Source organism: Fistularia commersonii, chromosome 11 (genome assembly GCF_037954325.1).
Source record: "Fistularia commersonii isolate RoL2024-O1a breed Wild chromosome 11, RoL_Fcom_v1.0, whole genome shotgun sequence".
In the NCBI taxonomy this organism is placed as follows: Eukaryota; Metazoa; Chordata; class Actinopteri; order Syngnathiformes; family Fistulariidae; genus Fistularia; species Fistularia commersonii.
The window spans coordinates 3582114-3652520 of record NC_141294.1 but is presented as its reverse complement, the minus strand read 5'-3'; the positions used below and the strand labels follow the sequence as shown (position 1 = coordinate 3652520).

At 39.0% G+C, this 70407-nt stretch overlaps 6 protein-coding genes across 9 annotated transcripts; 3 read left to right on the top strand and 3 right to left on the bottom strand.

Annotated features, from left to right (window-relative positions):
• The first annotated feature begins 21471 nt into the window (after positions 1 to 21471).
• cmtm8b (CKLF-like MARVEL transmembrane domain containing 8b) lies at positions 21472 to 26542 on the top strand. Of its 2 annotated transcripts, XR_015106767.1 has the most exons (5): positions 21472 to 21609; positions 22959 to 23132; positions 23527 to 23646; positions 24012 to 24251; positions 25562 to 26542. XR_015106767.1 is itself a non-coding variant. In XM_086154535.1 (4 exons), exons 1-4 carry the CDS (start codon positions 21472 to 21474, stop codon positions 24096 to 24098), a joined length of 519 nt encoding a protein of 172 aa, XP_086010661.1. In that variant the 3' UTR covers positions 24099 to 26542. The 2 variants fall into 2 exon arrangements, 1 of the variants encoding a protein (XP_086010661.1); XM_086154535.1 differs by having other exon boundaries at positions 24012 to 26542.
• Positions 26081 to 28003, bottom strand: LOC147229231 (zymogen granule membrane protein 16-like). The gene is made up of 6 exons (XM_086154533.1): positions 27935 to 28003; positions 27689 to 27762; positions 27487 to 27613; positions 27202 to 27301; positions 26894 to 26983; positions 26081 to 26803 (listed from the first exon to the last, which is right to left on the bottom strand). The coding sequence occupies exons 1-6, from the start codon at positions 27979 to 27981 to the stop codon at positions 26651 to 26653; spliced, it is 591 nt and encodes a 196-aa protein (XP_086010659.1). The 5' UTR covers positions 27982 to 28003; the 3' UTR covers positions 26081 to 26650.
• A 10314-nt stretch (positions 28004 to 38317) lies between these two features.
• ncoa7a (nuclear receptor coactivator 7a) lies at positions 38318 to 42046 on the bottom strand. Of its 2 annotated transcripts, XM_086155830.1 has the most exons (7): positions 41942 to 42046; positions 40988 to 41183; positions 40185 to 40331; positions 39914 to 40066; positions 39731 to 39826; positions 39485 to 39558; positions 39019 to 39276 (listed from the first exon to the last, which is right to left on the bottom strand). In XM_086155830.1, the coding sequence occupies exons 1-7, from the start codon at positions 41965 to 41967 to the stop codon at positions 39138 to 39140; spliced, it is 831 nt and encodes a 276-aa protein (XP_086011956.1). In that variant the 5' UTR covers positions 41968 to 42046; the 3' UTR covers positions 39019 to 39137. The 2 variants fall into 2 exon arrangements, with proteins under 2 accessions (XP_086011954.1, XP_086011956.1); XM_086155828.1 differs by lacking the exons at positions 40988 to 41183; positions 41942 to 42046 and adding an exon at positions 40518 to 40642 and having other exon boundaries at positions 38318 to 39276; positions 40185 to 40337.
• A 6341-nt stretch (positions 42047 to 48387) lies between these two features.
• On the top strand, positions 48388 to 53064 carry hint3 (histidine triad nucleotide binding protein 3). Its single transcript, XM_086154532.1, has 5 exons — positions 48388 to 48546; positions 48989 to 49106; positions 49346 to 49415; positions 50445 to 50571; positions 51092 to 53064. The coding sequence occupies exons 1-5, from the start codon at positions 48418 to 48420 to the stop codon at positions 51137 to 51139; spliced, it is 492 nt and encodes a 163-aa protein (XP_086010658.1). The 5' UTR covers positions 48388 to 48417; the 3' UTR covers positions 51140 to 53064.
• Positions 53065 to 53124: 60 nt separating this feature from the next.
• On the bottom strand, positions 53125 to 54018 carry LOC147229228 (actin-binding Rho-activating protein). The gene is made up of 2 exons (XM_086154531.1): positions 53920 to 54018; positions 53125 to 53671 (listed from the first exon to the last, which is right to left on the bottom strand). The coding sequence occupies exons 1-2, from the start codon at positions 53960 to 53962 to the stop codon at positions 53133 to 53135; spliced, it is 582 nt and encodes a 193-aa protein (XP_086010657.1). The 5' UTR covers positions 53963 to 54018; the 3' UTR covers positions 53125 to 53132.
• A 457-nt stretch (positions 54019 to 54475) lies between these two features.
• On the top strand, positions 54476 to 66829 carry trmt11 (tRNA methyltransferase 11). 2 transcript variants are annotated; one of them, XM_086155826.1, is made up of 13 exons: positions 54476 to 54576; positions 55230 to 55295; positions 55611 to 55684; positions 56010 to 56091; positions 56174 to 56266; positions 56337 to 56471; positions 57179 to 57335; positions 57868 to 57948; positions 58328 to 58492; positions 59017 to 59089; positions 59235 to 59369; positions 62398 to 62518; positions 65295 to 66829. In XM_086155826.1, the coding sequence occupies exons 1-13, from the start codon at positions 54499 to 54501 to the stop codon at positions 65433 to 65435; spliced, it is 1401 nt and encodes a 466-aa protein (XP_086011952.1). In that variant the 5' UTR covers positions 54476 to 54498; the 3' UTR covers positions 65436 to 66829. The 2 variants fall into 2 exon arrangements, with proteins under 2 accessions (XP_086011952.1, XP_086011953.1); XM_086155827.1 differs by lacking the exons at positions 54476 to 54576; positions 55230 to 55295 and having other exon boundaries at positions 55622 to 55684; positions 56015 to 56091.
• Positions 66830 to 70407: the final 3578 nt, after the last annotated feature.

The following is a 70407-nucleotide window of genomic DNA, read 5'->3' as shown; positions in this document are numbered from 1 at the left end:
TGTACGACGGGAAGCATTCAGGATTGTGAGCTATTACCTGTGAAACATTTCAAATGCTATCCAACTGAAACAGCTGTTTTTCCAAATTGGATTTGACAGTTGCTTGCGTTCAGCTTTATGCCCCGGTAGCACAAATTTTGCAAGGTAATAGCTTTTTCTTTTCTGAAACATCAACCTGGAAGTGCTGCCAGATTAACTTGAGCGTCTGCAAATTTCCAACATATAAGAATAAACAATATAACCAGCTTATTACTGGACTCCAGGTAAGTCAGTTTGTAGAGTTTTTTGGGGCACGGGCGAGTCTCAGACTCAGATTTTACAAAGACCTACAGCCTTTTTTTCCCCACCATGCAATGTTTTCACCGGGTTTCTGCAGAAACTCTGCTATTTGCGTCCATCGCTTTTTCCTATTCGCTCCAACGTGATACATCGTAGAGTTGACGTTGCACAAGCTGGCATGTTCTGCCCGCAGCTCCGCCATCCCTTCCTCTTTCTGGACGGTCCGTATTGATCGGGACGCCCTTCACCCGCTCCCGTTCAACCCATCCGCCAACAAATACCATCTCTGCCGCCAGTTGGGAATCATTGATCTAACTGGTTTCCTGTTTCTGGTTTTGTTTGAGGTCATCTATTGGTTGTTGACGATATCGAACACGTGTGACGGTGTCGTAAGCTTAAGACTGATCTAAAAATGCTCAGATTTCCACCTAATTCTTAACATTTGCGATGATGGGAATGTGCTGCGACTCCAGTAAAACTTCTAAAATTTCCCCAAGACTTTCAGTTTTTAGTTTGCGATTGTTCAAACGAGTTCATCGTCTCCTTCAGCGACGTCATGCGTCTCCCAGATATGCATTTTTTTGCATGACTAACAGATCTGGAGATGCTACTTCACTCGGAGGGCCTGACCCTTGAGGGTACGATGGATCCCGACGTTGACGGACACCGAGGTGTCGAGTTTAGGGTAGTCATCGAAAAGAATGAGGCTGCGGACGCGAGCGGCTCAAATGAGTTCCCCTGCAGGGTGCAGCTCGGCGTCGCCTTAGAGATGTTGCGAGGATCTCGGTCATTTGAAAAGAAAACAAGCAGCTCAGACAATATGAGAGAGACTCGTGATTTTCCCTGCCCTAATGAGTTTGTTTGTCATGGCCAAACAAATCAGAAGTATCATAATTCCTGTTGAATTTAAGTGCGCTTTATCTGTTTGATTACATACTTGACATGTATCTAAATCCCGATGTGGAGATGTTTGTTTGTCATTGGTCAACGCTTCCTTGATCTACACAAATGTGCTAATAGATGGGGATTCTGTGAAAGTTACAGGGTGGCTTCAAGCGCTGATTATGGGAGGCTTCATTAAATCTAGAATATAACAAATAGATACAGTAGGACTTCTCTGCTGGATGGCATCGCCAGAGTCGCACAGCATCCTCCATCTCTCCTGCAGACTGTGACCCCTCTTTTTCCCGGCAAAAAAATCCATGGATAGATTACATGGGGAATAATATTCCATGATACCCATTGCAGGAGATGTGACAGCTGAAGTATTGCACCATCATAGCTAGAGTGCAGGATTTATTTGACCTTTCTATAGATTTTCTTTCAATCAGAATGAATTTATGCAAACTTATTATTTTCAAGTGTGGATGTATGCTTTTTTATTTTTGAGACACATGACAGCAAGCTTTCGTGGAACTGAATGTGATGCAATTGTGAGAAGAACAAAAACGGCAGAACATTCTTGGCTATTAATTCAAAAGCAGGAGTTCAACTTTTGTTATTAGTATCAATGACATATATTATAAAAGTGTGTAACATCTTTGCAATGGCTCTTCAGGCAATTTGATATATAGTCATCCGTATATACCTATGTGTATATGTGCACGTATGTATGTATGTATGCATGTGCGTGTGTATAAATGAATTTATATACGTGTGTATACATATATCATTTTATAAATTGCCTCAATTTATAATGATATACTTGTATATGAATACACACATCAATATACATATGCATATATACATATATATGTATATAAATACATACATATGCATATATACACATATATATGTATGCTTGTATATATGTATGTATGTATATATAGATATGGATATAGATATAGATATAAGTGTATATTTTTTGCTAGATTTTTTTATATGTGTATAAACAGTCAAATGTATTCAATCTATTCAAGTGTTACAAGTCTTAAGAGCATGTTAAGATTTTTGCCCCGAAAAACAAACTAATATATCTCTATACGTGTCACTACATAGCAAGAGGACAACATGATGCCTGTGTCTCTCTTGTGTGAACTCCACTTCCACAGACACAGGTGCAAACTGAGAGCTAGTGTTTGTGTGTGTTTATGTATGTATGTATGTGTGTGTGTGTGTGTGTGTGTGTGTGTGCAGGGAGCTCGGGGCTGCTGTGGGAGAGAGTGGCACAGGTGGCACGGCGCCCCAGCAGTGCCGAGGGCATCGGATCGGCATGTGGCATATAGCCAACCAAACACAGCATATGCCAAGGGGGGCGTGGGGGGGGGCGGTGAGGAAAAGGGTGCAAAAGAAAGAAAGAGAGAGCGAGAGAAGGGTGAATAAGTGTTTTTCCAACAACCACATGGGTCCACAGGTCTCCTGTCTTTCACCATATGCTGTCAGCGTGTCTGTCTACCTGTCTGTCTGTCTCGCTGCCTGTCTGCCAGGAGAACAAAGTGCTGTCAGTGGTCACAGTGTCAGTGCTGGAATCATGGCCATATGATGCGATGGGGCATGTTCTGCTTTCACACACACACACACACACACATTTTTACACACAAAACCAACATACAAATGCGCGTATGAACATAATGGCAGCTTGTGTCATTATCATATTCATCAATTATGGAAACAGTTATGTGAACAGTGCTTACTATATACACAAACACACACTCACATGCATTTTAATGAGGTGCCAAGGGGCTCGATATGACCTTCCCAGTGCCCATTCTCACACAGACACACACACGCATACTTGCGCGTGCACACACACACACACACACACACACACACACACACACACAGGTGTTAAACAGTGCATAGCTAAAGGGAGACCATTTGTCTGTTTTTCTTAGGATACAGATGGGAATGTTTATCTTACATCAACTTCTGCTATGTGATAACATTTCATTTTTATAAAAGAAATCACAAAATAGAATATTTTGATATCAATGTAATGCTTTAATCCTGTAAAGTACCTACAAGAATTTTGGTTTCTTAATCATTATTTCCATCTGCTAAATTGGAAATCTTTAACCCCGACGCCTTGCAGACTATGTGATTGTAGTCCTTCCGTCCTTCTCTTACTTATTCTTGTACAGCACTTTAATAAAAATACACTTAATTACAAATTGCCTTGCGTTATTATGACTGAAATTGTATTTGAAACCTATATGACCATTTTGTTCCTGACACACACCAAACCAGCAGCGTTGAAACTGTAAAAAGTATCAATCCCTATTGAAAAATGTGAAATTGCTATTATGTATATAATCAATCAATCAATCAATCACACAATTTGAGGGGCGATGGAGGCTCAGTGTGTCCTTGGGAAACAACAAAACCAGAGTTCGTTGTTCTTTTAGGGCAGAGCACCAGGAAAAACATACAAGTTATTGCTTAAACCAGAAAATATTGATTAAGTTTAAGTTTCCATCATAAAGAGAGAGATTTGATATGGACTCAGTAAAACAAAATTTGTCAAAACTTTTCTTCCGATGCTATGGTAACCCTGAGGTTAAACCCTATAAAAGTCATCCATCAAATTTTATATTTTCATATGAAAGCAAATAGCAACGCACTCCGACATGTTTGTGCATCTTAAAGTGGAAAAGTCTCTGCAGGACTCCAATGCCAAGAGAATATGAAACAAATTGCGGCGCATGCAAATTTCATTTGTTTGTCAGGTCTAGTTTGGAGTGGGTGGAGTACCAAGGGTGGATTTGTCAGTTTCATTCACACACACACACACACACACACACACACACACATATATATATATGCGTGCACATTGCTGACAGCGCCATTCTGAAGAGTATGCAGGTGGACACAGAGGGGGGAGTAAGAGACTGAATGAGTGGAAGATTGAAAGAACACTGGATGAAGAGACAAGAAAAAGAATGAGCAATGACAGTGATACTGAATATGGAAGACAGCGAGCAATAACATGCATTTATAATGTCATGAGCATTGTCATGGACCATAGATTGGCACTGAAAAAGCGAAGTAGTCTGGAGGTATATTGCTGCTATTTCAAAAAAATTACATTAAAATCAAGACGCTACATATCCAGTAGATGAGAAAGCAAGTCTACATACATACGTCGCTAATCATAGTCAGTGACGTCTGTTTGTAGGATTCATCGTCCTGTCAAGATAAGTACCTTACAAAATTGAAAAATGGAGCGATATGTTCTTCGTAAGGCTCTGTTTACAGGACTTTATTTGCTACGTGACAAACAGGGCATCGAAAAGCCTCGTTCTTTAAATGTCGCCCGGCAAATAAAAATCCTAACGTAGGGGCTGTATATCTCAGTTTGTCAAGTAAAACCACTAAACGGGTCTTCTAGTGATAAATCACCAAAAAACAAAACAAAAGGGGTGGCGTCTCGACTAGGATTTTTATTTCAAACACATACAGTTTGTTCACTGGAGACCCAAAATTGCCCAAATACTTGAATGAGTGAGTGAAGTGTTGTATGTCTCTACATTTTGATCGACGTGTGTGAGATGAACCCCCATCTCCATGGCGCCAGCCTCCCCACGACCCAGAGTGCAGGATATGGATAATGAATGAATGAATGATTAAACTGGATGTCAATCTAAAAAAAACTCCCCGCCCTGTCCTTATAGGACAAAGGTGATCGAGAATGAATATTGAATGAATGAACATTTGAAATCTGTAGCCACTTACAGTATATTTAAAACAGCTAAAAAGAACCTGGCAGATCAGTGGCTCCCCTCTGGTCACAGACGCCGCTTCCTCGCCTGCAAAAAAAAAAAAAAAAAAAAAGAATATGTTTATATATACATATATGGAAAAAAAAGAATATACAAAAAAAAAAGATATATATATATATATATATATATATGAGTGTGTTATATATACATATATATGAAAAAAAGAATATACGAAAAAATGAAAAAAGATATATATATATGAGTGTGTGATCACAATAAAAAATGAAAATAACATACATATGAATATATGTATTTACATTTTTTTAAATATATATTATTTTCATTTTTATTTTTATTTTTTTTAATTTTATTCCTAATGGTGCTACCCCGTGTGGCCCCCAATTTCCCCTCGAGGACAAATAAAGTTTTTCTGATTCTGACTCTTTACTTTCACATGTTTTTTTTGTATGTTTTAAGCTAAGCTCGGCCGCTCTCGGCGCCTGGTCCAAAGGGCTGTCCTTCAGGATGTTCTTCGTTTTTCCTGTTCAGCCCATATGTGAGTCAGGGAAATGAACGCCACAGTGCCGGCGTGATAGCCGATGTGTCAGCGTCCTGTAGGTGGACATTACGGCCACCACACAACATTTGAAGCAAACAAACAAGCAATTTAGGCTATGATTATGACCCTTGGTATTTTTAATGGCACTTTGCTCCCTTACAACTGCAGACATTGATTTTGCCCGAGTTGGCAATCTCATCCTTGCTAGGGGCATAATAGTTTCGTGATATTCTCTTGAATAGCTGCGATACGTCAAGCAAAGGAGCACAAAAGTTAAAAAGGGGAAAAAGGGAAAATCAGAGTTGCTTCTCCTCATCCTTGGAAAAATCTAAACCGAAACGTAGCAACATTTTGTTTTAGATGAAGGACCTAAAGCGGGAGAAGCGTTGGAAACCCCTTACATTTTACCTTCTGAACAGTATCCCGTGAAAGTGTGGAGCAAAAGCACAGCATCCCGTAGTTTGGAGATACAAATAAGAAAAAGTAACATGTTCACTGCATATCTTAAAAGTGACAGACTGCAGAGGAGACAAAGAGATATAAGCACAAGGAAGCCCAGTGTTCAGGGGCCTCTCCTGTTTGCTGACTAATGAGTGGATAATTGAGTGCAGTCAGTCCTGCGTCTGCCTGATTAGCGCCAGACCGGGCCCCTAAAAAGACAGAAAGGCAGGAGTCAGGTCTTTCTTTCTCTCTGTTTTATCTTTCTATCACCACTATCTTCTCCAACCTCCACTGCAAAGATAGTCATCGCATCAGATAATAAATTAGACACATACACTCTTAGACACAATCCCTTACACACACATACACACACACACAAAGTCGCACAGTTGGTACAGATTTGCTGAAACAATATGTAATCATCACACAATACGTGCTGCATAATTGGCCCAGAGGACAGTGACAATGACATTAGCAGCAGTGAGCGCGGTGAAGAAGAACAGAGCGGCACAAATCACAACAGAAGAGCAGGGCTCATGGTTTTTGTTTTAGAAATTGAATTTGAGCAGCAAAAAAAAAAAAAAAAAAAAAAAAAAAAAAAAATGTCTTATTGGATAAGCAAACTCCATCCTCAGCAGCTGAGGTGCCCCTGAAGAAGCAAATAATGAAGTGGATTTGATATGAACCAGTAGTTGTTACGCAGAGAATACCTGCCAGCTGTGTTTCACCTCCAGAGCTCTCCAGAGTAGCTGCTAAATCTCCACACAACTGCTAGATGCCTTTTACACACAAAAATGTGCAAAAGCAATTAGAGATAATCAACCATGTGTCTTTCGAACACATCGAACGTGTCAAAAACATGAGGAATGCATAGAAAACACACGCATGGTTTAAATTGCTGTATTATATGCTACATGACAGTTAGCAAACGGAAAAGTTACATATCAGATGCGTGACTGAATGAAAATCTGACATGAATATTTGAAATAAATAGTCCTCCGTCCACCATGTGTGAGAAGGGCTGTAGAGAATTTCATTTTCTATTTTTTTTTTTTATTTTACGACCCAATTCTTCAGTATTTGCCTCTTGTGGTCTATACAAATGGAGGAAAGTGGACTAAAACACACACACATACACATACACTCTTGTACTGTGGCTGCAGGCACTGCGATATTAGGATGCATGTGTGTGTGTGTGCGTGTGTGTATTTGTGTGTGTGTATTTGTGTGTGTGTAGGGGAAATGTGCCAGTCTTGGCATGGAAAGATGCCTGTTTGTGAGCCTCCTGAGAGGGGACCAAGGGCACAACAAATTGGCACACTACATTCCTTAGTCCCACCTGTGTATTTGTGTGTATTCATGTGTTTGTGTGTGTTTCTATGCATATGTGCATAGTGGAGACTACTTTGTGTGTGTTTGTGTGTGTGCGTGTTTTTTTTCTGGGGGCCTCTGGTTGAGAGGAGCATCAGCTGTAGAGATGCCCTCTCTCCTGCCTCCTTCTACTTTCTCTTTTGCTTATCTCTCTGTTCATCCCTCCATCCTTTATTTTGCCTGATTTTAGGCCATTGACAACACATAACAACAATGGGATGTAGTGCACACAGTTATGCAAGCGATAGCATATCTGATTGTCAACAATAACCATCAGGAAATGTAAAACAAACTTAACAAACCTTGCTTTATTTCTCCAATTAAGCGTATTTTGAAACGGTTGGCCTGTGTGCGACAAACATATCACACACCCAGGGGGGAAGAAGCACATTAGCAAGACTTGTTTTTTTTTTGTTTTTTTTTTTATCCATTTCTGGCCTCTTGGTGCAGCAGTGCAAAACATCATCTGATTTTAATAGTTAAGGCTTCCAGAAATCTGAGGAACATTTAAAGTACTTGTTTACACAAAATACCAGCCACTGCGGCACCTTGAACCAAACACATCTCAAAGAGCCCTTTCAGAGAAAAGCGGCATTCCTCAAAACAAAAAAATGGGTGAATCAAGGAAAAAATGATTCATTCCCCTGACTTAAGTTGTCTGTCCAGTTCCTTTCACGTGTATTTTGTTACTTCCTCCGCTTGAGGCGAGTCATTGAAAATGAAGGACAAAATCTGTAAATACTTTATTTTTTTGATACAAAGGTTTCCCGAATCACACCTTGTAACCATAATCCATTTCGCCCACTACCACCTGTGTACATTAATTAATTTAATCAAATTATAATATCAACAAAAAAAAAACAATCTTTGTTCTCTGGATAATTTTGAGCATCGAAAATATCTTCCATGACCTTGTTGTTACGAAGTATTTGAATAAAACAAGGTTAGGTCATTATTATGCGCATCGTGTTTACTTTGCATACTTTGCTCATGCTGTAGGAGAGGGGAGGCGGCGGAATGAGATTGCATGTTTGAAGATGCAGCAGTCGTAACCTTTGAGCTATCTTTTAGCACCGGTGTCAGTTACTTTAACAGTTACTTAGTGAACATGTGCCAGCACACAGGAAGATAGATTTTTTTTTTGTTTTGCACCCCACATGTTTTTGCCCTAGATAGACAGTTTACCTGTGAGCTTCTTGGATCATGTTTGAATGTTCTATGGAGGAACAGACATTTTTGTGGAGTCTAGCCAAAGTCAAATCCAAAAATATTCTAATCAACCAGTGCACTTGCCGGAGGGCCATTGTGCGCAAACTAAGATAATTTTTTTTTTCTAGACCTTCATAATCATTGTCTATATTACCGCAATCATAATTTTAACCTCAACCAATATTTAAGACATCATTTACGATGAAAAGTTGGCCAAACAATAAAAACTGTACTCCTCCCGGGGCTCTGAATTCCTGCTCCCTCTGGATCCTGTGATTTGGAAAAGATCACATGCAGTTTGCAGCAAATGGCCATTGACTATTGATCGGGTGCAGAAAAAAAGATGTAAACTATTTGCATTAAAGGAAGGGGAGACTTACCTGCAGCTTAAAGGAGGCAAATGAGTTTTGGTTGTAAAACAGCAGTTGCTCCGAATTTCTTGCTAAAATGACACTTGCTGTCTTTCCAGTAACTTGGCTTTATGACATTATCCTTCATCATTTGGCCAGACCATCAACAGAGGGCTGGTTTGAACTGTTAAATTATGCTTGATGTAATTTTTTATGCAAAACATATTAAATATATTAGCAATACACTGAAATACACCGCTCAAAAAAATAAAGGGAACATTAAAATAGCACATCCTCGATCTGAATGAATGAAATATTCTTCCGAAATGATTTGTTTTTGACATCGTTGAATGTGCAGACAACAAAATCACACAAAAATGATCAATGGAAATCATATTGTATGAACCCATGGAGGTCTGGATTTGGAGTCGCATTTAAAATGAAAGTGTAAAAACACACTACAGGTTGATCCAACATTGATCAAATGTCCTTAAAACAAGTCAAAATGAATTTGTGCTGCTTCCTAAGTGGACAGTTTGATTTCACCCAAGTGTGATTGGCTTGGAGTTACATTGTGCTGTTTAAGTGTTCCCTTTATTTTTTGGAGCACGAGATTTCAAAGATGAAATGTCGTTTCCAAGCTCAGCAGATAAACAATAAACATATGAAAATGTAACACGGAGAAGCATCATCGCGTCAATTTGGACCCAAAAATTTGTTTCATACCAATGAACAATGGCGACTGAAGGACTCAGAATGATGAAAGACGCTTTGGTTGAATTTCTTTGGTTTATAAACTGCATCATGTTTCATTCTGCGGTGGACGAGGATTCAGAGTGCAACAGTATTTCCGTCTTCAGGGACAAGATATGACGGTATTTGGAGAAATTTATATCATGCAGAAGGTTACGGCTGTTTTAACATCTTGAGTCAAATTGTTTGGCTGAGACAGTAGATGAGTTGTTCCTGATTATGTTTCATATGACATTTCGGGAAAACCAAGGAGTATTACAAAACCCACATGGAAGCTGGAATTTTTGTTTTTTTTCTTAGCATATTCCAAATAGATCCATTGCAAATGTTTATGATGGAAAAAGGTGTCCACCCACTGTATATATAGTGCTTTCACAGGTGCAAAACGCTTTACGTTAAATAGCGTTCAAATATTCAAGCACTCACTCACACACACACACACAGATGCTGGCAGAGCTGCCGCGCAAGCCGCTTTCCCCGTCATCAGGGGAATTGGGGCTTCAGTGCCTTGCCCAAGGACACTTTGGCGTGCAGAGAGGATCATTTTAATTCACATCATCAGGCCTATATCTTCAAACTAAGTATTTGTTCCCCCCGAAAGATCCCATGGATTGCAACAAGACCGCTTTCTACATGGTCTTGGTCCTACTTTATTGGTTGCAGTTGTAGAATTTAACTGCGCCAGGCAGAAATAGAAGCAGAATTTCTTTTATTTATTCTATTTTAGTTTTTCTAAGTGGTGGAAAAAGACCACAAAACAGCTTGCATTAAATTGTTACCAAATCGCTGAGAAGTCTGACAATGTTGTCAATCAAGCTCATAAACAGCTAAACCATTCTTCATGAACGTAACTAAAACCAAATGTAGGCGAGAAAACCAGCCCATTGAAGAGAAAATTAGCGGGGAGAAAGACAAAAAGACAGATTTTCAGTCAGCTGTTCAGAGAGATAATCTGCAGAATTAATGCAGGAAAATGCCATTGATCTTGCAGAGGACAATACAAAATTGGGGCCTATGTGTTATAGTCACCAGTGCCATACACACACACACACACACACACACACAAACACGCACGCACACACACAAGCTTTTAGTCATAACAGGGCCCGATTTGCTGCAATCCCGAACAGATTTCTCAATTCCATTTTCAATCAAAGAGACTGCACACTTAGTTGGTGTGTGTTTTGCAAGATGTACTTAGTACTCACTGATGCGCAACTGATAGCAGAGGCAACCATGATGGGAAATTTAAATGAGGGTTTTTTTTTTTTGTCTTTTAATGGTCGGGCCATCGAGATTTGAATTAAAATCCAAAAGACCGCACGGCTGAAATGAAAATGGAGCCGATAGAACCAGGCGTGTTGATGTAAGAGACAATTTAATGTACTGTTTAGCTGCGGACGATCGCTCTCAGTGTCAGTGGAAAAAGTCCATGCTGTTGGCAAAACAAGTCAACAACAAGTGACATAAAGATAAGAAGGTGAAGAACAAAAACAATTTGTCCATATCTTCGCTCCTCATCAGCTACATTTCCTCCTCTCCGGTATCCTTAGCCGCTTTAGTGCAAAACAGACCACAGACTAAAAGCATGGACTGATAAAACAGACTAATAATCACTGTGCTAATTAAGCTATAGATGTATTACCAATACTGCATTCTGTCCAAAGACAGTCACCTTTTTTTTTTTCTCGTCTCATACAAAGAAATCAATACACATTGTTTGTAGATCCGCCGGCACGTTTTTGTCAGTTATATCGAGTTTAAACATGCTAACCTTTCATAAATCAGGCCTTTACAATGACCATTCATTGATTTAATGCCAAAGAACCCGCCAAAATGGAAAAATTACTACACCCTTGTGCAATTTAATATCCATATGAAACTCCACGGTAGAATTCTGTTTATAATATCCGATATAATGCTATACCCTTTATAGCATGGCATTGTATATTCCTAAATATCCTATTTAACAATGTCCTTTCTTTGATATTCATTTTCATTTTTTACTGTGCAGACCTCTTACTATTCTTATTTTTGATTTTCATCATGTATTGTATTGCCTGTACTAAAGGACTAGATCTAATCTAATCTAATCTAATCTAATCTAATCTAATCTAATCTAATCTAATCTAATCTAATCTAATCTAATCTAATCTAATCTGTGTAAATACATACAATAATGCACATGGACACATCCTCAGTGATGTTCCTGGAATGATTGGGTGTTTCGGGTCTTTCACCATCATAGACCCTCATCCAGGTGACCCTCATCTAATCTAATCTAATCTAATCTAATCTAATCTAATCTAATCTAATCTAATCTAATCTAATCTAATCTAATCTAATCTAATCTAATCTAATCCAATCTAATCAATCTCTTTTTAGCAAGTACCAAATCAACATTACTGCCATGTAACTATATAGATTTAGATATATGACAAACTTTTGCCTTTTGAAAGTCAAACATGTTATATGACTTGTTTGCAAGATCAGTTCATTTTTTCACTCAGAATGAAAAATGACCCTTTAAAAATCGTATTTATATGAACATACACAAGAGATAAGTCAGGGAGGAACATTTTTAAGATTTGATTTGAAGATTATGATAAGATGGAGCAATATATTGCATATTTATAGTCTACTTTGGTAAAAATATTTGAATTCTGTATTGAACATAATGAAATCACTGACAATAATTTTACATTACATAGACCCTGAATTGCATGCTAATTGCATGTAGGAATGGTATTGCAAACCAATTTAATGCCATTTACAATATACAAGAAAAGCTGTTCCATCCTTTTTGATTCAGTTTGTAGATTGTATTTTAACACTTACAGGGAATATAAATTGTAAAGTGGTACTTTTGTGGAAAAACACAAAGATTTATCTTTTGGGACACCACAGAAGTTACACAGCAGAGAGAGAAACAGATAGCTTTAAATGTTTCATTTCTTTAATTTGAAGATTCATGAAACATGGCAATGATAAATGACCAACGACAGTTGAATATTTTTATCGTGTAGTTACAGGATGGAAAAAAAACTGGATCAAATGTGCAGGGGTGTAAAAATATATCGAAAAAAGCAGTTTGACATGCATTTTCTACAAAGTCTTCAGGTTTATGAAAATATCCTAAAACAACAATAACTTCCAGTAAGAGAAAAACTTCCATGAAATCGCATTCCCATTTATTATCAATGTTGGAGTTAAGCGTCATCGGGAAAAAAATCTTTTCTCAACATATAACACGACGTTGGCTGTCGGCTACTACGAAGATGTGTTACTTTTCAAAACCCTTTTCAGATGTGAAAACATGAATGAGCGTACACTTTTCAAAGTCCTTCGAAGTGGCTGATGTGATAAAATAAAAAAAATTTAAGGATGTAAAGACAGCGAAAAAAACCAGGGCGTGGAACTGATGCCCGGGAAAGAAATGCTGTGTGTAAATATTCTTTCCCGGGCATCAGTACCAAGAGGAGGCGCTGAAAACTGAGGAAAAAAAGGAAGATGGCCAGAGACATGGAATCAAGTGTGGAACACAACACCTTGCATAAGGACACACACACACACACACGCACACACACACACATATACGCTGTCAAAGTAGTGACATTTGCAGTGTGCTGCTGGTGGTGTTCCACTGGCTAATGGCCGACAGTAGTGGCCTTTAGAAAAGTGACAGGCAAAAATGACCATTAAAGAAGCGGCAATATTAACCTCCCATCATAAATTTTGTGCGCGCAGTCTCGACAACCCGTAAAAAAACACGCACGCTGGACTCCCCGTCTATTTCTGCATAGTGTTAGCTCAGACACTGTTTAGGAAAGGTTTAACTGCTCTCTTTTTCCTCTATAATTACTTTCCTTTTACTTTCGGTCTTTGTCAATTAGTCAAGCTATGCAAATATGCTGTAGTCCGTTTTTTTTTTTTTTTTTTTTTGTTAATTTAACAGGATCGAGTGAAAGTTTTAATGGATAAAGAAGAACTGTTCTCATCATTTGCAGTATCTGTGCACAAGCTGAACATCACTGCAGCAAAGGGTGTCACTTGTTATGGGGTGGAGTTTTCAATCACAGTCCTGACCTTTGCAGCCGGACAGACAGACAAACAGACTGGCTGATATTACAGACCATTGGTCCGGTTGGGAGAGGGAGGCTGTGTGTCGCTCCGGTTCTTGCGTGTGTGTGTGTGTTCGTGTGTGTGTTATTGTCCAAGAGAGGGTAAACGAACACGTGTGTTTGTGAGTGTGTTATCAGCATAGTGCAGACTCTGCTGTCCAGCAGTGTGTGAGATGACACAATATGAACGATTTAGCACCATGAAACACTGAGCAGGCCATTAAACACACACACACATACACACACTTTCCAGTACCTGCACAGTGTTATCCATCACATGACACACATGGGCACACACTCACCGACAGGCACGCGTACTTGAATTTAAAAGTAGTGATATCGCGGTTGACTCCCGAGCCCTATCTGGGCTTGCGATAAGGTCTTTAACGTGTTTTGTGACAGGCATATCTGGAGATGTAAAAGTGCTCATACAGTGGCCCGAAATTCACTCTTACCTTTCACCGCACTCGATTCAACATCTTTTTTTTAAATGAAACCCGCTGACGGGTACCGATGGTGATGATGCTCATCGACAGGAAAGTCAGGAGGAGGGTTCTGCTGGGAAAAAAAAAAAAAAAAAAAAGAAGGTTCTTGTCCAATTTTAACCCACACACACTCACATGCTATCGCGCACAAACCACTCTTTACTGTAATTCATTTTTAATTTTGGAGCAGTTTCCATCAAAACCTAATTAGCGCCTTTGCAGTAATTATTTGAATAGAGCCGGAGTTCTGTAGCACATCTGCACATTCCCCGAGTGTTTTTTTTTTTTTTTTTTGTTCAGTATTAATGTGAGAGGCAATGTGTGCCTTTTCATTTTGCATGACGCAAACTCAACATGTTATTAACTATGAATCACAGGGCTGCACTGGGAACACAAACACCAGCGATATTCATTAAAACTGACATGTGATTCAAACAAATACACGGGTCTTGCTGCACACCCCGAAACAGACGAGTATGCTGCAGGAATCTGAAGTCTTTCTGCTGATACATGCACAAAATAGGCGGGCTAAAAAGAAATTTCGGTGTTATGTTGTAAGTACCTGTTCCTGAGGAAATAAAAAACATACTGTTTGATTTTTATGTTTTGATCCCTTTCCAGTTGGTAAACAACAAACTGTCATACTTTTGAAACCCGGAATGGATCTGGGTGTTCGCAAAGTGAAACTGCTCTCACATCAACCAACTCCGGATTCTGATGTCTGAACTGAATGTGTTTTAATTTCAGCTTTTTTTGTTTAGTATTTAAAACATGATAAATGATACATGCCCGGGTATAAAATCCCATTTCTGATGAAAATCCCCATCAGCCGGGGGAAGACTTGTTTTTTCAGCATGAGACAAATATTCAGTACATATAATGCATACATGTTAATACATTGAACGCATTCAAATCATCAATCACAAAAATAACCAGCAGTTATCGTGGCTGCAAAACACCGAGTACCCCTTCAAACTCTATCACCCGCAAACACACGCGAATAAAAAAACATAAAAATAAGAATCAAAACAGCGAGAGAAGTCGTTCGATTATCTGAAACGAGACGGTAAAAAAATGTATTTTGGTCTCCTGAGAAACTCCCCGCCCGCTAATATTTGTTTTGTTCCATTCCCTCAGTTTTTATTGTCTAACTACCGCAGGCCAAACCATCACGAGTGTCTAGCGGGGGTGTGTGTGTGTGAGGGTTTGGGGCGAGGGATGGGGGGATGGAGGAGGGGGACGGAGGTGGGGTTGGGGAAGCAGCCAAGTTGAGGCAACACTGCCTCAACGCTGCTCCCTTCCCGGATTTACATTCAGAAGCCATTTTCTGATATGACTTCCCAGAATTCCACCCTTCTCTCTCTCTCTCTTTCTCCACCAGTGTCTGTCACACCCTCCGTTATCAACAGCCACTCCAAGGGAGTGAAGCCAGAGAAGGTTTTGGTGAGTTGGTTGGTTGGTTGGTTGGTTGGTTGGTTGGTTGGTTGGTTAAGAGGGCGGGACTGGGAAAGATGGAAAAGATGACAGATCATGATGATAGACAGATCACTATGGATGGAGAAATGGATAGATGGAGTGAAAGAGTATGGAAGAGATGGAAGGAGAGAGAGAGAGAAGGGTACAGAGAGCTCTAGCTATCTGCTGAAATATTCATGTTGGTGCCAGCAGCTTTTTCATTCCCCGCTCAGCAGGGGGCTTCTGTTTGATACATCCATCGCACTCTCTCCCTCTCTCTTTCTCTCCCTCTCTCCTTCTCTCTCTCCCTTTTCTCTTCACGCTGCTTCCCCCCCTTCCCTCCCCTCGCCTGTCTTAACTAGTGAGGTTAGCAGATAGAAAAGCCTCATCTGCAGATGGACGGCCTGTCTTTCGCTCAAGATGGACAGAGAACTGCGGCTTCACTGACTTTAAATGGTCTGGGATGAAATAAATAACATCTTATCAAGACCGGGAGAAAATGAAAATCTCTGAGTAAGAAAATGTAAGCTTGGGCGCTCTTATCTGCGTTGCGTGATTATTTGTCTTATCGGCAACCTATTCCCGACATTTTGCCCGTTACGTAGAGGCTTCTTCGCAGGCTCCAGCAAAAAAAAAATGTGATACATAATCACGTCAACGTGTCTACAACAAAACACTTTACCAGCATGTAAACAGGTATCACTTGGCTTTTTCTGGGTGTGTTTCGGTGTTGTGGGATATCTATGCGGTCAGTTAGGAATATGATTTGTTTGTAATGCATGGAGACAATATGAATAAGTTATTGGAACTTTTCCCGTTACTTTTTTGAGAAACATAAGCTCAATATAGTTTTCTGTGAATTCACATCTCCAAGAATGATGCTATACCTATACACATGCTATACCTATTCTGTGCTTGAACACCAGATATACATGAAATTTTAGGTAATTATAATGCTTTTTCCATGGCCACTTTTAATATTAATAATAATAACAATAATATTCAATATTGATAATAATAATAATAGCATCAAGAATATTAATCGTAATAATAATAAAGAATAACAATAATCATGATCACAATAATAAAGAATAACAATAATCACAGTCATAATAATAAAGAATAACAATGAAATAAAATAAAATAAAATAAAATAAAATAAAATAAAATAAAATAAAATAAAATAAAATAAAAAATAAATAAAATAATAATAATAAGGTTAGATCAGTAATTAACTGAACATTAACAACAACATCCTGTTCTCCTTAATGGTTGCCTAATGAGGAGCCTGCATTACACACAGCCCCAATCTCAAATAGCCAACGGCTAGTTATATGTCAGATCACAGATATTTGTCGAAGAATTTCTGTGGCAGCGCGTTTGACTTTAGCCACGCATCCAAGGGCGGAATACATAAATAATAAACAGGATACAAGTCAGAATTTGTTCCCCGTGTTGTCATGTCCTTCAAATGTTGGGTATATGTTTAAATCATTGCAAAAGGCACAAAAAATAGTTTTCACGTGAAATGAATTTCGTGCGGATGATACGTGGAACCAAAGGCCGTTCCACACACCCAATAGAGCGGTCCAAGGGAAACACTGCAGAGGATGGAGAAAACAACAGTTGTAGCCCCAGAGGTCAAAGTTGTGTGCTTCAGTCGACCACAGGACTTTATTTAGATCTGATGTCAGGCCTGTTGGTTGAACAGGGAGAGGCTGCTTTCATGGTTATTGCGTGTGTGTGTGTGTGTGTGGTGCTGTGGCTGCAGCACATGTGTTAAGGATGTGGCAGATGTTGCAGAAGCAAGGATTAGTGTGTGTGTGTGTCTTTAAGTGTGCATTAAAAATATCTTCAACACAGCAGGAAGCCGCAGTGGCCAATTACAGAGCTGCATCTGGGTTTGCACACATTTATTAGTGTGAGTGTGTGTGTGTGTGTGTGTGTGTGTGTGTGGGTGCGTGCATGTGTGTGCAATGGGGATGGAGGTTCATTGAGAGTTCAGGTTATTTACATCTTTGCATGTAGAGTATTGCATGCTGGTGACAATGATGAGTCTTTGTGTCACGGCTGTAGAATCAAAACACAAAAAACAGGCAAGACAACAAAAGCAAATGAGATGGTTAGCATGAAAAAGATACTGAAATCCGTCTCGCAACTTACTCCGAAAAGCGCCGACAAAAAAAAATGACGAGTGGTAGCAGACCCCGGTGACAAAAGCAACAACTCTGCACATTTTCCGTCGATCATAAAAGTCCCGCTGTAGTCTGTGGGAAAACTAATTCTATTCATTTTATTTTCAATTAAATCCCTGGGAGATGGTGATTGCTTGTCTGACTGTTTAGGGTAATTGTCAGACGCTCGCAGGGTTGGCATCACTTTAATTCAATGAAATGAATCAGCATCTGGCCGCACCTCCCTTTCAAAGTCAAAGAAATAGTTATTGTTGTACACTGTCCTGAGCGAAATATAGCGAGCATATGATTCTTCGGCATGATGGTCCGTGCACTAAATTAATCTAACTCTTGAGTCCCGGCGGTGTATCATCACATTTGTGTCAAAGTGAAAGTAGGCCTAGCAGCACACAATCTACATTTGAGAATAATAAGGATTGGCCGGCTCCAATGTTTTTCCATCCTCATTATCTTTTGAGTTATCACCAAGGGGATCCGCAAGAATTTGTATAATCTTAAATTGAAACCCATTAAACAAGCAAGAAAATAGAAACGTGTGCCCCCAGATAAACCATTAATCACCTGTGTGCTTCTAAACCTTTGTGGTATTTCAGGAAATTAAAGGAGAAGCCCAGTTTTAATTGAACCACTGAGACAACGGAGCCAAGCCCCATTATAATTACTGCGGAGAAAATGGCTACTGGGTTATTGATGAGGAGAAAAGCAGACTCTATTGATATTACTCATGATGAGAACCGGGCAAGATCGTGCCGGATACATCTATCAGATGTTTAATGATCCGTGTCGCGAAAACATGTATGATCATCGGTGATGAGAGGGAAGCCTTTTAACCTTCGGTGGATCATCCTGTGTCGGTGACGACGCTCGGATTTTGTACGTTTTCCCTGAAAACAACGGTACGTTTTTAGCCTGCCGCCCCGGCATTGTCAACAAATGATCAATCACCAATAAAGATCTGTGATTAGTTATTAGCCATCTCATCCCAATTCACTTTATTGTTGTTAAGTTCATGTACTAAACAAAGTTGTTGTGGGGTTCAGCTTGGAAAACTAAATTCGGTTTGATCTTGGATGCTCAAAGTGTGTTTTTGAGTTTTCAAACAAATGAAATTTAACACTGAAATGTGAAAACAACTGGATGTTTTGTAAGTGAGGCGCTGGACTTTGACACCGGAAATCAAGTCCGGCGTGTTTTTCTGACGACGTATTGACGTCACGAACCGTGTTTTCGTGAAGTCGCTTTGGAAGCTACTGAGAAGCCCGGCGTTGGCAACAGGCATCCACGGGGGGAACAAACGTGGACAGCCGAGTGCATTACTGCTGAGTTTTAACCTGAAACATCAATCTTGGCAAAGGTGGTGATATTAATTCTTGTTGGAGCTAATTATAACTATACTCTGACATCAGTAAATGGCATTAAGATTATGTTTCCTTTTTCCAATTTGATTAAATAACAGTGGAAATGACCCCGTCCTCGTCGGGATAATTAACCGCGAGATGACTAGAATAGAAAAGAAATTGGTCCAAAGCAAGACTAATGTCTCGGAGCGCAGGCCAATCCTGTCGGCGGAAATGTCTTGATTGGCCATTTATTTTTTACTCTACTGGATACATGACTTGAGGAGGGTGTAAGAAAAGCTGATCTATTGCTTCAATAAAAGGAGTGAAGGTATAATGCAGAGTATGGATCGCTGCAGAGGATATATATTGCTGAAGGGAGCAGAATGTGCTCGGCAGGGCAGAATTAGTCTATCGGGCAGCATAAGATAAAGCACGTAAATATCCCTTCTTTTAATGCGTCGCCCGGGATATTGGCTGAAGAAGAGCTCTACAAAGCATCCTAATGGGAGAGGTTCGGTCTTTTCGTTTACATGTGCTGACAGAAGTGAATGGATTTGTTATTTATTTCTTTTTTTTTTCCTTTCTTGATTTGATTTTAGTCATTTTTCATGAGTGAAACCGGCCCCTGTGGTCACAGTATCAAATTCCCCCTAATAATACAACAAATATAAAGTCAATTTAATTTGACCGCTTTTTTTAAAGGCTGCAGGCTTAAATCAATTTGTAAATTTATATCCTTCTGTTCTGACAACAATTGCGTCATCTGTCCTTCTTCTGCTCGGGATGAGCAAAAATACACTTGGAGTTTTCCATTTTTGGTTCAATCAAATTATCCAGATATCTGAGTTTGTAGCACTGAAACGTTGAATGACGTGACGCAAACCTGCATCTAAAGTATTTGCAGCGTATCTGCAAATATTCTCACCGAGATCAGAATAAACAAGAGAGGAACATTGTGCGTGTAGCCTCACCGCTGAGAGCTCACCGGGCCAGAGTGAGAGAGTTCCTGGCCCCGACCTTTTGTCCCTGCGGCGCACAGTCTGAGGGGAGGTTTAACATAATCCGCGTGTTCCTACTGCCCCCAGATGGACACGGCCTCTCACTGCTGCTCGAAACTGCATTGCAGCAGGGGGACACTTTCTGTCTTTCTTTCTCCAGCCACCCGTCGATCATCGGGCCGTGGGGGCTGCAGCGGGGAGACCAGGACTTCCTTTTCCCCGGCCTCTCGGTACAGCTCTTCCGAGGGGGGGAAGGGGGATCCTGGGGTGTTCCAGGCCGGCCGAGAGACGTAGTCCCCTCCAGCGGGTCCTGGTTTCTAGTCCCTTCCAGTGGGTGCTGGTTCAGAGTCCCCTCTAGTGTGTCCTGGTTTCTAGTCCCCTCCAGATCATCCTGGTTCCTAGTCCCCTCCAGATCATCCTGGTTCCTAGTCCCCTCCAACATGTCCTGGTTCCTTGTCCCCTCCAGTGCATCCTGGTTCAGAGTCCCCTCCAGATCATCCTGGTTCCTAGTCCCCTCCATTGCCTCCTGGTTCCTAGTCCCCTCCATTGCCTCCTGGTTCCTAGTCCCCTCCATTGCATCCTGGTTCCTAGTCCCCTCCATTGCCTCCTTGTTCCTAGTCCCCTCCATTGCATCCTGGTTCCTAGTCCCCTCCATTGCCTCCTGGTTCCTAATCCCCTCCATTGCATCCTGGTTCCTAGTCCCCTCCATTGCATCCTGGTTCCTAGTCCACTCCACCGTGTCCTGGTTCCTCCTGGTAGAACGTGCGGCAAACATCTGGTGGAGGTGTCCACAAGGCTGATGTCTGAGATGCCTTTATTAATTCATTTATAATGTTGAAGGACTGGATTTCAATTTTGATGTAGCAAAGATTTCATTTTAGTAGAAACAAAGTTTCTTTGAATGATGCTTTATTTTTTTCACATTGGTGATTTGCTAGAAAGAGAAAATATAGTACCTACCTGACTTTGGAATGGTTGAATGTTATTTTTCATACATAATTGATTATTACAGTATATTCTGGACCAAAACTTTCAAATCCTGCGTCGGGTTATTGTCATCAATAACTTCCTACCGCACCGTATAATTCCAAACTCTGGTTAACTTATTGAACCTTCACTAACACTTCTTTTTTTAAAATAACTGTGTCTCAGAGGTTCCACAAAGGGGTGTCCTTGTTGGATATCTGGACAGGAAGACGACTTCCTCTGTAACAGCAACAACTTAACCGAAAGCCCTCAGTCTTGCATCAGCGCGCCATGGAGCGAGCCGCCGTCGCCGTGGCGTCGGCCCGCAGGAGTCCTTCGCGACCGGAGTGCAGCATCTCAACCTCCACTTTGGCCTTTGACCAGTATTTCGCGAGGACCGCCAGCGGGATACTGACCTTGGCCGAAATAGTAAGTTTCATCGTGGTTTTTCTGTACGTTTCAAAAGCCTGGAATTACAAACCGAACGTCAGATCTCCGTAAATGAGTTTATCAGTCGTCACGGTCTGGAATCTTATGAATCACAATCAAGCTGTTCATGAGTCTGTGCCATCGCAAATTGCGGGAAAACGGCGTTTGATTATCTTCAGAATCATTAGTTAACAGAATTATTCTACCATTATGCTAAAAGGGTACATTTCAAACCCCAAGTAAAAAAAACCTGTGTCTGTTTACAGGCTGAATGTGAGTTCTTATAATATTATAAGTTTACAGAAACATGATGGGTTTATTTTTAGATTTCAAAAAAGGATTTTAAAATTCAATATGTGATTCAGTGTTTTGTTTCGGCGCAGAAATAGCAGGAAACGCGGTGTAACTTTTTATTGTACATTACTGTACGAAACAAGGAAGTTAATCAAATAAAGCAGACCAAATCAACTCTTCCTCCTCTCTCTCACTCATTGTCCCGCTTCCTTTCCAATTCTGCAGAGGAAAAAAGTCGGGGCGGCCTTTTTGTAAATACAGTCTGGCCGGCTGCCATCGTGAGTTTGGGCAGTTGGAAAGAGCTCATTGCAGATTACGAATCAAAAAGAGGACAAATGTAAAACAGACGCTGTCTGAGGCTTTTTACCTCGAGAATTAAACCCCGCAGAGTCTTCGGATCATACGGTGACCAGCGTTTGAAATCAAACACGTTCATTGGATAACAAAATTCAGAAAGTGACTGTTACTTTGATAGGTGCAAGCGCTCAGAAGCACCTCGGCGAGTCACACATTGTCGAGACATGATGTGATATGAGATCACATACAAAAAAAAAAAAAAAGGAGAGTTATTACTTTTTTTTTTGTTTTTTTGCTGTTTCTTTGTGAGACATTCAGCAGGAGCCTTTTTTGTGAGACAGGAAGGGTGTCTTTGCTTTTGGGGGATTTAGCTACCTAATTGTGAGCCTTTGATTCGGTGAAGGTCTTTTGAACAATTCTTGGCAAAGTTCCTCATTAAGTGTCTCGACGATATGTCTCTCTTCTGTCGTCCGCGTTTTCATGTAATGTCTAGATCCTTTTTGTGACTTCAAAAGATATAATAAGTGTAATCAATAAGGGACCGCTGCTTTGGCCTGTATTTGTTCACTCGGTATGTCACGGAAGGCGCCAGCGGGGCCAAATATTTTCTCACGTCGGTTTAGATACGCTTTTATTTTGTGATTCGGCAACTTGAGGAATACAACAAACGCTTGTGTAAAACCTCTGTAATTCATCTGTTGTTTTTTTTTTCCCGGTGAGTCCACCAATCTTTTGTTCCTTTGCTCTCTCTCCTCCAGATATGTGGCATGTTAGTGTGGATCCTGCTGGCTGGCACCGAGTATTTTCTTCAGCCCGCGCTTTGCTGGGTGATGTTTGTGTCCATTCTTTGCTGGCTTTTGACTGTTTGCCTATTTATAATCTACCTCACGGGAGCCCACAATAGGATATCACAAGTCCCCTGGAGTACAGTGGTAATAACACACACAAACATACACAGACACACACTTTTTACATTTCTCTATATCTATTTATACATATACTGCTCAAAAATGCAGGTCAGTCACACTTCTGTGAAATCAAACTGTCCACTTAGGAGGCAACACCGGTTCATTTTGACTTTTTTTAAGGACATCACATCAAATTGGATCAGCCTGTTGTGTGTTTTTCCACTTTAATTTTGAGTGTGACTCCAAATCCAGACCTCATACATTTGATTTCCATTGATCATTTTTTTGGTTTGTTGTCAGCAAATTGTTTAATAAGAATATTTCATTCATTCAGATGGAGGATGTGTTATTTAAGTGTTCCCTTTAATTTTTTTTTGACCAGCATATATATGTGTGTGTGTGTTTTCACTTCCCCCAGTCACTGTGTGTGAACGGTGGAGCTGCAGCTCTGTACCTGGTGGCGTCGGTGCTACAGGCACTCTCTGTTACCCAGGCCGTCAGGGGGCGCCATAACTACAACTGCTGGGCAGCATCTGCGGTAAGCACAGTTCTATTATTTGCATGTTAATTGCAATGCAAAAAAAAAAAAACAACAGTCAAATCTGTTTGATCGCATAGGCTTGAAATTCAATAATACCGGGATTACTCTGGTTTTTTAGCGACTGCGCCGTGTTTAATGTGCAAACTTTAGCCGATGAGGATCAGAAGGCAGTTGTGTTCCTATCTGTGTCCCATCCTCAGATGGGATGCAAAGCGATATTTCAATCTTGTAACACGGCAATAGATTCAGTGAGACAGCGGGCACACGAACACACAGTGTATTTGTGGATTTTTGCTTTTAGAACGTGAACATTTTATCTTGCTGTTTGTTCAACTTTGTCATGAGTTTTCTTTTCTTTCTAGTGTTTTGCATTTGTGACCACACTCTGCTACACAGGCAGTAGCTACCTGAGCTATTTGGCCTGGAGAACCATGGAGGAGGAGCAGTAGTCTCCATGCTTCTTGTTGGAACTGAGTTAAAGATCCCTCGGTGAAGACACACACTAACCGAACCGGCGACGTGCAGTCAGGGGGAGGCAAGAGAGGCCGTGCCTCACTTGCCTCTCTTGGGCAGACATGTAAAATGAAAAAAAGAATCCAACGGTAATATTTATCAGGAATTTGCACTATAAAGGTATTTTTCATTTAACTTCACCAGTTTTATATATCTTTTTTAATTCAAAATTCCCGGATTTTCACATTTACTGTTAAATACTGGTAAAAGACGTGCGGTGAGGCCGCGGACTGTTAAGCCTCAACGTAGATTGCTGAATGATGGCTGACTGCCGGCATGATCTGCACCAAGACCATATTGCTGTATCTCTGTATGTCACTATGAGTGACATACCTTCTTATTTATGGTGGTGATGGACAGGTTGACAGATGGGGTTAGATAGGAACCTCCATAGAACTTGATGTTTGCAGATGACATCGTGATCTGTAGTGAGAGCAGGGAACAGGTTGAGGAAAACCTAGAGAGGTGGAGGTATGCTCTGGAAAGGTGAAAGTTAGTAGCAGCAAGACAGCATATATGAGTGTGAATGAGAGGATCTCAGGTAGAACAGTGAGGCCACAGGGAGTGGAGATCAAGAAGGTGGAGGTTTTTAAGTACTTTGGGTCAACAGTTGAGAGTAATGGAGAGTGTGGAAAAGAGGTGAAGAGATGGATTCAATCAGGTTGGAATGGGTGGAGAAAAGTGTCAGGGCTACCATGAGATAGAAGACTATCGGCCAGAACGAAAGGAAAGGTGTACAAGACAAGGTGACACCAGAGATGCTGTATGGACTACAAACAGTTACAATAGCAAAAAGACAAGAGGCAGAGCTCGAGGCGGCAGAGATGAAGATGTTGAGATGATTGGAGGAGGTCTGGAGGAAGACCAAAGGGAAGATTTATGGACGTAATGAGAAAGGATATGAAGGTATTTGATGTGAGAGAGGAGGATACAGAGAGTAGGGTTAGATGGAGAAAGTTGATTTGCTGTGGTGACCCCTGAAGGGAAAAGCCGAAAGGAGAAGAAGAAGAAACACTTTTGTTTCATGAACTACATTTCCAATGTATAGTATGTTTTTGTCAACAACTGTATGTGTGTTACTAGTTTCTTGTGCTGGATGATTATAAAACTGCTCCAAAGAGCCACCAAGTGAGGCACGCAGTTCTCCTGCCTCATGGTAGGGGGCGCTCAGGATTCAAGGGATTCTGCCCGCGACTCCTCTGCTTATTCGCGCGAATATGCTTCTCTGTAGGGTTCATATGTTTGAAAATATAATTGTGATGCAGTCAGTGCCTCACCAGCCGCGAGCCGCAACGCACGTCACCGAACTCGACTAACTGAATCGGTTTGTTGGCACCATGGCAACGGATCAACTATTGCCTCGTCAGCCCTGATTTATATTTATCGTCATTTTATTTAGACTGGAGTATTATTATCTTCTCAACATTGTTCCAGTTCCTGTGTTCCAGACTTGTTCCTGAGGCAAAGAAGTGTCTACAATAACACAGTTTGCAAACTGAAGACAAAAAAAAAAAAGAAGACTTGGAAGTCGATGATCTAAACTGTGTTACTGGATATTAATATGATAACAAATTTATGTTTATACGGCCACCAAAGATAACCAGGCGCCTTTATTTAATGACTGTAAGCTGTTGGTTTTTAATATGTTTCATCAAGCTGCGGCTTATCTGCGCCTTATTACGAGGCGAGAATACTGCACTTTCAGCTGCCTCATTCGAGGTTCCCTCAAAAATGAAAACACTTATTAAACATTTGACAATAAAATGAAAGCATACCTCCTTGCCTCATTTCCATATTTTACCTCTTGACCAGTGACATCCCTCCAGGATGCCATAATATCTCCAAATCAACACAAATTCAACTTATCCAGCCATTTTGCACACGTACAATGTCTTGTAACAGAGAAGAAATACACAGCTTTATTTTGAAAGGTGACATTTTATTATGGAAGTACAGCAACAAATCCAAAAGGCAAATTGCCATCAAAAATCCAGCTTCAGATTGCTTTGTGGCAACGGCAGTCAGTAGAAATGTACATAACTGCAGTAAAGGGTTTTAGAGATAGTGTGTGTAGTTTTTGGAAAAGTCTAATGTCACTGCTCACAAGAATCTGTAAAGGAGTGTTACAATTTAGTACGTAGAAATGAGGTTTCAGTCTCACCTTTTCTTCATTAAACCGTCTACCTTGTTACAGAAGCCATAAAACATATCGTGTTGCAGATTTTCTTTTATTCAAGCAATAATTCCAAGATATTGTTGTTGCCAAAGGTGCAAGATTTACTTCAAAATTGTACAAAATAAATTTCACCTTTCAAAGTAAACGGTTACTCTGAGAGATTGATATAAAACATAAAGAGATATTAACAAAAAAAAAAACAAAGTGACATACTCACAAAAATGAATTGAGCCCGGTAGAACAATTCATATGTAATTACATGACACGTACGGTCGTACGGTCAGAGCCGCGCCGTCAATCAGCGCCTCATTTTTAACTGGACGCCTCCAAAGCGGTGCTGTTGTCTGAATCCATGACCATCACTCCCCAGTGAGCTCCCAGTGATGTAATCCCATGGCCGTTTTGACGACCGCTCAGAAGAATGAGCTCCCCGTCCGGGTGAACGGGGTAGAAGTTGTAGGAGTACTGTAAAAAAAATAACATGAGAAGTTAATATCGGACAAAAGATGTTATATATCGCTCCATTATTACGGATGGATACAGAAAAATTCGAACCTGCGTTGGCTGGCCGACAATCAGAGAGCGTCCGGATGAAGTCCCAAATATCACCTGATAGATGTAGTTGCTGTGGTATTTCCCAGAGACCTGAAACACGCAGACACACATTACAGATCCTCATATATATTTAAAAGCAAAATTATATGACAAGATCATAATTTTCCAATAATTAGCAATTTTTAGTTAATAGCTAGTTTTGATGAAATTCTGCAAAGACTGAGAACAAACCATCAGTTCAAATTGTGATTTTTTTTTTTTTTTTTCTGATGTCTTTCTGAAGTTTTAACAATAAATGAATCTGATACCTGGACGATTTTCTCATTCTCATTCAGGAAGATTTCTTGAGTCGGGCCGTACTCCCGACCGACAACTTCTGACCAGATCAAGTTGTACCTCAGCTGGATTCTGCAAGAAAATTAACAAAAAGAGCATCAGCATATGACAATTGAAAAAAATTTGGTATCACTGAATATAAGACCCATGAGTTACGCAAAGTCATTATATTGATAGATACCATAAATAATGTATGTTGAGAAAGAGGGAATGAAACTAAGCAAGGTGGAAATGGACAAACGGAGGGAGAGACTGACCCGGTGATGTACTGGCCATTAATCTCCCAGACTCTGACAGCTGTGATTCTGCCCTCTCCCTCTGTGGCAAAAGATGTGCCGCTGCCACCTCCGACATCTGGAGAGTAGGAGTAGTTTTCCGAGAGAGCTGCAAAATGAAAACAATCATGTTACACTTCTGCAAAATCAAACAAATTCAATAATAAATCGAATAAACACTCACGTGCCGCCAGGGAGCCGGCAACCAGCAAAGCGAGTGACAGGATGAGAAACATTGTGGTGTCAGAGGTGTCGGACCTGGAAAAAAAAAAAGCATCATTTAGTTTCGTAATGATCACGTTGTTGTTGAGAAAATATCCTCTGTGAAATATTAACACTGGTATTCTATCTAAACTGAAGAGGAATCAAGTCGAAATTAAAAGATGCAAATACACACAAATGTACAAATTGCAGGATCCAGACACCTCACCTGTAGATGTGTTTTCCTGAGAGCAGATTCCCTTCTGAGCACTTCATCGATGCGCTGATGCTTTATATAGCAACACCTTCCAAGCTCATCACACGCAAATTTGGACGAACCACATACCTACATTCCGACGGGGCAGCTTGCATACGGTAAACAATAGCAAAAGTTACTGGTAAGGAAAGAAGAGCCTTGTTTGGGGAAAGTAAACCAGGAAGAGAAGGCTGATTTTGCTCTTGTTCAGAAGATTGCAAGTTCATTTAAGAACATGATTTTATCAGTTTTTTAATTTTTACTTTTGCTGTAAATAATTCACTTTTTCTGTTTGATATCATACACGGCAGTTCGGACCGGGATTTACTGTATATTGTTATTTAGATTCATTTTAAGAGCAGATGCTATGAATGTCTACGCTGCAGAATCTGCAAATGGTTTGACTGGCAATTAGTTTTTTTTTCCTGGTTTAATGTACATGGAATTTAAACCTCACATCACAAAGGAGACCACAATGTCACTCTATGCAATGAAATGAAGCAAGACATGATTTTATCAACAACATTCCGTCTGTCTGCGTTTAAATCACTGCATGTAACGTCACATACTTCTCAACATTCATTTATGAAGTCAGTGGGAACTTCCGAGCTTTGTGAACTTGCCTGAGGTAGTGAGGCATTTGTACGTTTTTTTTTTTTTTTTTAGTTTGAAAAAATATAAATGCCCCTTATAGAAACTGTTGCGTGATCTTTCTGACATTGAATTGTTGTTGTAAATGATCATCTGAAAAGACTATGATGTAATCAATAAAAGAGTGATAAAATCAAGAGAGAAAAACTAAAAATAAAAATTGTGCTAAACTCTTTTAACACTTGTTGCAGTGCTTATTCAATTATATTTAAAGAAATCCCCAAAACAAATGAAATGAGGGAGATTCACGATTTAATTGAACATGAGCCTTGTTAAGTATAAATGACTGTACGGTTGAAGTGCTCTGTTAAAAGACAATTTTAACTCTGGTTTAATTATTTTTGGCTTAATGAATGAATCAGTCAAACTATTTGAGCAATAATTTTGACAAGGCCAGGACAATGCGATTACTGTTGCAAATAGTTTGCATTCATTTCTGGAAACTGGTTAGAGTTGTCACCACACCTAGTTCCCATTTGTCTGCTGAATGTTAAAAAAATCTAGTCCCAAAACAAGTGGACGCCTACACATGAGTGAAACATGCTGTTATTCCCCGGAAGAAAAAACCTTATGTATGGTTCATTTGGAGGAAAACAAACAAAAAAAAAACCCCTTTCATTTCTGATTTATTTGTTGGGTCTTATTTCATCTGTTCGCAAACTGAAAGAAGCACTGGTGTAATTCGGTCAGTGCAATGACATGACGAGAAGCTGTTTGAATTTGATTTTTACTGCATGTCAGTTAATTTTTATTTTTAATGTTATGTAAGTTAAGCCAGTAATCAGCAATTTAAAATGTTCATTTTTTGTTTTTTCTGCATCATACAACCATAAACTCTTATTGACTAATCAGGGCAAATTAGGGGTTGTAACAGATCGTCTATTGGACATTACAGTTTGCTAATTATTTCAATGAATTCAATTCTCAGACAGTATAAATAATTCAGTGAGAATAATTTAATAACAATGATGCAAATAATGCAACAAAGTCACTTCCTGTAAAATAAGATTAAAATCAACCACTGCAACATACAAACTTGTGCGTGATTGGACAGAGGGAGGATTCTAATCGGAGGTAAAGAGGAAGAAGAGCTGAAATTTCTTGGCAGAGGTCACTTCTCGGAACATTATCTTTGATTTTGGAGTGCTGGATTTTCCGGTTTGTAATTCTAGATGAATTTACACGCACACACATAGCATTGCATTGTAATTTAAATTAGGATATTTTTCATGTAAACATGAAAAATTCATGCAGTGACCTGCTGATGCAAGGTGTTTTAAAAGAATCCTTGCCCAGGAGGCTGAACTCTGGAAAAAGGACGTCTGGCTAAAAGGCAAAAGAGGAGCGGATCATTCTTAGGACGCTGACAAACATGCAAAAACAAGCATTGAAAGGCAACATGAAAAAGATAATTTCAGGAAAATGAAAACGCTAGGTTTCATTCGACACGATCAGCCAGCATTTGCTCACCTCCGTCTTTGAATAATATCATAAAATACAGCAAAACTGGAACATATCAGAGTTTAGCTTGCTAATCCACATTATATTTGAACCAAAGTTTCAGGGCGATAACTCACTAGAAATAAAGCACACGTTTAGGATGGATTTGAAATAATTCTGTTTATGGGAAGGGGAACCTTTGTTTCCACGTTATACCGCTCAATCATTCCCCAATGTAGGGCAATCTCCATGTCGAACTGGGTCAGGAGGAAATTTCTTGCCACACTTGGAATGCCTTTGTCTTTATGCCAGTCTGCCGTCAGTCATTTGCAGGGCACTCCCTGCATCATGCATGCGTATTTTATTCTGTCGTGCTCATACTGTCATTGTTATTGACCTTCATCTTGAATTATAAAAATGACCCATTAAATACGACTAAACACAACGCTTCTAATAGAGATGTGGAAAAAGTGAAGGAATAGCCTTGCTAAAGTCAGAGGACGTCTCAGCATCCCTTCTATGACTGACTCTGCTTTATTCAATATCAACTTTTTAACTTTTACGATGTATTTTGTTTCATTGTTTGACAAACCTGGCGTGTTAAAATATCACAGTCGAATCCTTCATGATAAGCAGGAAAAGGAAGGTTCGTACGCGAAATAATGACTGAAGATTAGAATATTATGAGGTGCATTCTGGCTAAAATGAACATGACAGCCTGGTGTGAAATTTATTACATGAGGAATTTTCTTGTGTGGTTTCCCGGTGTGATTCAGACACTTTGTCTTTGTCAAAAACATAAAAAAAACAAAACAAAAGCAATTTGTCAAGAGTAATACTGGGACAGCAACATTTTTATCAGTCACAAGACCGTCTGATTCAAAAATCGTGCATGTATTATGTGTTCCAACTTGGACAGGAACTGGCAGAAAGCTGGCTGTTGAGAGACAGAGAGATGAGATACATATATTTACACACACACACACACACACACACACACACACACACACACACATATACATGTATAAATATATATAAGATGAACAAACAAATTTACGCAAATCACCAGACAAACAAAGTATTCAATGCCTTTCTAAATTCTGTAAATCTTCCATCTTTAGATTCGCACAGAAAAGAAAAAGAAAATTGAAGAAATACTCTGCATTATTCACTTTTAAAAAGGTTGCAGAGTTCGTCTGCGACACTTGGACTTTATCAAGAGCAAGAATCAACAAATACAAGGACAGCAACATTTTTCCTGCCAATCACATGACTTCCAGGAGCCTTTTCATCACAAAGCAACCAAATAAAACACATACGTGAAGCAGTTCATACGTGTATTTAAATCCGCAGAAGCCTCTCGGGCAAAAGGTGAAATGGTCTCAAGTTACGGGAACACAGAGATCTCAGAGAACAATGACATGAAGAACTAAAAATCTGCTCAGACTGCTCTTACTTGTATGGTAAGCACTGCTACTGACAAAAAAAAACATATAAAAGAAAGAAAGATTCAAGAGTCATAATTCAGATAAATCCACAGGTAAATGCAATGAACAGAAAATGTACACTCAGCTGTGCTGAATGTAAAGACATGAAGAATCTAAATGTCATGAGTTAGTACATAGTTACTGACTACTGTCGGTTTTCCAGGAGTCTAAAACATTTGGGTTTCTTCAAGTCGTGATTTCCTATATTTCCCATCCCTATGTGGGCGTGTTCATGGGTGTCCTGGATGCAGCTGCTCAAGATGCTCTCAAACATACAGCTGGAGAAGTTGCTGATGGTAAACAAAAGCTCACTTTGATAGCAAGTGTTGTCGTACTTTTATTAATAGAGTGACAGATATAATAGCGAATTAACGGAGAAGTTCAAGGTGGAAGTGGGACGGGAATCTCCGCGGACCGTGATGTTTGCAGCGACATTGTGAAACAGGTTGAGGAAAATCTAGAGAGGTGGAGGTTTGCGCTGGAAATGAGAGAAAAGAAGGTTAGTCGCAGCGAGACAGAATATATGTGAGTGAATGAAAGGAACCCGACTGGAGCGGTGAGGCTGCAGGGAGTGGAGATCAAGAAGTTGGTGGATTTAGACCTTAAAACACTTGATAGCCTTAACTTTGACACTTTATATTTTATCGTATTTCTTATTCTCCCTCCTTCCTACTATTATCTATTATTGTTATGTTTTGCTTAAAACTCTGGCACAACAATTTCCTTCAGGATAAATAAAGTTGTTGTTATCTTATCTTATCTTATTTCAGGTACTTTGGATCAACACTTCGGATCAGACCTGGGCATTTTACGGCACGTTTAGCTTTTTTATCCGGCCCGCCAAACCATTTTCTTTGAATATTTTAATGGGCATTTTCAATCAATTCAATCAAAGCTTAATTTTGTATGGATGATTACATGAAAAATAATGATATATAATGATCATTAATGATTTTAAAATTGAAATAAGATGCCACAAAATAAAATATTTAAATTGTAATTTTCATTTTGTTCAATTCACATGATACCTAGTTGGCCCGCGCATAAAAATAAATAAGAAATGTGGCCCAGACGGCCAAAATAATTGCCCAAAGAGGTGAAGAAGCAGCTTCAAGCAGGTTGGAATGGGTGATGCAGAGCTTGAGGATGAAGATGTTGAGGTGCTCTTTGGGGGTGACCAGGATGGAGAGGATCAGGAATGGACGGCACATGGTAGATGCTTTGGAGAGAAGGTCTGAGATGGTCGGGTCTTGTGCAGAGGAGGGATGGGGAATATTTTGGTAGACGGATGCTAGAATTGGAGGTTTAGAGGAAGACCAAAGAGAAGATTTATGGAGAGGAAAAGAAGTTAATTGGTATGAGAGAGGAGGATACAGAGAACAGGGTTCGACAGAGGAGGTTGATTCGCTGTGGTGACCCCTGAAGGGAAAAGCCAAAAGGAAAAAAAAGATGTCGGAGTTGAAAAACTTAATTCAAAAAAGCCACTTATAAACAGGAGACAGATGACGCTTAGAGTTGCAACAAACAATCAAGAGAAGAGCCAATGAAGCAGATTCGTGTTCAGCTGAATGATCGGACAACTGTATGCCTGCGGCTTTTCCAAAAGTCAAATATACTAACTTCTGCTACCTCCATGAGGCCAAAATATAAAAACTATATAAAATCAGGTGGTATCATTAATGTAGTTCTTTTGAATGTATCTGAAGAAATTCCGACGGCTCATATTAGATCAAGGGAGGTTTTTAGGGGCTGATCTGAATCGTACACATATGATAAAATACGTCACACAAGTCATATTTCTGACTATCCTCCAGATGTCACTATTTTATCAGTTTAAAAAGAAGGGACGGCCTGCGTTTTCAGGATATTACTTTTATTTTTACAAAAATAAGAGGCAAGAAAGAAAATGAGAAAATTTTAATTTTCAATTTACATTCATTTTGCAAACCTGATTTGTCCTCTCTAGTCACTTTACAACAAAATAAAGAGAAATACAAATGAATGAACCATAAAACAGCTCATATCTGCCTAATGTCCTAAAACATCCATTGACTCTAAATCTGTAGGGTTGTTCGGCAAGCAGATATTGAACCACGAGTACCTCTGATAAGACAGTGATATCTTGATGGTAGCATTTATCAGTAGTGAAGAATGTGTTGAATCGTCTGTTAATTGTTAAATCTAGAATATTCAGTAGCATTCAATATTAAATAATCATTTAAATTTGACGTTCAAAGTTTTCCCAAAAGCTGTTCTGTGTTGCTCAGTCTTTTCATGTCACTCCTGTTTTGCCGAAATATTGCCCACGTAGTCAAAACATTCATCGTATCTAAACAACTGAGTTCTTGTTCTGCGCAACTCAATGTTTATCTGTATTGAATACCTGAAGTGAAAGTCCAGTGTGTGTTAATGACGGCGAAAAACGTCCAGGGATCCTCGTCAGTTTAATGCAGTGCAGCAGGATCACACATCTAAAATTACCTTCATGTGTCAGAAAACACATACAGGATTGTCTCAGAAAATTAGAATATTTTGATAAAGTTCTTTATCTTCTGTAATCCAATTTAAAAAAAAAGTTACTTTTTCATGATATTCTAATATTTTGAGATAGTATTTTTGTGTTTTCTTGAGATATAAGCCATAATCAGCAATATTAAAATAGTAAGAGGCTTACAATATTTCAGTTGATTTGTAATGAATCCAGAATGTATGGCATTTCTGTTTTTGTAATCGCATTACAGAAGATAAAGAACTTTATCACAATATTCTAATTTTCTGTGACAGTCCTGTGTAGTGATTTGGTCTTATATTTGACCAGTCTATGTAGCTGATAAATCACAAGCGAGGTTTTATCTTTAGAAAAAGGACAATATCCCTAAGATGAACTGTCCCGCGTGAACTTTGCAATTTAAAATGACTTCTGTAAATTAGTTATCAGTCTTTCTTATGAGTTTAAAGTGAAGAGCATATCAGAACACATCCCATGTAATCCTGCTGTGCTAAGCAGCATCTCTATGTATAAACTAGAAGTAGGTCATTGTCTTTGACCTTTTGAGTTGGACTGAAATCATGCACGGACTGTATGTGTTCCACTTGGATAGGAACTGGCAGAAAGCAAGCTGCTGTTTTATGTTATAGAGAGAGAGAGATGAGATACATATATAAGTTCATGTGTGTGTGTGTGTGTGTGTGTGTGTATATATATTTATATATATATATATATATAATATTGCATCATTATTATTATTAATAATATTACTATTATTATTATTTTTATTATTGTTGTTGTTGTTAGTATTATCATTATTATTACTGTTGTTGTTATTATTATTATTGTTTTTGTTATAAAATCTCTATTATCCTTTGAAAAACCTTTGACACATTTGGCTATTGTACAAGGTACTTGTTTTGGCATCTAAAGTGAAATATAATTTACACAGCTTCCTTAGACCAGTAACATTATATGCATGAGTATACATAGTGTATTATCTGTATACTATCTATAAAATAAACAGTATATCACGTTTCTAAGAGATGCCTGCATTTTTGCATGTTTGCACAGCAACAGAATAAACATATCTAGACTAGCCTGGTTTAAAGTGCTGATGTGGGTAAAGTTGAGTTTGCTGCAGTTCATGTTGATTTTGGCTCTCCACCAGTCTGTTGATATAAAGTTTTTGCCCACATGAAGCTCTCTTTTGATGTGACTGGTCCTAAATTCTCAAAATGATTTCATTCATATTTTAATGCTATGCACTATGTCACATTTATGGGGCCACGCTTGCACCCAGCAACTAATACCAGTGCGAACATTTACGTTCATATGAGACTTTTGAAAAAGACCAAAATGTAATTTCATGAGCTATAGTATCAGACAAGTAAAATACAGATTTTGATGACGGTGCTTAATGAAAAGGTCTGATAACTGGAGTAATTAGAATATAATTGTGCCACTTAAAATAGTATAAGCGGGAATTGTAATGTCTTACTTGAAAATTAAATGATGTGAATAATGTGCCGGTGGAAAAGTCCTGTTGTCCCGGGTGACCACCTCTTTTTTTTTGTAAAATATCATAGATAGACCCTTTTAATAGTAGGAAATTAAATTGATATCCATGGTTGAAAGTAAAATCTACAATATCCCATAATTCAACTGTATGTGGGTCAATGGAACTCATGGCCTCTGAGAAAGTGATTAACCTTCAGTTATGCAGCACAGTTGAGGCAATGAAGCCTAAATCTCTTCTTTACTACCTGAAGCTGCACAGGTTAGGTAAGGCTCTCAGTCAAGGCTATTTAAAGTTAAATAGCTCTAAGAAGAATGTGCCAATAAAGCAGTTTACAGGGGCTCTAAAACCATGATTACATGTAGAGCAAAGAAATGTTGCTCATCTCGTATCAGGTCGCTTTGATTTATATGTTAACACAGACGGATTAATTTATCTTTTATTCATATCCAGGCCAATCTGAGGTAAAAAGGGATAAAGACACAGTGTTTTAAACTTATGTGTACCAATTCTATCCAGCAAGCAGTCTCAAAGAAATATGCGATAGCTGTGCCTTTGATATATGACATAAGAAAAAAAAATTATAAAATCTATAAAAACATAGGTTAGATCATGTTGGCATTTCCATCCAGAAATGGATTGCATAATTTGAAATATTTGATCGTGTTCCGGCAGAACCAGGAAGTGTTGACACTTTCATGGTGCTGAGGATAGCAGGTTAAAAAAAAAAAAAAAAAAAAAGTGAAACCTGTTCTAAAAATGTTGGGGGAGAGACAATTATTTTCAGACAAATTTTGATTCCATTTTTGATAATTTTATTTTTCATTTTTAAAATGTATTTATTCATATCAACTGCGGAGGTTCTCAGTCATCCAGGTCATGGTGAATTCTCGTCGAAATCTTCTTGTTTTGGCATCTGGACTTGAGTTTCCTAACTTTAAGACATTTCACCCCTCATCTGAGAGGCTTGCATCATCAAACCCTCGTAACCTAAACCCAACCACAACCCTGCCACTTATATTCAGAAACCCCCCACAGGCCATTAGAACTGATAAGCCTCCCGGATGAGGGGGGGGAAATGGCAATAAGTGAAGAAATTCAAGTCCAGTTGCCACGACAAGAAGATGCGATGTGTATTTGTATTGAGTGGATACAAATGGACTGTAGAAGGTGAATGGCAGCTTGGGCATTAACAGTAAATCCGAAAGCCAGGGTTTGCCATGCTTTCAGGTATTGGAAGACCATATTTTCACTTCTCGATTACTTCCAGCAAATGTAATATTACATATAACAAATGTAATATACAACTTGAGAGTACAAAACCCAAAGGCATGGCTACAGAAGAAGGTGGAGGATTTGAAGAGCTGGCTTTGCAAGAAGAAGAGGAAAGTCAATAATGACGTTCAGTGTTGCGTAACTCATAAGTAGATAAGACAGTAAAAAAATTGTGCTTGAAGCGCTTTTGTCAGTTGAAGTTGTCATGATCATGTTTTTTTTTTGAGTCTTGTGAAAAGGAGATGGAATGTTGCAAAGGTTACAAAAAGGTTGCAGTTGCATTTATTTCAAAAATTTAATAACGATGAATAAATCAGGGTGAAAGGTTCAGATTCAAGCTCCATGCTATCAAATGCAATTCAAAATAAACTTAAACATTGTCAATTTACAATTCCAATTTTATTCCCAATTTTATTTGAATTGTAAATTCAGTTTAGTATGTAATGGGGTGACAACTTCAAACTTCAGTCGGAACTCATATTTCTATAATTAAATATAATTATAAGACGGGTTTCTGACAGCTTTTTTAGTGGACGGTATACAGGAATGTGGCTTAAACATACAGTTAATTTACCCATTCATTCATACACGCATGCATGCACGTATGTATAGAAATGTATCAAACAATGATATCGACCAATGTGTTTTTGCTTTATCAAAATATATTGAATCAGCTTAAGATGGGACAGTTTCAACGGTAACATTTCAACAAATGTTACTTCACATTACATGTTAGATAATACAAACATCCATATGTTGCGACCTGTAAACTTTGCATAATCTCATCCATGAGCATGTTCCATGAATGCAAATTGATCATCATAAGTCCTGTTTTATCATCACTGAGACAAATACGCTGTTTGGGAGGGGAGGATAACAAAAAAAACTTGCACACCTTCCATAACACACACACACACACACATAAACACACAAGTTTTGCAGCAGCTCCCTCTGGACATTCATTTACAGATCATTTACAATCAATCCTGGGGTCAGCATGTGGTCAGGACATGACTCCCGCTCTGCTTCCTATCAATGTAACCTCATATTGCAATAAGGCTGAATGTTTAAATAATTCACCAAAATTGGCGTATTAACCCCAAAGCTTATATCTGGATTATTTTAATTTAGCTTTTCTTTTTTTCTTCTCTTTTGTGCTTAAGTTTGGTGGTTTGCACTTGTATAACATGGAAGTTAAAAAATCAGTTCATGCTTAAGGTGATATTTGATCACTACAGGCACATTTCAAAAAGGAAAGAAATGAGATAAAAATATAAATATAAAGTAAATAAATATAATTTGCAAATTATGTTTATGTTTGTCATGGAGTTTCCTGTATGAAATAGCTTCTTTAAGGGAGAAGTTCAAAAAGGGTTGATGAAAAAATAAATGTGTGTATGTGTGTATGTGTGTGTGTGTGTGTGTGTGTGTGTGTGTGTGTGTGTGTGTGTGTGTGTCACAAAAACAAATTGAACATTCAATTGCTTTTCACTTTTCTTAAAAAATAGATAGTAAAGTCATTCTGGACAGAGCAAAAGGCTGGAAAATGTTTGGTGGCTCTTCAGCTTTACAATCACCTGTCAAATAATCCTCAAAACATTAACAATGTAGAAACAAGAAGCATGTTGATGGTTAAAACAAAACCAAAAAAACAATCAATCACAAAATGTGATAGAGTTCAAGGCTTTTCATTCAAATGGCACACATTGTGGACCATAAAATACAATACTTATAGTGCAACATTTTATTCTACAACCTGTTTGTGAAGGATCCCCTCTTGCAGTTTTCTTATTATTGATGGAGATCTTGCTATGTCAGGGTATTTTCCATAAATAATTTTTTTATATTTCCCGGATCTCAAACATATACAAGCATAGTGTTGTAAAACATCAAGCTTAGTCTCACAGTCTCAGTACGCTCAAAGCTTTTTGCACTTGCCCAACATTGTTACAATGACCTTTGTAGTATAATTCTCCCCATAACTGTGGGAGGGCATCGAGGATTTATAGATTAACACTGAAAACTGAGCTTGGTACGACTAGGCCGCTGCTTGTTTAAAACAGCAGGATCCCCAAACGGCAGAATTTCACCCGGGCACGTCTTATCATTTGAAAACAAGCCCAGGGTTGAGACAGCTTTTCAAATATCAGCCTCAGAATGTAGCGAATCTGCACGGCCTGCACAGACGATAGCCATTTCTCTGTCAGGTTACACACAGCAGTGTGTAGCCATGAAGCTACCAGCTCCTCTTTGTGTCTTTGGGTTTGCATTTCCACTCTATCCTTTGTGTTTCAGTTGCATTTTCGATGTTCTCACTCAGTTCTGCACTGTCCAGACCTCAAGGTCCTTTACAATGAAGTCCTTTTGTGTTGACAGGGGTGCGTTTTGGAAGGTGGAGCAGGAAAAGCTGGAACCACGGTAGAGCTCTGCATCCAGCCAGAGGCCGAATTCTCCCCTGCAACCCAAAAGAATTGCAGCTGTCAATCGAACCTTTCTCAAAGACATAAAAAACTTCAATCTACAGATGAAGACTGCAGATAACTGAAGTCTCTTGATATCGTTTTATGGTCATCCTTTTTTATTGGAATATGACACTCAGAAATACGGCTGCTGCAGAATCTTCAAGAGAGCACGTGAGATTTTTATAGGATGTAAAAACTTACCCTCCGCCTCCAATCTGCAGAGATTCCAAACAGCCACTCACAAAGTAGGAGTTCTCCCCACTCCATCTATATGCCTGGAATTGTGTCACAATACCAATCATCAAACATTTGCACTCGTGCATTAGACATGTGAAAATGTGTTAATTATTCTTTTCCCCAATCAATATTCTTTTTAAGTTTTTCCGCAAAACCACATCAGATAAAAAACGAGCCTGTCGATAAAAATACGCAATCTGCCGCGCTCACCTGAAACGTTGGGGTACAACTGAAAAGAAAGGTTTCTCCGGTGCCGTAGCAGTGTTTACTGACTCGGAATGGGTCGGATGAAAATGCGCCGAACACCTGGAGGGAAAGGGACACGTTATGAGACACAACTGATAAACGTTGGTTGTAAATGAATGTCTTGCACGTTAAAAATAGGATAAATACCCTTTGGTTCAAGTCTTTGATGACCAGCAGCACAGGACTGTCCAGACCGGACATATTTCTGTACAGCGTCTTCAGGCTGCTCCCATGCATGGCAATGCTGTAGGCCAGTTGCCATTGGTAACCTTGTGTCCGTGCAGGCATGTGACAAATGAGCTGTTGAGAAGCATTTTAAATTGATATCATATCATATCATGAAGTAGTATTTGGTTAAAAGCTGTAATTGCTGTCAAATTGTCCCGGGATACTTATTAAAAAAAGTTGTGAAACTTACCCTCCGCAAGTGGTGGTCATCCAGTAGTTCACTGCAGTCCCTCAACATGGGGAGAACATCGACCTCCTCCGGGTACTCGGGATCTTCTGGTTCGGACTCTGAGCTACAAAGACTGAGCCGGCGCTTGGAGTCCTTCACCGTGATCATCTGGATCTACATCAAGGCAGAATCATATTCTCAATAAAAGGCTATGTCTGTAGTTTCAAAAACATGTCACCATCACATCCACTTTTATATTGCAGACTGTTATGGGCACAAAATAGAGAATTTAAGATTAATAGCAATAGTTTAAATCATCCCTCAACACGGTTACACACGGTATGAAAGTCTTACCTTCACATATGGCTCCACACAGTTATCAGCAAAGTAAAGGACTTTAAAATGTTCTGTCTTGAGCATCATTGCTTCTGATTTCTCCGTTTTTGAACGACCTCTTGTGTCACCTGCACCGGGCAACATCCTCTATTCTTATACCATCGACTCTATTATCACTGTAGCTTTGAAATGCAATTGGTTGGAAAAGATGAAGGAGGGGATTTTCATTGAAAAGCAAGTGAGTTTCATTTCCCGCTAAGTAGGAAAGGGGTGGGACGTCTGTGTTTTGTTCCGGTGGGCGATATTACGCTAACGGATGTCCATATAAAGACATTTGGAAGGATTGCCAAAACCTACTGTGTGTTAGAGAAACTGAATTGTTTCCTGCAAATCCACAAATACTGTGTGTGACGTGTCTAATCTAAAGCAGCAGTGGAAGAGCTTTTGTTTTTTCTTAAATTGTGTCTGTAGGGTATTGCAGCTCTTACCTTCCAGCTTTTGGCTGCAGGAAGGACGGCGTTGCTTAGAAGTTTGCTGAGCGCTGCTGCTTTGCCATTATCTACCACCAGATATTGCTTGCCAGATTTCTTGTGAGCAAGGTAGCAAGGTTTGAGGTTCTTCTTTTTGCCTTTGTGATAGATATCTGGAGACCACTGCACAAAAAAGGTGTAGAGGTGGTCAACCCTGTAAAGACAAAAGAAGTGCATTCTTTTTATATGCAGACGATTTGACTGTTTCAGCTTAAACATCTAACTCATCTAAGCTGGCATTGGTATGAAGTTAAACTGATGAACATTTATGCTGAAAAAAATAATTAGATCACTATTATCACTTCGGAAACATCTTGGCATGGAGCTGAAGTGTGATTGAAATCACTTAAAAACAGAGGAAAAATTATGAAGCAATGCCTGAGACGTGTCCGGACATGTATTTAAGGAGAGTCAGAAACATGCTTTAAATACTTTTAGGTATTAAATTGCACAGCAATTGCAGTGAACCCCTTAAATAATTTGGAATTCCTTTTCCACTACAGTTCAGTCACCGGTTGAGCAATTGAATATTTTTCAGATTTGTCCGTTTTGGATGTGAAATGCGATTAAATCTAGCCGTATCCATTGCTCCTGCCATGCACACACATTGACCATGAACAAACTTCTGGAATGTTGTGCGGTGACCAAATAGTAAAAAAAAAAAGAAATTGTAACAATTGCATTCAAAGAAAATGATTGATTTTACATGCATTTACATAAGAATTGGATTTAGGTACACGTCAGAGAGTATACATTATTAATGCCACGTCATCCTGTCTGTGCGCTTTGAACATTGTCTTGATTTAATTACCGGTAGCTAATGCTAAGGGATTCAACACCAGAAAAAGACTAGCACATCGTTAACCTTTTGCAACAACAGTTAAAGTTGCCTCCATGATATTCTTCACTTACTCTCCGACACTGTAGGCGACTCCCATGGCTGATTGAATGGCAAAGAAATCGTTGATTACAAACTTCAAGACGAGAGAAAGATGTGACGTGAAGGGTCAGGACAGCATGTCTGCACTGAATCCCGGCCATTGCAGGCATTTTATACGGTTGTATCGGCGGCTGAGATAAGCCCCTTTGACCGTAAACCCTCCCTTTCTCCCCTCACATTTCTGCATGGCCTGAATGCACGTTCACACCAGCGTTTCACAATGGGCAAGCCGAGGTTTGTTATTAACTTGACCTGCTTTAGGCCCCTGTCCTTAAGTTTGGCATGCGCTCCGGCAATTACTGTGTCACGGTGGCTCGGTGACCGTCTGACGTGGATATATATGGAGATTGAGTAACTTCCCCAGTCTGTCAATTTAATCGTCTTTTGGAAGATTTAAAAGACAAGAAAATCAAGCGATCGAGGCAAACACAGACCGCCACCGTCATTTGCCGTTAATAAGGTCCAAATCGTGTCTTTGCTCAGACACCCGACCCGCACAGTAAGTTTGCACAGGATATCAAGCCAAGACGGAGTAAATTATATCCACCACCGAAACCCTCAACTCGTGTTGCGCCCGCAACGCTTGCAATTGGTTTTGGACATCTTCCATCAACTGATGACTCATCAACTGATGACGCAGTTTTGCACGGTCCGCCTCTGACGATGGAAGCTATCTAAAAATCACTGAGGGAGCATTACAGATTTATGTGATTGATAGATAGATTCAGCAAAGACAACACAATTAAGGGTTCTCAGTGACGAAGGAGTTAGTTTGTGAAACTGGAAATGTTTGAACAATTCTGAAGAAAATGATCTGACTTTTGCCCCCATATCTTAAGGCAAATAATCAGACGCACGGACTGGTGGGGGAGAATTCCACTACGGTCATTTTGTGACTGCTTTTAAAGCTCAGCAGAACAGGACGTGTACATACAGTTGATGTGGCGCTAAATGTATCTTATTCTTTACTGTGCTAACTGGAATTTTACCTTTAACTGCTCCATAAGCAGTTACCATTACCATTAAACAGTTGGATTAACTTCACATTGCTAATTTCACTTTTTCTATTAAAAACACCAGCGAGTTGGATCATCGTGACTCTCCGCTGACTTTCTCTCACTCTTTGCCAAAGAGGAAGTAAGTTGTCAGCTTGTTTATTCAATCCAGAGGTAATTACTTTACAAAGAAAATAGAGCGGTCACAAATTGCCATGGTCACTGGAATAGTCCGCCCGCTTTAAAAAGAAAATGATTTTGTAACTTGATCGGATGCATCTGTCATTGTTGTTTACAGTGTGTGTGTGTGTGTGTGTAAGCATGTGTACACAGATTTTTTTTTATCTACCTTTTTGATTATATGGGTTTATTCCTTTTGAATAAAACTGTTTCTTTCAAACAGTGGGCTTGAGTACACAAGATGACAAAGACAGCTGCATTGAACTCGGGTGAAATGTATCTCTGTTGTCTCAGGATTAGTCTCGGGCTTGAGCCTATATGTCAAGATTTAATCAAAGTGTCAAACCTTGATGTCAATGTTGACTATTCATAAGTGATCAGCATTCAATAGAAACCATTCACATGTTATCAATTTCCAGTCTCAGGTACTATCACCAGACTAATGCTTAAACACAACAACAGTGTTATATCTCTTTGTCTATCTGTGATCATTAGTGTCCCTGAGTAAATACAATTACACTTACATCATAATCAGCCTTGGCATCTGAACATTGGGCTGTATCGCAATAATCTTTTTTCCTTTTCTTTTCAGGGTCAGAAAAATCACTCAAAGCCTTTTCTCCTCAACTCATTTCCAGTTCATATGGGATTTTTTTAACATTGAAAGCAAGACTTTTTTTTTTGACTTATAAAAGACGCAACCGTATTACATCATACTGCTTGCCATTTTCAAAAGGCTGCTGCCACCACAATGAAAGGATATTCAGCTTAATCAACTTAAGATAGCAACTGTTCTGCTTCAACACAGGCTTCTTCATGTTCAGATATCGGTTCACAAATTATAATGGGGATACTCCGGGGTCAACAGTCAGCCATGTTTTTCTTACATAAGAGAAATAGGATGAAGGAAATCAATTTGAGACAGCGTCTGGTGTGATGCAGAGACACGATCAATAAGCACACATGTAGAAAAATACTCAACTGTAACATCTAGAAACCAACGGGCCAAATCGCTTCACCAAAAATGTCTACTTCTCTGTGCCCTTGTTGATTTTGTTCTTTTTTTTAGGGTTGACTACGCTGAAAAGAACAAAATGTGAGTTTTGTGAGTCGGTTCAAAATCACACGCTAACCTTTTAGTGAAAGAACTGTATGCTCAGAGGATAATGTGTACGCTCGCTTCATTTGCAACTTGGATGAAGCTACGTTAGATATTGCGGCTGATTTATGTAGCAGACAGGATTTCCTTTGAAAAAATAACTGTCAAAAGCACCGCAGCATTTAAGTATCGCACAACCAAACAATTATTATAGCGATGTGCAGTATGGATGCAGACTGGTGTCTATGTTTGAATTATTACAATAAATAAATAAGTGAATAAAGTTTTGCAACAAGTGCAGTAAGTCTCATTATTTGACTTAAATTTGTTTTTTGAGGGAGCAAAGGAAATGGTTTCTATCCTCTCTCTGAGCTATATTACTCACATTCAGAAAAGTGGATCTTTTGAATGTATTTAAAACTGCATCTGAATCCATATGAAGACTTAGATTCGCTAGACTTTAAGCTACACCAAAAACTGAAGTCACTTATCTCACTGATCACATTTCCTTGAAGACCACACCCTAATAGTCACAAAATGCTTCCCGGCGGTTGGTTTTGAGGATAGGTTTCAACAGGACCGTTGCGGCTGCAACCCTTCTGTAATTCCCGTAAGTCCTCCTTCCCTGGCATGCACACGGCCATCTTTAAAATGAACAGCCCACACAAGCATAGTTTCAGCTCACAAAACTGACACACAAGCTTAAGCAGTCAGGAATGTTGGCACACACACACACACACACACACACATGCCACAAACAGTGCATCCATTAAAGTTCTCCTCCAATAATTTTGTATCCCAGAGTTTTAGGATGTTGCGTATTCATAAAGTATTCCAAGCAGGAATCTTTCTACTGTAATTGCTATTCGATTTTGAAAACAAGCCACTGACTCACTTGTGAGAAATAACTGAGTCAGAAGGATGTCAGAGTAAGCCGAGTATTAAAACAAACGAAACCCACATGAGCTCTGGGAGTTGGAAAAGCTGACCGGAGGAACATCTGACCCCAACGACAGCATGGGTCAGATGCTGTCAGGTGAAGCTGACGGAGTTTCATCCGGCAAATCCTCAAGGATGTAAAATTGTAAAAGCGACTTGAGGATCCTCTTAAAGAAGCCCAGCCCGACTGTGCGGCAGTGATGCAGTACGGGAGTCCAGGTAGAAGATCTGACTTTTTACTTTGACACTTAATAGTTTTATCTGTATTTCTTAGTCTCCCCCTTTTTTATACTGTTTATACAATTTCCTACTAGTATTTATTATTGTTAGGTTATACTTGAAACTCTGGCACAACAATTGCCTTTGGGATAAATAAAGGTATTCTTATTCTTATTCTTATTCTTTTTCTTATTCTTATTCTTATTCTTATTCTTATTCTTATTCTTATTCTTATTCTTATTCTTATTCTTATTCTTATTCTTATTCTTATTCTTATTCTTATTCTTATTCTTATTCTTATTCTTATTCTTATTCTTATTCTTATTCTTATTCTTATTCTTATTCTTATTCTTATTCTTATTCTTATTCTTATTCTTATTTTTGGACAATGACCCTGACGATGCTAATGGGCGTACACAGACCAGCAGATGGTGGTAAAGAAGACAATGGAAAACCACTTCACTATATTCTCCAAATTATGACTGAAAGTCATAATTCAAAGTCTGAAGCCCACATACAGCTGCATACAGTTGCACAAGCACAGGTGGATCCTTTGCTCGTGCAAGTGTATGCAACAAAAGTAGAAACAAAGTGGCTAAACAATGGAGATTTCCATAGAAGTTATATCAAAATCAGGTGCTGATCATGAAAGGGGTGTTGACTTGTTGATGGATCCTGATATTTTAAAGTACTGGACCTTGAATGATAAAGAGCTGTTGGTGAAAATACTGGGATCTTACAAGAAAGCCATCCAAGTACTGTATGCTTCCACAACGGACGGCAAAGAAAAAGATATTGATGCCCTCCGTGAGGTCTTCAAAGATGCCGAATCCCTTTGAAAGTCAAATTAAATATCCAAATGCACTGCGGAAGCAAAGTAAGAATTTCAATGTACGAGGAAATACATTTCCACACTGTACACATGACAATAAACAAATCTTTAATTTAAATGACCCTCATTCTGGGAGATCTGGGCAGCGACATGACCTAGTAGAATTATGAAAAAATCTGCACACTAAAAAAATGCTCCATAAGGAAAAGATGATTTATTTTACACATTGCACAAAATACTCACATGCACGACATTTCAAACAAAAAATTAGGCTCTTCCTCAGATGCTTACCACAGATATGTGTTAACAAATATGTTATTGGGGCGAGAGGAAAATGATCATGTGATTACTTCCCTCCTTGAGATAAAAATTGGTGTCTCGGGTCGGTTCTCGAAAAGCAGTGAAGATAATGTTGTAATGTTATCATGTCAATTGTTAAAAGGAAATCATACATAAAAAAAAAAAAAAATTCTTGTTTGGTATATTTAAAAATGGCGCCACAATAACATATTTGTTGACACATTTCTTCAATAAGCATTTGAAGAAGAGCCTATTTTTTGCTCGAAACGTCATGCATGTGAGAATAAGAAAATAGGAATTCTAGTCCGGGCTGTCATTGGTCAAATGGTGTGGTTGAACAGATGCCTGATGCTTTGGAAATTGATGAACCGAAAAAAAATCATGAACAAGATCTGTGATGATGGAAAATTCCTGAGGGACCCGAACCTTCATTGCACTTCCAAGAAACCTGGTGCTGTGGACTGCGAGCAACATTTGACAATCAGTCTCATGAGCCACATCAGAATTTTGCTCCTGAGAACCTGCAGAAGGATGGAATTGGAAAAGAATTGTTTGGATTTGAAGAAGACACAGGCACCAGGAGTGACATATTGTTTTGACAACAGTGGTAATGCAAAAATATGTCTTGCTAAGCTACGTGTGAAGACCAGGATCGCTGTTTATCCTCTGTTGATGAACGGAAATGAAAAAGATTGGTTCAGTGTGGTTCTTGAGGCAAATGTTGAGGATTCTTTGGACAGATAAAGTAAGGAATGATGAGGTGCTGCAAAGAGCTGTAACAGACAAGAAGCTAATTTGCAAGATGAGGATCAAGCAAATGAGATTTTTGGCTGAGAAAGGATAGTTATGAGAACTTGAAAAAGAGAGAACTTGAACAGTCAAAAGTAAAATTCAAGTTTATGTATATTTCATAAAGTTCTAGATTTTTACTTGACCTACATGGATGAAACACGAATAGAAGGCAGCAAATAAGCCGTCAGGGATTCAGAGTCTTGCTCAAGAACACTTCAACAGGCGAGATGGAACGAGGGATCAAACCAGGAACGTTCGGCTCCAAGGACGACTGCGCTAAACCCCAGTGTTGCAACACACTCCAAAATTACTCTAAAATTGATTGTGTGCATTACATAAGCCTTAATCTGCTGATCTGTAAAATTTCCCAATCCATCTACTTATTTTGCCTCATGCAAAGGTGCGGATGCCAGGTCATTTTCAACAGAATTGTTTTACATTAATCATTTATAATGAATTTTCTTACGGGGATCAATAAAGTATATCTTTTACATAGGAGGTAGACAGACAGATAGATAGATAGATAGATAGATAGATAGATAGATAGATAGATAGATAGATAGATAGATAGATAGATAGATAGATAGATAGATAGATAGATAGATAGATAGATAGATAGATAGAACCAGAACAGTCTGTGACGAGAAGACCTTTAGTTGAGGAACATTGCCATCTGGCGGTACTATTATTATATTATTATATTGTGGATCATCTGCTTTTTTGCTCAGGCATTATTATTGTTATTATTATTATTATTATTATTGTTATTATTATTATTATTATTATTATTATTATTATTATTATTATTATTATTATTATTATGTGTTGATATTTAATCATTTATGATAAGAAAATTGGTGAAGACTTTTTTTTTAATCTTTTATGTTTTTTCTTCTTTTACTGGACATTGAAATGCATTGAGCAGTGAGAGAGGGAAATATAAACCGTTATTTGAAGTTTTTAAGAGAAATTGTCCATAAGGATCATTTGTTCTTGTTTAAAACTCGCTTTTCCTGTTATTCTTGACCGGCAATCGGTTGGTTTCCCTTTGGCGCTCCATGTTCTCTGGGATCGACAGTTCAATAGACAACGATGGCAGCAGCAGAGGTGGAGGTTCAGGACATTCCCAACACCGCCAGCGTTTCGGCTGAGGGATATGATAAAAAGTGCATTTTTTGCAGGATAGTAAACAAGGAAATGGAAACGGAACTTCTTCATTTTGTGAGAAAATATAAAATTATTAGAAGCAAAGTAGTATGGTAGCTAGCTAGCTAGCTAGCTAGGTTGGCAGGTAGCTAGCTAGCTAGGTTGGCAGGTAGCTAGCTAGCTAGGTTGGCAGGTTGCTAGCTAGCTAGTGCTAACGTGTTAGCTTTTGTAAACAGTCGTAGCAGTGTCAAGTAGGCCCTGTAACAAACTTTCAATGTGAAGGTAAACATTTATTTTTTGATTCCCGTTTGTTTTAGCTATATGTATGTACACAATTGCCCAGGATATGTAGTTGAGACTTTACTGCATCAGTGATACTGTGTACTGCTTAAACCACCGGACTATCCGGGTTCATTTTCGTGTCAAACATGCAGTTCGACCGTGTCTGAAGTGAATTTTTATTTGCCGGAAAGTTCACTTGAATCCTTCATCGATGTTTTTCGCTTCCCCCCTGCAGGATGAGGAGGTCTCATGTTTCAGAGACATTAAACCGGGAGCCCCCCACCATTACCTCGTTGTTCCAACCAAACATGTTGGGAACTGCAAATCACTCAACAAAGATCATGTACCTTTAGGTGAATTGAACTCTGCTTGTTTTATTGATAATAATAGGTTCTTTAATGTTTTGTAACCGTCTATACATCGCTACATAGATCAGTGTTTCTTTGGTCATACAGTTGATAGCATATTCAGTGAGCTGGTATGGTAATCGTTACTGCCTTTTTTTTAGAAATGTTATGCTATATGCTTTTTAAAATTCTTTTTATATCCTATGCATATGTAGAAATAAAACTTTTGTTGTCATCGTACACAGTGAAACGCATGGTTGAGACGGGGACGGAGATTCTACAGAAAAATAATGTGACTGATCTTGGTGATGTAAGGTGGGCTACATTTATTACGACTTAGAAGTTATTAGCGCTTCACACTCACTAGCTTAACAGTTTACACCATTTGACTACAGTGAATATTTTCTGTCATTTAACATTTCTGTAAGTAGTTTTCACAGTTGATCATCTTAAAGCAGTGTCGTTGGTGTAAGGTGGACATAGTAGAGAACGCCATCTGAACGTTAAAGGGGGAAGTGTGGGCGTTGATTGTATATAAAAGAACGGGTATGTGCATTGGGCGGACCATAGTTTTTTTTTTTTTCACAACCTGCAAAACATCGGCGACAAACACATCCAGCCCAGTCACATCCCCAACATGGGCGAGGTGCCGCTCACTTTCGACATCCCGGTGAGTCACACTGTGGAGAAGACGGGATATAATGGGGTACGAACAGTCTTCTTGGAGACCACAGTTTCACTAAGAGTGGAAGGCAGCGCCGGGCGAGTTACGCCACAATTTGCGAATGGATTGTAGATGCTCGGGCTAACGTCTCTGCTGGACCTTTTGATCGAGCTTTTCGCAATAGCCGGCATCATTTCCGAGGAGCCTCATGGCACGGAAAGTGACTGACAGTGAAGAAAGTGAACCTGGCATGTTTGATAGAGATTTAGCGCAGCTGTTCAAATCAGAAACAGAATGAGGACATGATGGGTTTGATTGATGACGATTACCGGTAAAAAAAAATGTGAATACCAAGCTCAGTTTTGCTCCTGCTCTATTTTTAAATATGCAAACGTGTACGCTTGTGTGTGTGTTGTTGTAAGGCGGACGTAGTAGAGGACACCTTGAGAACATTAAAGGGGGAAGTGTGGGCGTGGATTGTATATAAAACCTGCGCCCTATAATCAGGTGCGCCTTTTGTGTGAGTTAAATACAGTAATGGCACACATAACTGAGACTGCGCCTTTGCGCCTTATGATTCGTGAAAATACGGTATCTTTGGTTTCATTTGCAGTGCATTCCTAATGCTTTGTTGGGCCTGAAACTGCAGTGTGTATTAATCCTTTTTGTCCTTTCTGCAGATTTGGTTTCCACATGCCCCCGTTTTGTTCTGTCACACACTTACACCTCCACGTCCTGGCTCCTGTCAGTCAGATGGGCTTCATGTCCCGCCTTTTTTACAGACTCAACTCTTATTGGTTTATCACGGTAAGCCCCTCCTAATTATCGATTGTGATTAAAAAAAATATATTAAGAATTTCTGTTATACCTATTAAACAAATACAACCTGAAAACAGTCAATGATTAATTTGTTGACCCTCCAATAAAACATTTTTCACCATCAATTTATTCTTGGTTGAGGAGAATAGATACTTGAGAAAGAATCATACAATACCTATGGAATAAGGTGCCATACTTGGGTAACCATTGGTAACCACTGTAACCATTCTTTTGAAATCAGTTAAGTCATGAAAACATCTGCACCAAACACACTTTGTGTTCAAATCTTTTGGCTAAAATATGAAATAATTAATCTAAAAGTTACAGACATCAATCTCTGCCTCCCGTAGTGTAACAACCAGTATCAGTGGCAAAACCCTAATCTGTTTAACAATATAGTCAACACATAATCAAATGTGGTCAGTGATTCCCCATGTGTGACATTAAACCTTATCTCCTGCCGGATGTTATCTCTGCTCTTCCTCTAATTCCATTAAATATTTTGCAGGCAGACCAGCTGATTGAGCTTCTCATCTCTAAAGGAGAGACCAAGTGATGACAGACTTTGATTCCTTCTTTTTATGAGGAGACTGCGACTGGTCAAACATCCATGGTTATATATATCTGCAGATTATGTGTGTGTTGATGCCATTACTGCCTGTATGGCCTGTGACATACATGTCATGAAATGCAATTTTTAATTTTTTTTAGAAACAAAATTCATATTTTATGCCACTTGAATACATGAATTGATTTCAGTTGTCTTTCCTGCTATTTAATGAGATCTACACATCAGAAAGCTTCGTGAATGTTTTTTCTTTTTTTGTATTTTTTACACAAGAAAACTTTATTAAAAAAATAAAAGATATATAAAGTAATTTAAATTTAATTTATTAATTGGGCCATGTAACACTGTTTGATTTAAATTAGACATTGTTTTCTGTGGCTAATAAAATTAATATTAGTAAATCAGTGGACTTCTAAACCTGGATTCTTATGCATTTCCACCAGTCAAATCACAATCTGCAACACCAGACATATTGAAGTTGGTTAACACACAAGTGTGCTTTAATTCTTTGGAGATCTGATTCGATGGAGGTGGAAAGACTTAAGCAAAGGAAAAAAAAATGCCATTCATATTTTGACAATTTGTCAATTTTATGTAATAGACATATTGCCAATCTGTCAATTCGATAACTCATTGAGGAGCATTTTACAGTGTTTGAGATACAAGGTGGAGCACTGAGCAACATCATAAACCACTTATAGGGCTCCGTCATATTGAAAATAACTTGAGTCATCTTGTCACTTTAAGAGATTGACAGACACCAATAAAGCTGCAGCATTGTATTTATTTAATATCTGCTGTATGGAAGCAAATGCTGCAGTAAGTGTTTGTATAAATGGGTTATAATAACAAAACATTAATCCATGTACTGTATAAATGTGGGTGCACTTTAAGAAATATTAAGGGGAATTAACATACTTATCTCTGTTGGCTCTTCAGTATGCTGCTATTCTTGAAAACATTAAGTCCACATCGTGGACTTAAAATGATTAAGACTAAATCATTGTCTGTCTTAAATGTAACATCAGGAGGCATCCCTCTGACTCCAAAAAAAATCTGCACTAACTGGAGGGACAATTTCTATCTTTATTTTGTGTTCGATTAAAAAAAAATCTGATAAATTCATCGATCTGCAAGTGCAAATTACTAAACAGGGTTTGTTTTGCTTGGTGAATAAGCATTATTTATTTTCATCCATCAATCCAACACGTCACCTTCTCTAGTGCACATCAATCTGATACTCAGGTATACAAAGGTGCCTAAAGTACCCTGGTAATAAACACGTGTTGAAACAACCAGGCCAAGTCGGATCAAGTTCATCCTATAGGACCATATTATCTGTCAGAGTTAACCTCATGTTCGTTTTAGTTTTCACCCAGTCTCATTCATCGATGACTTCATTTCAGTGATACTCTGCTGCTTCTACTGCAAGCTCACTGAAAAGATTGTGAGAGAAATAAGGAAAAAAAAAGTCAAGAACAGATATCTGCTCTATTACCCCATGCAACACAGTTTGTTCAGTCATAATTAAACATGTCAGCTTATCATTCATGAAGTAGCCTAAATATCCCAGCAAATGTTGAAAGAATAGCTGTAAAAGCTGCATACCTTAATGTATTCACATTTTGATCCGAAATAGTTGGGAAGATGTTGCCAAAACTAGATGCCAATGACAAGCATTTCCCTGCATTTGCAAAAAAAAAAAAAAAGCTTGTGCTGATGATTGTCATGTCAAACCCCTTTATCACCTGTGTTTTCTGATTTTCTAATCATTTTGTCTACCTCGTGCATGTTTAGGTGTTACATGATTAAAATATGCTTGAAGATCTGTATCTTTCCTGTTGGCATATTGAATAATCTGCGTTGTGGCACTGACTGCAAAGACCAAAATAAAGCAAATTCTACTTTAAAAAGCTATTGTTAGTATGTTCAATTCAACCATGCTGCTGTGTTGCGAAACAGATCATTGCTGGTTTCCATGTCAGGCACCATGTCCATGCAACAGAGTGATCACAACATGGTCGTCCTTCCCCTGCCACAGCATTTCCCCCTCAAAGGCAACCAGCCTCTGCTTCCGAGCCCGTAGAAGAATTCCCACTAGTTTGTTGGAGATCGCTACATAATGGTCGAACAGCTTTCCAAATTCAACTGTGAAAACTGTTCCATCTCCTTTGTCCGTCTGTTGCCCGATGTCTCTTATCACCTTACACAGCTCCTCAACCTCCCTGCTAATGTGTGTGTGAGCATCTTTCCCCCGCTGCTCCGTCATAGAGCCCTGCAGGGGCCTTCCATAGTTATCATCTCCCCTTTGAGGTTCCACAACGCTGGGCCTTGTGTCATGGCTGAAGGGATTGTGCTTCTGGTATTCCCGGTGCTCATCAGACCATTTCTGCCAGTTATCCTTCAAGCCTTTTACAGAAACAATGCACAGAGAAGTGTCATCGCTGAACTGATTTGGAGTTGGGGCCTCCTCAGTTCCCGTGATGTTGGTGCTTTGACCGTTAGTTCCCATCACTGACTCTATAGTGGAAAAGATTATAAAGCTTAATTTGTAATTCTACGACATAGTTTTCCTTTCACTCTATGACAAACATTGGTGTTTACCCATAAAGATATGGTGACTTCAAACTATCCTCCAGCAAAATGTTCTAACTGAATATGTTGTTGTTTTTTTTGCAGAATGTATTAATAGAGCAAAAAGATTTTATTTGATGGGATAACATTCATTCTGAGATATGTTTCTAAAAGTTAAAAAGGCTAAAACTTACCTTTCAACCTCCGATGGTCACTTGCAGCACTGCTGCAAGGCATTCAAGCGGTAACTCCTCTGGTTCTTAACACAACTGTGCTGATACCTCTCTGCCCCGAGAAGAGAGGCTGCTGAAAGGGGCACTGCCATTGGTCACTGTCTGTTCCAGATGGTCCAGAGAGCCAATCACGGCAAAGAGGAGGCGGGTCATCATCGCTGTCCCACAGTAAAGCTGATTACAGCGTTGGAGAACAGTGTCGATATAAATCGACAAGAGAATAAGGAACACACACACACACACACACACACACACACACACACACACACACACACACACACACACACACACACACACACACACACACACACACACACAGTAAGCGACGACATTTCACCCAAAGTTAAACATATTTCGGTTGAAAAAAAAAAAATCTGTAATATGTATATAAATATATTATGATTATTATTTTTATGCTCCACTCTCGAAGGAAAAATAGCAGATTCTCAGACCATTTATGGTGATTTCTTTCAAAGCGGAACCCGTGATCTTGGGCGGCCAAGTTTCCACCCGGACTTGTTTGGAGGTCCCACAACAAAAATGGCGGCCCTCTCTGGAAGACCATGCCTGCAGTATTTATTACACCTTGCACAAGATAATCTGGACTTCAGGTTACCGGTAGGCGTTTATAAATTCGTCTTGATTGTACCAAGCTGTTTGTGTAAAGTTGAAGTAATGAGCAAATGTGTGTTTACATCCCATCACTGATGTTTTTGATACATGGTAATGCTTATACTGTTCGGTCATTTATTATTATAATGCTGTGAGCAGTTAATTATGAAATGTTTCATTTGTTTGCACGACATACTGGAGCCAACGGATGATATAATGTAATTATTATGTAAATTACAGGTAAAGCAACGTATCGGTACTGCTTTCGTTATTCAGTTTGGGTGCCGATAATTTGTGCATTGTGAACTTCTGTCTATAGCCAAGAAAAAAGTAATAAAATGTATAAATAGTGTCATGATGCCAATTTGTATGCTGTAGGTTCCTCAGTTCGATCTTCATTGAAAGAAATGTGTAAAACCAGAATTATTGTCTGCAACTATGCATTGAATTCCTGAGAAGTCTGAAATAGTAGTAAAAGACTCTGAGTAGGCTTGTTGAATTAAAATGTTTCCCAGGAAGAGTTTTTACCCCTCTTCTTATATTCTGATCATTTGTTATTTCTCTTGGTTTTTTAAGAAAACTAATATCTCTGAAAGGGTGAATGTAAAGTATTTATCTGTTTACATATTGGTTTGTGATTAATGTTCTTAATCTTCCAGGAAATCAAAGCTCTTCTGGCTCTCAGAGGGAAAGTCTTCCAACCTGGAGAGAATTTCAAAGAAAAGGTTTTCAAACATTTAAAATTGGATATACTTCTAATCGTATTTTGCTTGTTACCTTTAGTGTTAATAAGAAACAGTTTTTTTTTTAATGAACACACAGCCCATGATTAAGTATTTTCTGTGCTGAATGCAGGTATCCATTACATTTTCGTGATAAACTGGATGAAACTTCTATTTTCAGTGTATAATCCTCCCATAAAGTGAACCGTATAACCTATGGGTGTTTTATCATTAAAATATTGCTATATGAGTTGCCATCTATTTCCAATGCTTCCTGCTGCTCTCCTAAAAACTCATATTCTTACTTGCGTCCTCTAGTCCCCTTTCTGGTGTTTGAATGATTTGTCAGAGGACGATGTTCGCAACATCATGGCCAGATCTGTTTGTGCAAAGTAAGTGATATCATTTTAGAGGAAAGAAAGTTTAATAATATTTTATTGTTCCCATAGGGGAAATTCTTTTGTCATAGCAGAGTCCCAATAACAATAAATATGAATGAAAATATAAATAAAAGATACAATTGCAAGGATGAACACAATGACAACAAGGATAAAACAATAGATAATAAAATGTATAAATAAAGGGATTTTCATCACATAATAACTAATATAATCACATCATAAATGTCTACACATTTATTTTCCAGTAATCTTAATGCCTTGGAAGTGATTTGTACAACATGATTCAGATGTGAGTGATGTTTCCTTATTCTTTAAGATCAGCTTTTGAACTTTGGGGCCACGGAAAGACACACAGTGAGCTCAGAGCCTCCCTGCTGAGCTACCCATCACACAACATGGTGAGTGGTTCAAAATATTTTTAGTGTTTTTATGAAGAACAGTTGCTACTATTAATTCACCCATTTCTCTCCCCCACTGCAGGCACCTTTCCTGCACAACAACTCGACATACAAAATCAACGTGTACACCTTTAACAAAACCCTGGAGTTTGTAGACAGAATCAAAAGGATTGACGTGAGTACGTGTGGAACATGTGTCGTTTGCGTCCGTGCTCCAAATGTTATACAGTTTTTTCTTACTCCAGGCTATGGAATATCTTCCGTTCGAGGGCACAGTGAGCCTCCAGAGCCCTCAACATATCTTCGGTTTGCTTGAAGATTATGGCACAGACCCCAACAACATCCCCGAACATCCGAATTACATTTATTTTGGACGATGGGTGAGAGACGTTTGACTGCGTTAGTTTTGAGTTCCTTAATTCCTACATTAATTCCAGTAGCAATGTTTCAAACAAGAAACTGTTTTGTGAGTGAGAAAAAGAGCAAACTTTAGAAAATTACTTCTTTTTGACCTTTGGCACACAATCATTTCACACAACACGTGTGCATGTCTTTTTTTTTTTTTTTCTCTAAATGGCCGAGAGGGTTGAAGCTATAGAATTCTTGCTTGCCACTCTTCACCCTCAACTGTCAGTAGAGCATGTGAATTGCGTTTTGCTGATCTTTATCTTGAGATGGATGAATACTGACAGCTGGTAATTTTTCTGTAATTTGAAAGCCGCCTCCATGCGTATCCCCACTTCTCATCTGTAGCCCTTTTTATGATGTTTATATGCTGCCCAACTGATGTCTGATTGTCAAAGTCACGCATATCTGTAAAAACTGAGCCACAAGGTAGAGCATTGGCCTTAAGAGAACTTCCCGTCCTATTTTCCAATACGCAGACATCTGTGCCTGACGCAAAACGGTGTCTTCTACTGAGAGTGCTGATGATTAGTTATTATTTTAACATATGTTTTGCGTCACAGGATTTTACTAGAGACCTGAATGGTGCATTCTAAAAGGGTGAAAAAAAAATATACAGAAAAAGGAAGTTTTGCATGTTCCCCATTCTACCGTTTTCTTATCAAGGAATCCTTGTGATTAGATAGCAGATGGACAGCGTGAACTGATTCGCTCCCACAGCGTGAAGAACAGGCACTTCATTGGGAACACCAGTATGGATGCAGGCCTCTCGTTCATCATGGCCAACCATGCCAAGGTCAAAGAGCACGACCTTGTCTTTGACCCTTTTGTTGGCACAGGTGAGTCGAGCGTCTCAGTCACACACCAGGGGAGATATCATTAACCTCTGCCAGAAAAGTCAAGTTTTCACCCTCGATTGTTTGGTTTGATTGTTGGAGGTTTATTGTACAAACTGGGGTAGGTGTGTTTGACTGCTAGAAATATTCAAATTATTTTTTTTCCCCAAAAATGAACATTCAGTGATTATCTATTAAGCACTGACGTTGCCAAGAGCATTAATCTTTCAATTCAATTTCAATTAATTTCAATTAATCAAAGTAGTTAACTTTGATCTGTGTGTAAATTTGATTGTTTTTAAACAATATTTGAAAAATTGTGTCGTTCTAGAAATATTCAAATTATTTTTTTTCCCCAAAAATGAACATTCAGAGATTATCTATTAAGCACTGACGTTGCCAGGAGCATTAATCTCTCAATTCAATTTCAATTAATTTCAATTAATCAAAGTAGTTAACTTTGATCTGTGTGTGAATTTGATTGTTTTTAAACAATATTTGAAAAATTGTGTCTTTCTGCGCTCTCATGTTAAAGGTAGCCTGTTGGTCGCATGTTCGCATTACGGCGCCTATGTCTGCGGAGCAGATATTGATTACAACACAATTCACGGGAAAGGTGAGCTCTCTCTCAAAATGTTACTGAAATCTTGGCTTTCTAATTTGAATAACCAACAATATACTAAACGAAACATTAAGTGTCACAAAATTGTAAATAGGAAAATATATAAATAAAAACATTCATCCTCTCTGATTGTTTTTTTTTTTTTTTTAATTACTGTTTCACTTTCCTTCACCATCTGTATCTGTACATCTAATTTTACCTGAAAAAACAGAATTCCAGAATTGTTTAATTGTCCAATCTTTGAATAGATGTCAAAGAATCACATCCATTGCATGGTTCTTACCATAATTTCATCAATATATGTGACCATTCCTAACACTGTCAAGGTCTGATTTCGTCAAATATTGAACACTCCGTTTCTTTTTGCACCTAGGAAGGTCAAGTCGAAAAAACCAGAAGTGGCGAGGACCCGATGAGAATATCAGAGCCAACCTGCGACAGTACGGAACGGAGAGGACATACGTGGATGTGATGGTGTCTGATGCATCCAAAGCTGTTTGGAGGAAAGCCGCGCTGTTCGATGCCATAATTACTGATCGTAAGGCCAACCATCCACCATTTCCCTGCGTGCACGATGAAAATGAAAACATTTGCTCGGCTTACGTGCTAATAATACAGGACTGTCTCAGAAAATTAGAATATTGTGATAAAGTTCTTTATCTTCTGTAATGCAATTGTAAAAACAAACATGTCATACATTCTGAATTCATTACAAATCAACTGAAATATTGCAAGCCTTTTATTATTTTAATATTGCTGATTATGGCTTACATCTTAAAACTCAAAAATCCTATCTCAAAATATTAGAATATCATGAAAAAGCAATTTTGTTTTTTTTTTTAATTGCTTTACAGAAGATAAAGAACTTTATCACAATATTCTAATTTTCTGAGACAGTCATGTATGTTGTGCTTTTATGTGATTCATGTATCGTCATGGACCTATTGAGCTGGGAGAAATTTGATTTTCAATGCGTAGAATCAAATGAAAGTATAAAACAGACTCTTAAGTGTGATTGCAAAATAACAATTAAAGATTTAAAATATGTGGTTATATATTCAGCTCCATATGGAGTCCGTGAATCCACCAGGAGAACCGGCTCTTACAAAGACACGACGAAACCCGCCGATGGCATGTACGTTCACCAAACTCCATCACCTCAGACTTTTCACGTGCACTAGGTTTCTCAAAAAGGTTTCTATTTAATGACCTTTTTAGTATGAACATAAAAAAAAACGATAAACGGTGTTTAATATTGTCGTTTTTATTCTTCTGTCCAGCTATGCAGAGTCTCACGTCCCCGTCTCACAGTCATACCACCTGAGTGACATCTTTACTGACCTGTTAAACTTTTCTGCTCATCACCTGGTCACGGGCGGGAGGCTGGTCTACTGGCTGCCTGTTTATAGGCCAGAGTGAGTATACAGACTTATGAGACGTACTTTTCCTTCTTGTCACATCTCACTGCAGCCATCAAGGTGTAGTAATGTAGATTACAATTTTGACGACAACTTAAGATCGCGGCACACATGCAAAACATTTGGCAAACCAGCCAAAAACGTCAATATTCTTTGTTGTCGTTTTTTTTTTTTCAAGCGATCGGGTCCTCTCAGTCAAGTTGCTGTAGTCATTTTTTTTACACGCTTTAAAATTGGTATCTCAATTACCGTAATTTCCAGACTTTGAGCCACTACATTTTTTGGATGTTTTTAACACTGCGGCTAATTTATGGATTTTTTTGGGGGGGGCTAACGAGCTTCATGCTGCCAAAACATTTAGTTTCGTCAGATCGGACCGATGAAATTATCGTGAAATTCTGAGGCTGTTGAATTCTGAGACTGAAGATGACAAGTTTAATGGTTTTAGTGTGCGGGAGGAAGACAAAGATAGCAATCAGCTGGAGTACAAAGGGGGGATAGAAAATGGATGGACTTCTTGTGTTATTTATTATTCATCTGTTTCATCAGCCATGTTGCAGGCAATGTTTGGGTTAAAAAAAAAAAAAAAAAAAAAAAAAAGCATTTCCAGCTCATTTTTATGGATGTTACCGGAATGTATTTTATTAAAAGTTAAAAACTATTTTTCTGTGTAAATATCTCGTGTTACAACGTGGACACCTGCGGCTTATAGACAAGTGCGGCCTTGATATGCAAACATAGATTTATTTAATTTTAGCCGGTGCAGCTTATATTCAGATGCACCCAACGGCAACCAATTTTAAGAATAAGAATAAGAATAAGAACAACTTTATTTATCCCGAAGGAAATTGTTGTGCCAGAGTTACAAGAAAAACATAACAATAATAAATAATAGTAGAAAATTGTTAAAAAAAAAAAAAGTCATCTAACAGCCATAGCGACGCCCCAGCAACTGCTGAATTTTTGATAAGGAGATTTCTCCTTGTATTTTGTCCATTATGAATACACGTGCTGGAATAAATAGTGAGCCCAGTGGCACAGCAGAGATCGCCTAAGCCGTCAGCAGGGGGCAGGCTTGTACCGAAAGAAAACAAAAGCAAAGCTTTGTGTTCTGTTCATTGAAAACACAAGGAATCATGCAAAACATAGTCACTGCATGTGCGGTTATGAGTTAAGACCTCTCTTCGGAGAGGTGCTTTTCTTTCTGGAACTGAGATGTTAATTAGTAGGTCCGTCTGTTGAGTCGACCACAACGCAAAGTACTAGTTATCTCAATTCAGCACTTTCCATTCCTTGCTCTTGTAAAACCTACGCATGGAACCGTATGACCGCATCGCACAGGTGTGCTGGAGGTTAACCCGCCCAAACACCTGGGCAAAGATGAAACCACAACTGACAAAGATGAACTCATGAGTCTGCGAGACAGACCTTCGGTAACAAAGTCGCACGTTGTCGAAGTCTTGGGGCGGGGATGTGCTGACTGGAAATTCAGGCGTTTGACAGCGATGCAATCAAGTCCAAGCAGAGAGAGGAAACCGTGTCAGGGAAGGGAATGCGGGGCTGCGGGGCTGGAACTCGATTTTATGACGACGAGGGGGATGAGATTGTCTTTTGCGTGCACCTGCGCAATCTGCTGACTTTTGAGGGTTTCTGTCTGGATTGTAAACTCGGAATTAGATTTGGATTCAGGTTAGGGAAAAGCTCAGGTTCAGCCCTGGCCGTGAAGTTTATGGTCCCCATTATGATAGCTCTTTAAACGTGTCTTAGAGTGTGTGCACATTTTGCAAACCACCGGATCCCCCAGTTTGCGTGCATGCGCCACACGAATGAGCCCGTGGAGCCTCTAACATGAGCGCATGCATACATGTGTGTCATCGTGTTCGCACATTTGTCTTTGCTACCCATCTACCGGCTCTTGACTCGGCGACTGTCAGCGCACCGTGCCAAAATAAACGTCTGAGGCCAGGCAAGTCAGATATGTGAACTATCTGTCTCTGTGGGGTGCAGGCGTGTGTTATTATACGTGTCTGTGTGTATAAGCCAAAATGTAGCCTGTCTCCTGGGCCTAATCTGGGGCTCTGCAGGGGAGATATCAGGTTACTGTCACCCCTTCATGTGTTTATCTGCAGCTATGGCTGTGATAGAGACAGCAGGGATTGTGTGCGTCTGCCTGCCTCGTGAGAATAGGGCGTACGTGTGCGCGTGTGTGTGTGTGATGACAGGTGGCACAAAGTCCTGTCAGCGTATGATGGAGTTCAGACCATTTTTCTTTCATATCGAGACAGATTATTGAATATCTGTCGTCGCGGTCATAAAGTTACCTAATTACAGCGTAAACAAGCGAAGCAAAGAAACAAAGAGCTTGCATTTCACGAGGCGATATTTGTCACTGAATGTGTGTGAAGTGAATTAGCCTTTTGTCTTTGTCAGGCTATGATTATTGTGTTTATCTCAATTTAATGACAATGCAATGTTTGTTTTTTTTCATTTCAGAGTCGAATTATTTATCTATTATTTGATTTATTTATTTGACAATGGAATCACATTCTTGATGCAACAGCAAATTTTAAATGGTCTGTCTGTAAATGTGATGGGTTAAAAAAGAAAACAGTTACGTTGTGTAAAATACAAGATTTAGTTTATAGAATATCAGTATCAGTGAAATAAAGTGCATTCGGCATCCGATGGGATGAAGAGATCTCAAAGAAATAAATATTCATCTTTTTGATTCACAATAAACAGAACACTTAATTTTAAGTATTTACCTACTTTTACTACTTACTATTTATTTAATTAAGCTTCACTTCTGGCAAAACATGATCCAGCTGCTGATGAGATGATACCCTCCAGTTTAGAATTTGATAAAGAAATGCGGTTACGGGATACTGATTGAACATTTAGTGATTTTTATCCTCAAAAAAGCAGTGAGCAGAGCAGATTAGAGCAGTCCCTTTTTATTAGTACTTCCTCCGCATTGTCCTTTTTTGCATTTTCCCATTTCCTCTATCTTATTTTCCTACCCCAGGTACTGCGAGGCGATGGTTCCCCTTCATCCGTGTCTGCAGCTCATCAGCAACTGTGAGCAGACGTTATCCAGCCACACATCCCGCCGTCTGATCACCATGGAGAAGATTAGAGAGCCAGAGGTGTGTGACAGTGTCTCGTTAGTCTCGTGATGAATTACATGGGCATTAAAAAATCAATTGCAATCTTGATCAATAAAATTGCGCATGCATTTTTAAGGAGAGCGATTTAAACTGAAACTGGACATTTTCTCCATTCTAGAAAAGGAGAACAGCAATTGGCAGTTTAATGAATAGCAAAAAACACCTAGTTTGTATGAAGAATGGAGTTGCATTGCATCAAACAACTGTCGTCGTTTAACGCAACAGCGTTTTTGCACGTAATATTCCTGTAAAGCGCCACGCTGATTGTGAAATGATTCGTGCTCAGAGCTAAAAACAAGTTTTTCTCCGGACTTTTTAAAATGGATTGTTTCCTTATGTGTTGGCCCGTTGACTTCACCATATCATCTAATCTTTTGATTTACAGTCTTCCTAAATATATTTTCTCCCAAATTCACTGCGGTTTGTAGCTGGAAATGACACAAGTCTGCAATGTAACAACCTGTGTGAGCTGTTGAGTTAGTTGATTGTCTCAGTATGTGCGTGCATGCACAGCTTAGTTAAGTAAAATGAGAGTATGTGTGTTTGCGTGTGTGTCCGTACACGCCTGTTATTGTTTTTTTATGCGCAGTTCATTGGTTTGTTTGTATATGAAACCACATGATCGTTTGTCTTCTATGTGTACGTAGTGTTTGCATATGCCATTCCAATGGAGGCAATGGTGTCTCTCTCACTGTCTGGGGTAAATCCCAACCAGCTGGCTGCTCTTTTCTTATACCGGACCCTTAAATGGCTTAATCACATATTATATGGAAAACAATCCATCTCTGGATCTTGACATCCATTCCACTTCAAAACCCCAAATTGCAGCCATAAATGGCCCTGTGTGAGACGCGCACACCAACACACAGATGTTGGACCTTATCTGAGCTGGATCTATGTCAGGTCATAGAGTTTTTCCTCTTAAAGTAGGCCCCTATCTGCCCGTATCTTCATTTGTTCATCGGCGGTCTTGGCTCGCGGGTTCATCCATTCGTGTGTCTATGCTATGTGCGCTCGTGTCCATGTTATGTCAGTGTTTTGATGATAAATGAGCCGAAGTAAATTACTGTAATCATTTCCCGTTAAATCGATGCAAGTCGTTTTCTCGGAGAACCTCGCAATGTGTTTCGGGTCAATATCGTTTTCGATTTTTTTTTTTTTCAGTTTTTCTCTTGGTAAATTTAACAGCGAAAGTATCGCTGGCAGAAGTCGACCAATTATTTCAACCGGTTTATTTTGTTTTTCCGGATTTCTCTCTTTTTTTTTTTTTGTGATAATTGTAATGCTGCGGACAGGTTGTCAGCATTTCACTGCGAGTAGTGATGGAAATGGTTTGGCAGCATTAGCCGGCAAATGAGAGGTGTTTCTGACAAATTACAGGTTTTTGTGCAATGGAGTCATCATTTTTCGACTCGTCCGGCTTTGTTATTCTTTTTCCCACCATCTTTCTTCCCGTGCAATTCACGGGTGACTCCCTTAGAGCCAAGACAAACTGTTAATCCGTGTGGATTCGTAACAGCGCCGACATTGCTAATACGCAGGAGCAAAGTTCTCTTCTTACTTGCAAATCTGGAAAAAGTATTCGTATTGTGTAACGCCAATATCCGCTGACATGTGGCTGTTGCATTGGTTGCAATTTTCTTTGCCTGTTAGTTGTAAATTAAGATATGTGGGTATTGCTCCCTTCCAAGAAACATACTCCGTTTGGCAACAAAATCAAACATTTTTCAAACATAACTAACAAAACAGTTCCTTATTTTTAGCCGAAATCTCACGGAGAACAACTTGTACAAATACGAACATGTAACGGTACTTCCGCTTAAAATGAAAATTATTTATTTACGTATTTATGCATCTATTTATTTAGTTTTTTTTTTTTTTTTTAATAGATTAATTTAGCATTCATATATACTGCAAGGGTGCTGGGGTGAAGCCAAGACGGGTCATTCACCCTCGACTGGTCGATCACTGGGTCACACAGAGACATACAACTACTCACATATTTCCATTTTTCTTCCTGCAATTTTTCCACTTATTTTTGTCTTATTTTATTGTTTTTTGTTGATGTTATTTATCTATGTCTATTTATCTGATGTCTCTCTGTCCATAAGTCAGATTTTTCCAGTCATTTTCACAGAAGCATTTGTAAAGTACAAATATACAGTAAAAGTAGTGAAAAAATACAAATATTACACTGAATAGTAGCACCTAGAGTAATTCAAGTTAACTAAAGCACTCTCCTCTCTGTCTTGTTTTATCTGATAGATAATTCCCCCTGGCAATCCAGCAGGGGAATCTGAGGTTTCCCGTTTGGTTTCTTGCTGCCAATGTTTTCTTTCTTATTGCACTCTCACTCAAAAACATCCTCACTGAAATATCGCTAGCGTGTGTGCGTCTGCAGTTGCTGTGTGTATCACATGATCCTCTTTTGTGTTCCTGCGTGTCCAATGGCCAGATCCTATGAAAACATGTGCGTTTCATGTGTTTTTTTTAATGTTATTTTTTTCATAATCCTTTGGGAAATTCCGGTCAGCTGCACTTAACCAACCCAGTTGTAAGTTATTTCCGTACGTTTCTCAAATCAATAAATAAAAAGGAGTCATTGACGCACACATAAGGATATCTGACTGAATCTAGCCATAATAAAATGTGAAATGTAATTACTAAATGCAGAATTAAATGGAATATCCGTTAGTTCAGATGACACAAGATGTGGATCTTAAATACTGACCTTTTTAAATCTATATTTCTTTAGGGATTAGACAGCCTGGCTCATCTATCAGACCCTCGCTTCAGCCCCTACCAGGGACACAACGCCTTCAGAGAGAAGTATTTCAGTGGACTGAACAAAAAGGCCAGCAAGGATGAAAACAAGACTTTTCTCAACGGAGAGTAAATTCAAGGAATGAATTCAGTTGCGAAAACACGAATGGACGGATTAACGCATGTCGTCGACAGTGGATTCTGACAGAAGGCATGTGTTTTTATGCTAGGTAACGTTGATTTTTTTAATTTTTTTTAATTTTTTTTACACTTTGCTATTGTTCTAATTGTCAAATTTTATTTATCTTGGTATTGTTCTGCAATCAAATTTAAGAAATGAAAGTGTCCTTTTGCCAAATCTTAAAATGTCAAATTTTTTTTGAGGTGAAAAAAAAATTATTCAATTACTCTCCGGCCTTGCTCACCTAATGAATTTTCATAACATTTTTCATGTTATATTCAAAATGCTTATTTGAAAATAAAAAAAATTGGTTCAATTTCAAAATTTGCACATCGCACCACAGTTTTTAGAATTGTTATAAATTTGTGTTCAGTTCAGATTTGAGGAGGGAAAAATGACAGGGCTTCTTTCATGAAAAAAATTGAAAGAGACAAATACAAAAAGTCAAAATTATGTCATTTTTAAAATATATTTACTTGTTATTTAAAGATAATAAAATGTGATTCATGAGTCTGCCCCTTTTTGTAAAGTTCAAGAAACTCCTATTCAATTTTTTTTATTATTAATAAAGTCAAATATTGTTCTATTTGCAGAGTTGATCTGTGTGTGACAACCCTGACCGGGCATTTGTAGTAAGTGTTAATTAACTTGGCTGTAGAAAAAAGGGTAATTTATTATAAGTTTGATTATTCTGTTTGCCAGTTGTCGTTAATCGTCACGTGCACTACTTCAAATTCAAGAAAGCTATTAAAGTGAGAGAGAGAAGGATAATGATAGCGGATGGTTTGTGTGATTGGATCAAGTCAACATTTTATGTCTTATAAGGATTGTTTAACCTTTATGCAACCAAAACCTGCTTAACTGAAACCCAGAAAAACCTCAGATCACAATATCATGACCCTTCCCTACATATTTTCAATTGCTTCGGCTGTTCGATCCCCAGATCCTCAAGTCTGCATGCCGAAGTGTCCTCGGGCAACACACAGACCCCCCTGTGATCCCAATGGTCTGGTTAGCACCTTGCACAGCCGACGACGTGCGAGTCCATGTGTGAAGGGGTGAATGTGAAATCCGACGAGGCGTCGAAAACTTGTGGAGACCATTTATAAGATATCGTGAACTCATCCCACAATGAAATTGATACAAATTGTTACATAAAAAAAAAAGTAAGATATTGTGAAATCATTGTATTTAGCATGCATTTAGCAAATACAGCTCAGATTCTGTTTCACAGTTTTTTTTTTGTTTTTTTTTTTTAAATATCAAATCCAAACAAAAGCTTCACAAGGAATATCTGCTGGATATCTCTGTCTGTTTTGACTGTTAGAAATAAACCAACATTGTGACATCACGGGCTAAAATTTCCTCATATAAACTTAAGAGACTTTCTAATCAATGAATTAGACCACAACTTACTGGTGTGGCATGCGTTGTTAAAACAATTAAAAAAAAATAAAAATAATAATTGATAAAAATAATGAAACATTTTCGCGACAATTCATTAATTTATCGCAACGCAGCCTGGCCAGGCAAGAGGCCAAATGACAGGACGCTCCCACCTTGCCACACACCGCTGGAATTAGTCAGCAACTTTTTTTTTTTGTATGTTTTCCAACCACAGTTTACATACTACCCGCCTCATTATTCATCTCCCGAGAGCGACGCAGAAGGTCTTGATGTACATCGCCCCATCATTCTGTTTATTATTTGGACCCCCGCCTTTCCACCATGCTACCCCTGTCGCCCTGTTTCACAGGAAAGGGGTTCCGCGTGCAATCACGATACCCAGTTCGCCATCATCTGCGGTGCATGTTGTTTACAGTTCCCACAGTACCCCTTTGTTGCCCGCCATCATCAAGAGGGAGTCAAAGAGGTCTGGGAGCCACTTGGAGAGCGTCGTATTTCTTAGCGCTGTGTTTGCAAAAGCAAAGACCCCTCTGTGTTGAAGTAAGTCATTTTATGTTGCTTCGGTTTGAGGCGCGCTGTGTGCACAACACGCCTGCCACAATACGGCGATAATATATGTTGTAAATACCGCGCAGTGCAAAGTAAGGCAGGCATCGAGGAAATTCGCTTTCCATGGATATGTGTGCGCGTGCACGTTTACTTGGAGAGATCTGGTTTATCTGGAGTGGAACATTAACAAACCCTGCGCAACTTTCTGGTGTTCAACTCAATCAAGTGATTTTAGAGCCGGCCGTTTTAGACCCTGTTAGGTTGCTATTTCATAATTAAATGCTTCACAGCTCTCCACCTCACCTCATGGCTCTCGTAGCCTCTTTTTCACCTTCTCACCTGTCTCACCTTTGCCCTTTCCTCCTCCTCCTCAAGTCATTTCCAGAGCTCTCCTCTCCTCAAAGGGCAACTCCCTTTGGGGACGACAGGGCCGCCGTTTTGGAACAATGGCTGCTGATTAAACTCCCTTCTGTCCGTGAGTGACCTTCACACTGCTGAATCAGCTGGCACTTTTACAAAGTTAGGATGTGTATAGCGTCCTATCTAATTTTAAGTACAAAATAAAATAAAAAAAAACATCCTGAGAGTTACTGAGAGTTCCTGAAGAGAGTTGGTGAGGAAATGCAATTTTAAAAGATGACTATTTCTGAATAGAGAAAAAAATAAATAAAAGTAATTACCTCTGGAATAGTACTGTTATATTAATAGTACTTTTATATTTCAGTGAAATACCACATGCAAATTGTGTGACAGTCTATGTAGTTTGCATATATATATATATATATATATATATATATATATATATATACAGGACTGTCTCAGAAAATTAGAATATTATGATAAAGCTCTTTATCTTCTGTAATGCAATTAAAAAAATCAAAAATTACTTTTTCATGATATTCTAATATTTTGAGATAGGATTTTTGAGTTTTCTTAAGATGTAAGCCATAATCAGCAATATTAAAATAATAAAAAGGGTTGCAATATTTCAGTTGATTTGTAATGGATCCAGAATGTATGACATTTTTGTTTTTGTAATTGCATTACAGAAGATAAAGAACTTTATCACAATATTCAAATTTTCTTAGACAGTCCTGTAAATGTATGTATTTATGTGTATATATGTGGTTTGCATATATATCTTCTTCTTCTTTCGGCTTTTTCCACAGCGAGTCAACTTTCTCCATCTAACCCGATTCTCTGTATCTTCCTCTCTCACACCAACTACCTTCATATCTTCTCTCACTACGTCCATAAATCTTCTCTTTGGTCTTCCTCCAGACCTCCTGCCTGGCAGCTCCAATTCCAGCATCCGTCTACCAATATATTCACTATCCCTTCTCTGTACATGACCGAACCATCTCAGTCTGGCTTCTCTGACCTTCTCTCCAAAACATCTAATATGTGCCGTCCCTCTGATAGACTCATTCCTGATCCTCTCCATCCTGGTTTTGCATATATATATGTGTGTGTATATACACTGCTCAAAAAAATAAAGGGAACACTTAAAAAACACATCCTAGATCTAAATGAATGAAATATTCTTATGAAATACTTTGCTCTTTACACAGTTGAATGTGCTGACAACAAAATCACACAAAAATGATCAATGGAAATCAATTGTATCAACTCATGGAGGTCTGGATTAGGAATCACACTCAAAATTAAAGTGTAAAAACAAACTCCGGGCTGATCCAACTTTGATGTCATGTCCTTAAAACAAGTCAAAATTAATCTGTGTTGCTTCCTGAGTGGACACTATGATTTCACAGAAGTGTGATTGACTTGGAGTTACATTGTGTTGTTCAAGTGTTCCCTTTATTTTTTTGAGCAGTACATATGTGTATATATATATATAGATTAATGTATGTATTTATGTGTATATATGTGTGTGTGTGTGTGCGCGCACTCCTCTGGACAGAGATCCTCCTTGGACCTGCTGGTGCCAGTGACTACTGGATCACTACTAGGATTGCTTCTTCTACTTCTACTTCTCCTCCAGGCCCTGGTGTTTTATATCTCTCTCTTCCTGATGTTGCTGTCACTTAGGATCTCTCCATCCACCACTCCGGCTGTCTTCTGCTGCTTGTCTTCTCTCTTCTGCTGCTTGTCTTCTGTCTTGTGCTGCTTGGTAAACCCCGGCCTTGAATGACCTTATGTTCAAGGCTTGCTCCTTTGCAGCAAGTTTCACGCCACCGTGTTGCCTTTCACAATCTCAGCCGCTCTTTTGAGCCGCCGATCGTACTTTTTCGGGCCAGACGTCGCCGGCGTGCATCTCCAGGTCTTGTGACCGGCGCAAGGAGTTGCATTTTCAACTGGGTTTAGGTTTTTCTATGTTTCTGAGCTTAGTTTTTCTTAGATTTATTTTAGGTATATCCTCTTTTTATACTTCTCCTCACCTTTATTTTTTCTTATTTTTATTTTATTTTTTACTCTGCTCTGCTACCCCTTGTGCGCTCCAGTTGCCAACATGGGACAAGTAAAGTTTGAGGTCGGATAATGCGCTCCCCTGCACCAAAGTCACCAGCTTAACCTCTCAGCGCTCTGAACTCTCTGCAAAAACTCCTTCAGTTTCCAGAAACCTTTGGCTCGCAGAAACAAATTAGACGACAAACATCGGAGGGGGCGTCCAAGAGTCAACCATAATGTCCCTATCTCTGACTGGTGTATGAATTTTCTGCACATCTGTCAGCTACTGCACAGCAAATGATACGACACCTACTGACCTGCAACGCGCCGCTCTGTTTTCCTAGAGGTGTGTGGGTTGCAATATGATTGAGTTCAGATGCAAGCATGTGTGTCACAGTGGGGCTTTGTTTGTCTTCGCAGTCTGTGTTTCATGAAGCGGGGTAAACGTGCAAAGGCAAGAAAGAAAAACATCACCACGTAGCTGGTTTTCACCAATGTCAAAGCATCTCTCTCGCACAGAAAACACCAGGAATCGGACATCTGTGGCACAGGTGCCGCG

Excerpts from the sequence above, each read along its gene's own strand:
- cmtm8b (XM_086154535.1), top strand. The coding sequence starts at position 21,472 with ATGGAGCGAGCCGCCGTCGCCGTGGCGTCGGCCCGCAGGAGTCCTTCG. Across the intron at positions 21,610-22,958 it reads TACTGACCTTGGCCGAAATA|ATATGTGGCATGTTAGTGTG; the intron begins GTAAGTTTCATC and ends TCTCTCCTCCAG. Across the intron at positions 23,133-23,526 it reads AAGTCCCCTGGAGTACAGTG|TCACTGTGTGTGAACGGTGG; the intron begins GTAATAACACAC and ends CACTTCCCCCAG.
- LOC147229231 (XM_086154533.1), bottom strand. The coding sequence starts at position 27,981 with ATGAAGTGCTCAGAAGGGAATCTGCTCTCAGGAAAACACATCTACAG. Across the intron at positions 27,763-27,934 it reads TCAGGAAAACACATCTACAG|GTCCGACACCTCTGACACCA; the intron begins GTGAGGTGTCTG and ends TTTTTTTTCCAG. Across the intron at positions 26,984-27,201 it reads AGAATGAGAAAATCGTCCAG|GTCTCTGGGAAATACCACAG; the intron begins GTATCAGATTCA and ends TGCGTGTTTCAG.
- ncoa7a (XM_086155830.1), bottom strand. The coding sequence starts at position 41,967 with ATGGGAGTCGCCTACAGTGTCGGAGA. Across the intron at positions 40,332-40,987 it reads CTGCAGCCAAAAGCTGGAAG|ATGATCACGGTGAAGGACTC; the intron begins GTAAGAGCTGCA and ends ATGTAGATCCAG. Across the intron at positions 39,559-39,730 it reads GTTGTACCCCAACGTTTCAG|GCATATAGATGGAGTGGGGA; the intron begins GTGAGCGCGGCA and ends ACACAATTCCAG.
- hint3 (XM_086154532.1), top strand. The coding sequence starts at position 48,418 with ATGGCAGCAGCAGAGGTGGAGGTTCAGGACATTCCCAACACCGCCAGC. Across the intron at positions 48,547-48,988 it reads AAACGGAACTTCTTCATTTT|GATGAGGAGGTCTCATGTTT; the intron begins GTGAGAAAATAT and ends TCCCCCCTGCAG. Across the intron at positions 49,107-49,345 it reads CAAAGATCATGTACCTTTAG|TGAAACGCATGGTTGAGACG; the intron begins GTGAATTGAACT and ends CATCGTACACAG.
- LOC147229228 (XM_086154531.1), bottom strand. The coding sequence starts at position 53,962 with ATGCCTTGCAGCAGTGCTGCAAGTGACCATCGGAGGTTGAAAG. Across the intron at positions 53,672-53,919 it reads TGACCATCGGAGGTTGAAAG|AGTCAGTGATGGGAACTAAC; the intron begins GTAAGTTTTAGC and ends TTTCCACTATAG.
- trmt11 (XM_086155826.1), top strand. The coding sequence starts at position 54,499 with ATGGCGGCCCTCTCTGGAAGACCATGCCTGCAGTATTTATTACACCTT. Across the intron at positions 56,472-57,178 it reads ACATTTATTTTGGACGATGG|ATAGCAGATGGACAGCGTGA; the intron begins GTGAGAGACGTT and ends CCTTGTGATTAG. Across the intron at positions 57,336-57,867 it reads TGACCCTTTTGTTGGCACAG|GTAGCCTGTTGGTCGCATGT; the intron begins GTGAGTCGAGCG and ends CTCATGTTAAAG.